At 35.3% G+C, this 72,089-nt stretch overlaps 2 long non-coding RNA genes across 2 annotated transcripts in view; both read right to left on the minus strand.

Annotated features, from left to right (window-relative positions):
• Positions 1 to 15,333: 15,333 nt before the first annotated feature.
• On the minus strand, positions 15,334 to 44,608 carry LOC308194813. Its single transcript, XR_013950885.1, has 3 exons — positions 42,330 to 44,608; positions 38,096 to 38,222; positions 15,334 to 17,246 (listed from the first exon to the last, which is right to left on the minus strand). It is a non-coding gene; the product is annotated as an uncharacterized lncRNA (long non-coding RNA).
• Positions 44,609 to 67,138: 22,530 nt separating this feature from the next.
• Positions 67,139 to 72,089, minus strand: part of LOC308187991 — a 7,096-nt gene continuing 2,145 nt past the window's right edge. Inside the window, exon 2 of the long non-coding RNA XR_013945056.1 lies at positions 67,139 to 67,858. This is a non-coding gene — a long non-coding RNA (uncharacterized lncRNA). The remainder of the gene's footprint in view (positions 67,859 to 72,089) is intronic.

A 72,089-nucleotide genomic window follows, 5' to 3' on the forward strand; every position in this document is an offset into this window, starting at 1 on the left:
TATGAAAATTTCTATTCTATTTATTTCTATTCTGTGAAAATATTCAAGAAACTCCACAGTTATGTTCTTTCCTATTTCTTCCTGCCGTATCATTTTGTGGTTGAAACCCTGGGGCAATTTTTTGTATTTTTCAAGTGTTACATTTTCAGTGACATGTCATAAATGTTTAAGTGCATTCAGACCCTGAAGACTAGAGAACAAATGAGACAGCTCTAAATATGCTAACGATTCAAACTCTTTGCAAGGAATTAGGAACCTAATTCTGAGCTAGCGATGCACACTTCCTAAAAAGTACTATGCTCCTAATGAAATTAATGACATCTAAGAATGTTGAGCACCTCACAAGAATAAGTTCTTATTTACCACCCATGAAAATGCTAGAATGGGTCATAATTATTAAAATAAATCCCTTGTTTGTCATTCCTATTAACTTTAGTACCATCAGGCAAAGGTCCAATTTGAATTATCTGTGTTTCCTTATGCTGCCACATGGGTAAAATTACAGCTCTGAGTGCAACTGCCTAAGTGTAAATGGATTTTCTTAGTCAGCGTCAAGATGTATTGATCCATGATAAACTGTATAAATAATAGATGTTAATGTTTCAGTCATTGAATTAATGTAACACCAGACAAAATATTTCTCTTTTTAACTAATAAAGTATTAAAAGAGCTAAACAAAGGATAAAATTTCTGACATTTTAGTATTTAAAATGCAATAAAAACAATCCAAAATTATAATTACAGAAAAAAAAAAGTTGTTAAACAAATTAATAATAGCAAACTTACTAGAATTAATTTACCATATATGAAAATTCACAATGAGCAGCGTTCATATTCTGCATGCAATATTAGGAAAATTCAGCAAGGATTGATTTTACTGTTGCAAGCCAATTCACTTCAGCTTTATACAGACTGTTGTGAGTCTGATTAAATAAACTGAAGTGAACAGATTTACTTAGATTTAAACTTCTGTAACTGGAAGAAGAATTTTAGTACCTACACTTTTGTTGGAGTATCATGAAAAACTGTAATTTCAAAAGTAGAACTAATTATTATTATCATTTCTACCACTGAAGAAATCTTGCTACTATGAAAGAAATACTTTTTCTACTATAAATAATCTTCTTTGCTCTTGTCTTTATTAAAAATAACAAACGGCAGTAAGGATTTTTTTTTTCTCCCCAAGATATAAAAGCAGAACAAAATTGTGCTTTTTCTTTCCTCTGAACTCATAATCTTCTATTACATTTCATCACATACAAAAACCTTAAATATAGTGTTTGGGTAAATGCACTCAGCCTTCCAGGAAATAACAAAATACAATGTTATGTTTGAAAAAGGTATATTTTGCCATTTGCTTTGGTGCAATGTAAATATCATGATGGTAAGAAGAATAGAAATGACATAAGGAAAAAGTTGTATACATGCATGCACTCATACAGAAGTAAGAAAATTCTATGCTTGTGTCATTTTAATTTTGATCTAAGAAAGTTTTCTGTAGCTGAGTGTATATTTCATGTTAAAAAAAGTAAAGATAAGTTACTTCTATTTCTTTCTGATTTTCTTTGTTTTGTTTGTTTGTTTGGTTGCTTTGGTTTGTACTGTATGTGCAGTTGACAAGCTGGCAGTTTTTCAAATAAAGGAATTTATGGTTGGTAGTAGAACTGGAAATATATATATATATTTTCCACTTCACTGGCTGACCAGAGAAATTGAAAAGAAAACAAACAAACTGTTGTATGTTGAGCCAAAGCTAAAATTCATGGATTGCGCCACTGAAATAAAAAAATGAAAAACATATATATATATTTATATATAAATTTATATATATATTATATACATTTATAATATATAACATATAATATATAATTATATAATATATAATTATATAAAATTATATATATATTTATATATAAAATCATATTATAAAGTGCATTTGCATTAATTTTTAGATTTTCCTGTTTTTGGTACTTAACAAAGCAAAATGTCATTTCAAAACAATAAAGGTATGTCGCCTAGAAATGTCAAAGCAGTTTCAGCCTTCTCCTTTCAGCCAAAATTATTAAATGCTCTTGAACTAAAGGCACTTACAGATTTTCTCTTTGAAAAACTATTTGCAGAAGAAAAAAAGATGATGAAACCCAGATTTACTACATAAAGTAGATTTTTCAGAACACATTATTAATTACCTTAGTCTGTGATATAGGTTTCTCTGATAAAATTTACCGTTATAACCTCTATTTTTGTTTGAGCCTGCAGTGACTGCTAGTGTACCATTTCGTATACCTGTGAGTTCCGTGAGCTTTGGCAGGGTTTTGTGTGGGCATGGGAATACAGAGTTCTTACTGAAGGACAAAAGCCTTATTTTAAAATTCATGATTCTTCAGGTGAAGACCCATCCATAAACACGAACTTGACCACAGTGTGTGTTGTCTTAAGAAAGGGACCTACAGGGTATGTCAACCAACTGGGAAAACCATAGTTATTCAAAGCAAGATGTGCATTCTTAACTTGCAGCTTTATGCCATATATGATCAGTTAAGTCTATAATTATGAAGACTAGCATTTTTTTAGGCATTGATCCTCACAGTAATCTTTACTTTTTTAATGTTATACTCTTGAACAAGCGTTTTGACTTTGAAGAGCCATCCTGCATATCTACATCATTTTAAGAATGGTTATGTGAAAACTTACTTGTGTCTTGGATGCTGTTTACTTCTATTTTTATACCGTTTTTTTGTCTGTTTGTTTGTTTCATATTTTACAGTACATCTAATATATACACTAACCTAATAAGGGTTATGATTATACTCCTGTTACTCTTACTCCTTGACATAAAATCTTTCTCCTACTGTGTAAGTAAGATTAATTTGTAATTTTATATGCTTACTTACATCTCCCACAGTGATCGAAATAGGCTAAATATGTAGAGTCAAATACAATTCGAGCCTAAATTGTAAAAATTGAACACATTTGTCCATATGCTGCTTCCTCCAGCTCATGATATGCCAGTATCTATCAGAAAAAAATTACCTTGCTTTATTGCTCAGAAAAAGAAGTATGACAGAAAAAGCTGGTTTACTAGTATAAATTGTAAAGAGCAGTTTTAATTACTAGTGGCAATAAGAAATCCTAATAATATTTAGCACTGTGTATTGTGCATGCATGACTGAATTATTGTTCAATGAAACTATGTATTTGAAGTGTACAAATATTAAAAATTCAATAAGCCAAGTAATCAAAAGAGTAATTCTTGGGATGACATATGCCTGTTTGATGACATTGTAAGGTTATAATGAATACTGTTAGGAATATCAAGTATTACTCACTAAAGAACCAGCCACAGATAGGAACTGAAGAGAGCTGCAGAGTCTCTTTAAAGGCACATTGAAAGGTGGGATGCATTTCTCCTAAATTTAACCATCTAAAAATCAAAGATTTATCCTAAGATAGTATTCTAAACTTTATTTGTTGCCAGTAGAGATAAACAAGCAATTGCATCTCATCTTTACTTACAATATCTTTCAGTATATTCCTCTTTCCTCTTAATATTTGTGATAATTTTACATAAAAGGATAATTTAGGAAAATATTTCAGGAGATTTTAATAAGCTTATAAATCTGCTTGGCATTAAGGGTGGTTCTGTGGGAGCAAGAAGAAATCAATGAAATATTCCTTACTCTGTACAAAAGGTCATGGGTTTAAAAGTAAAGTATAGCCTCAGGACTGAAGTAATCTACCGTTGTAAAGCTGTTTATATTGTGTGTCCTAAGTCAACATCCCTTCCATGTCATGTAATAGATGTTTAGACAATCGTATGGTGTCACATGAAACTTCTGTTCTTTTAACACAGGATAGGAAAGAGAAACTGCAATTGACATTGATGGGACTAAATCATAAATCTACTCCTTTTTGTTCCAGAAGTCAATATGTAAAAGTCATATAAGAGACTCAGATGCAGAATCTCATATATAATTTCAATCCCTCATCCTGTGCTGTAGGTTGCAGATCTGGAAATTATAGCATATAAAAACTTCTAAAAGTAGATCATTTTTCATTGCTTTTAAATCCAATACTGTTAATAGTAATCATTTTACTGAGTTATTTTGGAATACCTTGTGTGAGAGCTAAATGAATTGCAAACTGTTTATACAAAAGGATGGAGGGAATTAAGCATTTCACGGCAGGTGAAAAGCACGTCACACACACTGACTTTCCATCTGTGACTGCATAGGTAGACAGTGCCAAACCGAAAACTAAGCAGCATGCAACAGCTGAGAAGGCAAAGTGTGATGTGCATTTAATTTCACCAAAAGAACAGTCACATGCCATGAAGCATTTTAATTCCTATTGTAAAATAACTATTTTAAATAAATATATGTCATATATATGCATATAATATATATGTACATACATATTGTTTGTTTGGGTATATTTTATGTCTTCACTATAGAGACAATCTTGTGTAACTGTAACAGCTGTATAATTTCATTATATGGTACTGTGTATGTTTTTCAGGTGCCAAATGACAAAAACTTTACAAAGTCTGCTGATTTTCTAGTGCACCAAAATCCCTCAATGTATTGCATGGAGATTCCAAAAGCAAGCAAGCAAACAAACAAAAAAATTGAGTTCTATGCATCTATTAGTTTTTAAAACCATCAGTCTCTCAACAACGAATAATAAAAAGACTATGTTTTTGAAGAGCCTGAAATGCTTTTTGCTTTGCTGCTGCAAATTTAGTTAGCAAAAGAAGCTCGGTTCATCTAAAACTCATTTCTGAGTTATGCTGACATTAATGAAACAAAAAATGATACTGGTATAGAAATAATGACAGAAAGAAAAACCTTTTTTAAAATTATTATTATTTTAAGCTTCATTTAAAATAAAAGACTAAACATTTGTTAAATAAGAGCAATTTGTGATTATGAGAATTGAAAATATCATCTAATTTTAAAATAAACATACTTCAAGTGTTAGTGGATCACAGGTAGGCTATATTTGTTATGACAGGAGATTAAAAATATGTGACAGTACACCAAGAGGTAAAATATATTCTAAAGGTGACATACTGCATATTCCCCCACTTTTTTTTTTCTTTTTTTTTTTTTTTTTTTTTTTCCAGTGTGTCTGTGACTTAAAGTAGAAACTGTGGAGCAACTAAGGGACTTTCTAGAGATCTCTGCTGTGTACACCTGGCAGATACTTGATAAGGTAGTCATTTGCCCTGCTGGGATAAACAGGTCGAGGACCTGAAGAGGAAAAAAGGGCAGAAGACACTCCAGTTTTCAGGAGTAACTGTTGTATCTGTGCTTTGTATTCAACACTTGGATGGAGGCTGCTGGAAATTGTGTCAATAAAGGTCCTGACTATATCACTTTTTCATGGATAATTGGGAGCGAATAGAGAGGGCGTTGTGAGGAGAAAAAGGAAAGATAAATGAAATTCGAGGCAAATAAACCCACAATGGAGAATGGGAAGGGAGAGAGATGGGAAAAGTTCATTCGTTGAGTAGATAAGTGCCCAAATATGAGTACAAAGACGAGGTGTATATGAGTATAAAGAATGTATAATCAGATATGAGAATAAATTCTGAAACCCAGTTTAATGAGGTCACTTAGAACCTCTTTTATTGTAAAATAAATGTCAACTTTCAGAAGAAAAAAAGAAGGAACTGTTTGCAAATCTTGTTGTTCTTATCACAGAATTTATAAAGCCTACTCATCTCCTAACTTTCATGATGTAAAATATATATCATAGCTTCTCCTAAACTCAATCTGCCTTAGAATTGAAATCATGCCCCTCTGATTTTGCAAGTGTGACAATGTGGTTAGTGGGGAGGTATATCTCCCCTTTCTCTTAGTTTCTGCAGGTCTTGAGCAAATATAGTTGCATTCTCATTTTCTTTTTCTTCATATAGGAAAAGGAAACAAACATATATCCACTATGTAAAAAGCTGTCAAGTATCACTGTTGTCAAAAATGCTTATCTTCTGGTAATCCAAAAGAAGCCACTGAATAAAGGGCTACCTTTTTAAAGTAAAAATTCCCACTTAGTTTATCTAATTGGGTATGCAAAATCCATTTTATCAGTAACGAGAGTTGTCACCTAATGGTGTTTCACACTAGTTGCCCTAAGGATGAAATGCCAATCAGAGACATTGATGATTCTGTTTGGGCTTGTGAGTTGTCATGCAAATCAGTATGCAGATATAGTCTGAGTATGAAACAAACAACTTTAGTGATGAAATGAAACACAAAACTCTCATTTGTACATTTTGGTGTTCCTTTACTGAGGTTCATCCTAAACAACAATATGCATATTATTTCCATAAACATTTGACATTGTCTTGGTGTTGTAATGTTCTGGTAAGGAGTTTGCTGTGACCTTATTGTGTCTTCATATTTAAAGACCTGAACAGTAGTTTTGTCTTCACTACAGCTGTTCTATAATTATCTCTCAAAAATAAAATAAAATAAAATAAAATAAAATAAAATAAAATAAAATAAAATAAAATAAAATAAAATAAAGTAAAATAAAATAAAATAAAATAAAAAATCCAAACTTATAATTTAGAATGGATCACTTATTATAGATCTTTAATGGAAATTCTATTATTGCGTCAGTTGGTGTGTATTTATATATATAATGTACATGCATATATATATATATAATATACATAAGTATACCAATGATTTAAAGATACATTTACATTTGTATGCATGAAGAAATCAGAAAATCTAGACTTCAGAATGCTCAGGATTTATGTTTCTCTTCTTCCCATTCCTTTAAGGACTTTCAGCCCTAAAAAATCTGAACTAAAATTTCAGCTCTTGATGCTCAAAAAAAGGAATACTTACAAGCTCTCTTTTTGAGATGAGCATAGCCAAGCAGATAATGAGGGGTGAAATCTGCAAATATTTATTTAAATGAAACATTGAATTTTCCGTGGTAATGTTCTAGCTCATTTCGTGCTCACTTTGCAAGAATATTCTAGGAAATTAATTTGCTGAGTGGCTGCTTAAAATATGTATTGTTGCTGAATAGTGGATGGTACTGGTGAAAGCCATACTTGGAGTTCTAATATGCAATTATTGAAAATGAACAATAAGCTATTAGTTCTAAGTTCTGCTCTGCCCTGCAGTGTGGTGCAATTGCCTAAAGTAACTAGGAAAATAAAACTAACATTCGCATTTTAAAGAAAATGTACACCACTGAAGAGGCTTTCAGGGTAGGGTGTAGCTGCATTACCTAAGCGTTCCCTAGGCTTCCAACCTTAGATGCTATCGCGCTGGGGGAACCTGGTGTGCTAGTTCTAAGGAACAGTAGAGTATAGAGTGGAGTGGAGACACCACGGCTAGGCTCTGTGACCAGGTGGGGACTCGATTGTTCTTGTGCATACCGAGACCGATAAGCCGCACTTTTTGCTACCCTGAGCCAACGACCTGTCATGTTTTAACAAATGATGTACTCTAGTGTACTTTTGCTCATTGTAATATCATTATAATACCAAAACACACATCCATCCCAAAAGCTACCTGCCTCCAAGGTGCAACCCCCCCTCACTGAGCATGCGCTCTGAATTTCTTAGAGCCTATTCCTTTAAATGGAGATGGGAAAACTTTTCACCAATCGTAACTAAGATATGCTTGACTAGAGTCACTCAAGCTCCACCTAAAAGATAGAAAATAATATAAATTGGCCTAAGAGAGAGGGGATGTTAGGGAAGATACCATTGTAAGGGAAAATACCACCGTCAGGGGAGATACCATCCCGAGGGAATACACCATCCTGAGGACCTCCTGACCCCTGGGATCAGTCGACAGGCTGAGCCTCTCTTCCCCCCACACTGGGACGCCTTTGGGTGAGATGTGAACACTTGGTTATACTGTGCGTCTCTGCGGAAACTTAGAAATCTCTATAGAGTCTTTGTGCCTTTTAACGCGTTAATTTCCAGGCAGCACACCTGTGTATTTCATGCATGCTAACTTGCTTTTGCAGACAGTAACTATCGCCAGCAATCCAAAGAACCTGTGTACCTGTTGCTGTAATAAATTGCACTTAACTGCATTGTTCCTAGCCGTGATAGTTCTCATTGAATGCGACTAGAGTAAGGGCAGTTATATGTTACTGGTGAATCCGTGATCGTGGTAGTTCAGTGCTCTGAATTCAACCGGACCTGTAACGGTTAATCGGCTACACCCCTTAACACGACATGCAGAGAACAAAATAAGAAAGTGTGACTGCTGCTTACATACTAGCTGCAAAACTTTACCTCTAATCTTCTGCTTTTTTCTAGTTATAGTCACATATCATCATCATCATCAAAAGCATAATGGGTATCAAATACACAATCGACATTTTATGTCTTCATAACTTAATATGTTGTCAAAATGGTATTATAATATGACCAAATAGAGGCAGAAATATTTGTAGAATGGGGAATTTACAAAGTAGGAGTGTTTGGGTAAGACTTTTATTCACATTGAAGGTACAGTGCATTGAAAACAAAGAACTATTTCTGTTTGTTACTATAGATAAATAATAAAATATCTAAACCAAATTCATCTTCCCTGTCTCTAGTTATTCCATACTTGTAGTAAACTGCTTATTAACTACACTAATACCAAGTTTATTTTCAGACAGTTTGGCTAATGTTAATGAATAAATAGATAGTATTATTATATTATGAGTCTTTACATTAACCTCAACCTTCTGTTCATAGCTGTATCATGTAGTATGTTTGAGACTCATGCAGATGACACTTATCTTATGAACACCCTGATCCAGGCCTGTGGGTCTTATGTTTATGCAGCAGAGAGCCGTAGTTCCTCAGGTGCTTTAAAGCCCATATGTTGGCCTCACTGGGTCACAAATCAGCAAATCCAGCTGGCTGCACACCAAATCATCATGCAAAGATTTGTGTGCAAAGGACTTGAGCAAGAAGGCAGGCTCCATAAGTACAAAGTATATTATGTCCTCTTCCTCACCTTGAGTGACACACTGTGCTATTGCCTCTCACAGCTGAAAGGAAGATGCTCTTTCACAACTGTTCAAAAAGGAAGAAAGAAAGCTATAATAAATTATTAACTATAAATTATTCCCTCAGCACTATGGTTCAGTCATTGTTGCCCCAGTTTTCTTGCACTTGAAGCATAAAATATCATCCTCAAAGCCTTTCCTGGTAGAAATTGGCAAGATGACTGAAGTCAGAATTAGGTCTTGCAAGATAGCATCTTTTGGCATAGAATATATAATTTCTCAGATTTATTTTTTTCAGGATCTTGTTTTATTCCTCTTGAACTGAATGGGAGATTTACTCATGACTTAAAGGAGAAGAAAAATAGGCCTGTAGTTTCTCCAATATGAGATGATCTGCTTAGATACATACATCAACAACAAAACTTTCACATCAACATCATAATTGGTACAGTGGTCTCAATATAAACTTTTAGCTGCAATAACCCTTTTAGATTTTTGTTTACAGGAGTTTGATACAACTCAGTAGCAGGACTTTGCACAGACCCCAAAGGACTGAACAGAATCTTAAACCTGTAAGCTTGGCTCACCTACATCAATCAATACAGAGATTTTTCTTGCTATTGCTCTGCATTTCTAGCATAAAATAGTCACATAAGTATTTTTATTGAACTAAGATTAGTTTCACAAAGTAACCCAGATGTTTTCAGGATAAATTAAACTCATAATGTCTTGCGTTATATCACTTGTCCCACCTCATTCACAGTAGAAATTTGTCAGGGCAAAAAGTGCTTTGCTCTTTTGATATATATCTATTCAACAATAGAGCTCATTATCTCTGTCTTGCAAATACAGAGAATGAAATAAGAAAGGAACATGATCTTTGGAAAATAGGACAGTAAAACATTGACAGAAGTTAGATTTGACTCTGTGTCCTATGAGTCCCAAATCAGTTAACCTCTGCTAGACAGTATGTGTTCCCAGAGTGTCTTCTTGTGCAACCGTATCTGTACAGATTTATCCCTGTGTAATGACCTCTCTGTCTTTTTTTGTTTTTTCATTTGTTTGTTTTTCTGAGTAAAACAAATATTTTTCTAAATGAGCATTACCAGATCTGAGGTAGGTAGATTCAGTAGCGTTCTATTATTGAGAAGAATATTTGTACTGTTTGTTTATCATTAGGAGCACAGACAATTACCTAGATGTATGAAATATTCCAGGGAAAATCTGTTCAGTTATGCAGACACCTAAATGCATAAATCTGTCTGAATAAATACATTTTGTATTGAACTTCTTCAGTGTAACAGAGGAAAACCCTACTTTAATAACAAAAAGCATTGGCTGAAAATGCAGTCAAAATTTCAGTCAATTAGAGTTGTTAGAAATCCATCCGCTGTAGACATTTATTGAAATGTATTCATTCTGAGGAACACAAGAATATTAAGAAATTGCCAAGGAATAAGTTATAGAGTACATATTTTTAAGTCAGCTAAGTAATAAGATGTTTTGACTGGATGTTTTCCTGTGTGAGACTTAGTATTCAGTAATTACTAAAAGAAAGAAGACATTTTACTTTGGGAATTTCTTTAATGTTTGTGTGCACATAACATATTAGGCTAGAATTGCAATTAACTTCCAAAGATTTTTCTCTTCTTTTCTATAACTTTAAAATGATGGCATAGATATCTTATGGAATTTAGTAATATATTTTATTGTAAGTATAAACTTAATATATTTTATTGTAAGTATAAACTTGTATTTTACATTTACAAGATAGATTTTGAAACTCTGTGTTATGCTTAATGTTAATAATAATCATGGTTCTATTTGACTGGGAAAGTATGTACGGGATGATCTATCTGCAAGAGCATCTTAAATCAGCTGATCAGTGGAGGCTCAGTGCAGAGACACATATTAGACCATAATGACCACTGATATTAGTCCTGAGCGAAACAGACATCTGCTGGATGGCCTTGGCTACAAATGCTTCCTGAGCAATTCAGAATGTGAGAGAAATGGTTCTAAATCTTCATTCTACACACTGATGTCCTCCATTCCCATGGTAGAACAGATGGAGGTACCAGCTCCACCACGTGCTGAAGAGCAAGCCTGTTCAAGTCTGCAGTCTGTACAAGTTTGATCGGATGCCCTTCTTCTAGAGGCAAAGTGATGGAAAACAGCAGAGAAGCATAAATCCCTACTGGCTGGAATTCCATGAGTGGTGCAGTAGGGAGAACAACCTATTTAAGAAGCCATAGGTATGGAAGCTACCAAAATCAGTACATACACAAATTTTGTCTTCATACTAATCCCTTATGTCCTTCTCACTGGTTCATATGGTCTTCCCACAGCTTCTTTGGAAAGTACTTCAGCCTAAATGCTCTCTGATACAGGAGATGCAAAGCAGGTTTAAACTTGGCCCTTGGCAAATACATTAGTAAATTGCCAGGAAACATGCCACTGCATAGCCAAATTTCACTATACTCTTTTAAGAACATTTTTTGGCTTTTTGTGTGTTCATTCTTCTGCTATTGTCCCATTTCTCTTTATCTGGATTTCACTGTTTGTTCATTTACTTGTTTTGTCATTTCAAGCAAATCAAAAGCAAAACAAGAAGAAAATTCACTCAAAGCTCAGACTTGAACTCATTTTACAGTTAGGGATTTATTGAAAGGATTTCAGATTTATCTAGTTTGACACTAACTACGTAAATGTCTTTAGCCCTGTGCCTTCCTTGTAGTGTGACAAATGGAAATCCTCCCCCAAAATAAAAACACCGAAGTATTCAAGGTTGTTTCTACATTTTTCCAGAGCTCTGTACTGTGACTTATTTTTTAGCCAGCAAAATTCTCTTTGTTTCTCTCCTTTGTGAGATTAATACCGTTATAAGTGAAAGGCCTAAATGGGTTAAATTGCTTCAGTCAGTTCCCAAATAGTTATTACTTTCCCAAGCTGTTTCTATATCCTCTCAGGCAATTAAGCTCCCAAACTTGTTCTCTGGAAATATGTGGCATGATTTGGAAGTAAGCAAAGACCCCCTTCACTTCACTAGCTGTGGATTAAATATTATTTGAAGGTTTAAATTAAGGTTCTAGCATAACTTGTACAGTAGAGTTGTGTAATTCAAAAGGGAAGACTAACTTTTCTAGCTTTTATGCCAGTTTTCTTATTTGTAAAAAACTCAGTTAGGGACCAATTTTTTTTCCCAGATACTCTTGGATAAACTTACCTTAGAGGAATCAAATTGAAATCAATAACTGGGACATGAATCTGCACTTTTTCTCTAGTTTGAATATATTCCCATATATTGGGAATATATAGTATGTGACTTTGCAGGATATTTTGGTAGTGCTTTAGTATAGTTGGTTGAAATTCTTTGACAGTGAGGGATATTTACTGATTATGAATAGTGTTAGGTTGTATTTTCCTAATACGATCAGCAAAAGGAAGTTCAGACATGGTCTGATTAACTAGTCTAGAAAGTGTGTGTAGATAAATGCTTAATAAAAATGGGGAAAATATTATCCCTGCAAGTTGTGAAGCAAATCTGTGGTAGCTACTGTAACTGGAGCAGTCCTCAGGAGATGTAGCTTTGTTGTTTGTGCCTGGGGAATGTCCCTAAATATCAGTAGTCTCTTTCCCAAAGAGATCTGAGTAAGAATATATATATTTTTTCTATTCCCAATGTACAGCTGCATTTATCTGTTTATTTATTTATTTAAGAAAATAAATAATCAGAATTATGTTGTCGCAGCAACTTGCAGGGCAACTTTTTAAATATTCACAAGCTTTCCCCTCCTTCTTTGTTCCATCTATATGCATGAACAAGTCATTTGTTTGCATGTGGAAGAGTCTGGCCCAAGGTTCTTCTGACTGAATCTGAATGCTTTTGAGTGCAAATTCTAACTATTCATTTAGACGAGCTCCTTTTCCCTTGGCACTGTAACCAGCAACCTTTAAAGTCAGGCTTTGGTCATCTTGGCCATATGAAAGCTACTCAAAGTGGGATGCTCCAACAAAAAGATTTGTCAAGTCATGACAGCCCAGCTATTGGAGACCCTCATGTTTTAGGCAGATCCCCCAAGAAGCCTTAGACTAACCCAGAATGGGTGAATAAGATAGTTTTCAATGCAAAACTACTTAGCTTCAGTTACATTCTTTTCAGCATTCGTGCATTCTGCTATTCCACTTTTGGGTACAGAGATGCACAGGGAATTTTTGTATTATCAATGCAAGAAAAAAAAAAACACATTTTTTTAGCCCAGATTGCAAATCTGTTCAATTTCCTGTGGGTGAGCTTAGGAAGTTCCTTTTCCTTCCAAAATCTTATTTCACATCAGTCTGAATTTGGAAAAATGTAGGCTTGGATAGAAAGTGACAGACTGCTACTAAAAGTTTGCAGATGAGGTAGTTCTCATTTTGAAAAAGAAAGAATGAGACAAAGAAAATAAAAGGAGACACTACAGAGCAGCTATAGGTTATGTAAGTGGTTTAGAACAGCAATGATCAGTAGATAAAGGGTTTAGATACATAAGTTTTTAAATGTGCTTATGATGTCAGAAGGTTCTGAGATATGAAGCAATAGAATTATCTTAGAGTCATTTTTTCTGGAAGCTAATCACTGGTCATAGGATCTGAATTACCACAGAAGATGTTGCCACTCTACCTCATCTGTCATTAACAGCCAAAAATAGGTTAAAACTCTATTTTAAGTCACAGAAATATAAAAATGTAGGGAAAATAATTACTTTTAAATATTTTGCCTTGATTACAAAAATAAAATTGTGTTTTTCCATTCAAAGCTGTGGCCTGCATCACTGCTGTTGTGTCTTATTACATTACTCTGTGGAGGTGAAATTCTCTGAACCAGTTCCCCCAAGATTTTAGTAGCATCTGATTTACTGCATTTAGTGATCCTGTGTAGGAAAAAATGGATTAAGTGTTTTATAGTTTTAACTTAGCTCCACTTCTATCTGCCTTTAAAGTTCTAATCCTTCTTTATCTAGGGACACAGACCAACAAACTAACCACAGTTCAGAAGATATTTTTCAAAACAAGTGAAATCTCTCAGAACTCTTTAAACTGAGACTGTAACTGAAGATTGTTTTATACAGTAAAACAAAGGACCAAATCGCCAGCACATGGAAATCTGCAAAGTACCACTGATTTAATTCAAAATCAGTAGATCTCTTTCCTTAGTTCTGAGTCCTGCTAATTTCAAAATCATTCATTATTTGGTGTCTCTTGCACTGAACTGCTTTGAAAGTTGAGCTAGTTAAAGTTATATTAAATTGATTACTGATAAATATGTTCTGTATCATATTATGATCAATGTTTTTCTGAAAAATCAAAGCGATTCTGTAGACATTATACAAATTGAGCTTGTAAGTCTTCCTAAGGTCTGTGCTGCTTACTGTGTGTCCCCACTGTAATGTTAATAATGCAGCTTCAGTTAACAAATACAGAGACCCTTTATCAGAAATCAAATCAGGAAAAATGTTATGCTTTGCAAATATCAGTTTCCATTTCCACATGGCTTGAATATCTGCAGTTTCCATTAAAAAAAAAAAAGTCAATCATATTTCAGGAGAAATGATCAGTCACAATAAATGTGTGTATTTCAATCCAGAAAGCAAACAAACAGACAGGCATTGCCAGGTTATGCTGTGCAGTAGTTGTTCCTCCTAGCATCATAGAACAGCCTATGTTGGAAGAGACCTCAAACGAACACCAGGTCCAACCTTTCACGGGAAAAAGGAGCCAGGAAGAGATTAACACCTTGTCCAACTGCATCTTGAAAACATCAAACATGGGGAACTCTACGTGTTCCTGGGTAGGTTCCAAAGACTGATTGTTCTCATTGTGAAAAATTTCTTTTTTTTTTTTTTTTTTGTGTCTTTCTTTTCAAGACAAAACCTCTCAAAATGCAACTTGTACCCATTGCCCTTTGTCTTCTCCATGTGCTTCCTTAGAAAGAGAAAGCCTCTGCCCTCTTTGTAGCTACTCTTTAAGTACTGGAACACTGTGAAAAGACCTAACTTCTTCAATAGTCTTCACAGGACAGTTTCCCCAGCCTTTTGATCATCTTCATGGTCCTTTTTTGGTCACTTTCCAGTCTATCTACAGACTGTCTTTGTTCTATTCTTTACATTGAAAAAATTACAATCCTATAGTAGAACACGAATTTACCTGCTCAGGGCAGACTACTAAACAAGTTGCTAGATTCTATTTTATTGTAAACATCACTTTTACAATGTGATTTTCTAACTAAATATGCTGCCCTTCCACAGGCAGGCAATCCTGCATATCCAGGTAACTGCAATACAACTTGTATGGCAGCATCTCTGTCAGAGGTGTATTCCTTTTGATACAGCTCTCTGTGACAAAAACATATCTATTTTGATTGTTGCTGTTTTTTGTTGTTATTGTTGTTACTTACCTTTAGCTGAGTACATCTTAGTTGCTGGTATCAGCTGGCCAATACTGAAATTGTTGCTTTCATAAAGTCAGAATGGTGCTTAACTTCCTATGTAATTCAACTTCTATTAGCAGCTATTTAATTGAAGTTCTTCATACTGTGTCAGGTATTCTGACTGGGAAGTTTTTTTTTTTTTTTTTTTTTTTTTTTTCTAGAAAATTACAGCTGCTTCATTCAGGTTGCTTACATCTGTAGCAGAAGGTCACGTATTAGGTACAAGTTGAATGGTGACACCTGAGAGATTGTAGCATTTTATTGATTTATGTAGTAAAGTCCAGTTCAGTGTGACAAAACCTACAGTGACAAATAACTGGGGCTCTTCTAACATATTTGCCAGCCTAGCCTAAGATTTAGATCTTAAGGACATAGTCATCCTATAAGTCAATGTTATTATAATGTTTTCCGAGGTGCTGAAAGTCTTCTATTTCTCAGCTAATAATTCTGAACTGGGAGTTATTTACCGCACACTGAGCAGACTATGTTCTGTATAAAGCATAGCCAAAAAAGGCTGGTTAAGCACTCACTATGGATCCTGATGATATTCACTCATTTCTTTTTCACCCTTCCTCTCACGTTGAGAGGATTTGAATGTGTCTTTTCCAAGAGAGTGATTTAAGCATGAGAGTCTCCTTGGGTTAGCCTCTCATATTTCTTAAATCTGTTTCACTTGTACTACAAACTTTTTTCTAAGACAGGAATACTCCTCTCATCTGTCTAAGGTCTAAAATGTAGAGTAAATCTCTTGTCTAACTACATTTTAGTTCCAACTAAGTGTTCGATCAAGGAGATACATTTTGCACAGGGAAATATACCCACACAGTTTTCTTTTGGATGGGTAGAGATACCAGCTCAGATCTCTCTGACCAAGAAGGAATTTGTATAAGGAAAATGAATTTCATCCTAGGTGAAAAGGAGCTATTGGACTACTCAGTGGTTGGATAAAGGGAGGAGAATGTAATAGCACAGAGGACCTCTGAAAAATGGCTGACTTAGGTGTACTTTTAGCATTTTGCCATTACCATGCATTAGCTTACTTAATCCCAAGTGAAATGCTTTCTTCAGTCCTTATTAATACAAGAGTATAGTGATCATCCATGAAGCACCATGAATAAAAGAGAAAGTTCTTAGCTTACTGATAGCTGTTATGTTCAAGCATTGCTCCAAAAGCATTAAGAGATGTATCGGTTGGTAAGGTAGATAGAGAGTACATTTAACACTTTCAAAACTGGCAGGGACGCTAGTTTTCCCATTTCTTGAGAATTCCTCAGCACCCCTATGCTGCAGTCTTTGGGAGATTACTTCGTGCTTTTGTAACATAGGCTTTATATTAAATAATGTTTTCCCTAACAAATTCTTACTTTCATGGATTTTTGTATATGACAAATGTGTTAACACTAGAATTAGATAGACAGTATTCTACTCATGCTTGGCTCTTGCTAAATTTTTGGTTACATATATACTTCCTAGGTTACCTGCTCCAAGTCTAGTCATAGGGTGAGTGGAGTCTTTTGGAAATATCGTGAAGTTACATCCAATAATCTGTTGGAATCTCTGCATCCCATGCTACATATGAAAAAATCAATAATGAAATGATGATGCTATTCAACCTTTGACAATATTCTTTATTGGAGGAAAGCAAGCAAACACAGCAGTATCTCTCAGACTTGTTTAGGACTTCTGCGAGTGGTCTCAAGGTCTGCTGTGGGTTCCTGTCTTGAGAATACTTTGATGTCTGATATCAAAATTATTGTTTAATCACCTCTGTCATTATCCATGCATAGGTATTTTTCTGTGAAAATAAAACAGGAGGCATTTTGCTATTGCCACAAAGCATTTGCTGTGTTTTGACGGCACAGTGCACAATGCATTCATTCATGTGGGTGCAGGAGCTGTGCAGCTGCATGACAGCCCTTATCCCATGGCATCTGACTTAAGCAGGAGAAGGTAAAGAGTGTTGTTTCCTTAACACTTATGCTAAATCTATTCCTGTTCCAGTAAGTGATATCTGGTTCTGTATTATCATTCTTATCTTTTTTCTTTTTTTTTTTTTTAATTTTCCAAATACAAATAACAGAATGCACCTGGAGTTGCTGTCTGACTCCTTTTGTACTCAGCCTAAGAAATACTTTGTCCCATGAATAACTTTGTCCCATAAACAACTTCTACCAAGTCATCTTTTATCATGGTGGTCAACCAGGTTTCTTCAATGTTTCTGGAACTTAAGCATAGTAAGCATATACTGTCAATCCTTGTTTCTTATTATATTTATTTATTTATTAAAACAAACAAACAAACAAAAACAATGCAAACCAAACCAAACATCTTCTTATGCTTGGAACTAAACACAAATATCTAACTTTGTTTCTCTGAGCCCGTACTGTATTAACCCGATTTTCACAGCTGTCTGCTTTGAATAAATATTGTTCTTTTTTATTTTATTTTATTATTATATATATTATATTATATTATATTATATTATATTATATTATGTTATGTTATGTTATGTTATGTTATGTTATGTTATATTATATTATATTATATTATATTATATTATATTATATATTTTTTTTCCTGGCATTACTGCAGGAGTTGCCCCATGTTCATTTAAAATGCGTGATATGGCCTGTTCAGTTCAACACTGATATTGTTCTATGTTTCATTCTGAATATCTTCTCCCTTGGAATGTAAAATCATCCTGTAATGTACACTGATAACAGCAGTGTTATCTCCAACTTCTTTGGGCAGCCTCTATATTGACAGGAAAATGTTTATTTTATGATACTTCCACCAGTCCTCCTTTCTTGCTGCTGTTCACAGTTTCCAGCTGTTGCTTGGAATCTTGCTCCCTCCTCTACAGCTTTACTGTTCTTTTCTCTTGTGAAGAGATATTGTTCTCCCCATCTCTACTTTTGCTCTATTTCTGTATTATGAGAACGCTCCTGTTGCTATTTCAGTTTTGCTTTGCTCATCTTCTGTGTATTGAGGCCACCTGACACCAGACTTCTGGCTTGGAAATTGTAAGTAACATTGCCCGTGCTTGGATCTGAATGACAGTGTCTCTTCTGAGAATCTGTCTCCTTTTTATATGTACAGCTGTTCTTTCTCTTATGAGTTTTCTTTTGAAGTCCACTTATCGGCAGCATTCAGCAAAGCTATCAACTGCTTTTGTGAAAGCTTCATTCTTTACTTTTATTCCTAGCATTTTAATATAAGAAGGGATCTTGTGTGAAACTTTTTCCTGAAAGAGGCCACTAGGAATAACAGATTACCCCAGCTTTTGAGATATGCTTTCCTGTCCTGCAAACCTAGACAAAATAATTAGAAAGGAGCCGATAGCTGTATCTTATAAAATTCTTTAATAATAGCTTGTTTCCTAACTACATTACAAGTTCTCAGTCAACAGCTTGCCACTGTCAGTAGTTCTACTTGAATTGGCTTCTCTGACCTAATAATGAATATCTGTCCTCTGGAAAGTTTGTCTAAGTTATTATCTTTGGGAAATTAGTCCAATAACACATAATGTAGTATAAACTAAGACAGGAAATTGTGACTTTTATTATAAAAAATTGTTTTCTCCAAATAGAGCATATTAAAATCAAGGAGGGTAACTAACTTGTTCTGACACCAATACACATGAGAACAACGTGCTGTATAGACCTGATGGTATGTAATAATGTTATTTAAATCTGGATCATTAACATTCTTTACATTTTTGTCATCTTCAGAAGACAACAAGCTTATTATGGAATAGAATATTGAATTTGGAGAATTGCTATTCTAAGAAATAACAAAACTGATTAACATCCCATATTGTAGTTTCCTAAAATAAGTACACTAACTAGTTAGCTATTACAAACAAGGTAGTAATATTCAGTGAAGATAAATTACTCTAAATATAAGTGAAAAATAACTTTAGGGAAAAAAATGTTCTTAATCTAAAATTCATTTTTTAGAATGAAATTTTCAATGTTATTGCCTGAGTTTTTCAGGAAAAATGGAAACTGAAAGAATAAAATACATGTTTCTTTTTAATTTTGGTGAACAGTATATAATAAAACATTTTTGAAAACAAAATATTTTTAACAAATGTATTTTTCTTGAACAATTGTTTTCTAGATTTGTTTTCTGCTTCTGAATTAAAAAAAGCAGAACCAAATCCATAATCAGGTATTTCAGAAATCACTTTTCCAAGAATGACATTTTTAAATGGATCTAACACTCAACATTTTAAATAAATGTCATCTTTTGCAAGAAACACAGTCCAACCCAGTACCTATTGCACTCAGAGAAAGTATATGATTCATGAGTCATGTAACAATTTCAGATGCAAGTTTTATAGTCAAGATCATCCTCAAAGTGAAGCTAACTTCAAAGTTAGATTAGGTTAGGTTTTACAATATACTGCTTTACAGGAAGACTTTATACAGTATCTAGACATCTAGATAGGCTTTATATCTGAGTACTTTTTACATATATCTTGGGGCTCAAAATATGACTTACTACTGGCATGGAAAGTGAAGTTGGCTTCACATGTCTTTTCCAATTGTGAAAGTGTTCTGTTTGAATATCTGAGGAAAAAAGGTTTTACTCTTTGGTATCCAAATAAACACTAATTTCAACACAGTTCATATTCTTAAAATTATTATTATTATTAATTATTAATTATTATTATTATTAAATAAGTTGGGTTCGGTTTTGAAGCCTGCTGAACATGTATGAATGAAAATAATAAACATAAGGATGTCCTTTGCATTTTGTTCAAATACTTCACTTCACTAGATTCTGCATGTAAGTATGTTGAAGAAGGGAACAGAGAAGAAACAGCTGTGGAGAAACTTCTTTGTCATTCCTGAGAGTTGAATGAGAAGTAGGAGTGTGGAGTCAGGGTTGTGTGACTGTCTGGAGTACTGACGTAATTGTGGAGGGAGTACAATCTGGTTCAGACCTGTGCACTGAGAGGACAACAAACAAGATTTGTACTATGCAGTCTTACTCTGAGTGACTTCTTTTGGTGCACCAGCTACCACAGCAATCAACTTTTGCACATAACCTTATGACTCAAGTTCCATTAAAATATGCACAAAAAATTGTACATCTATACCTATATATATATAGGTATAGATTTTTACATATACATATAAAAATCTTTCTGAATGTACCCTACAGAAAGACAGTGAAGAATTTTAAAGGTGTCATAGGGCACAAAGATTGAACCTTAATTAGAATTGCTATTTTGAATCTTATCTAATGATGCAAAATTAGGTGAGAGAACATGGCATTCCTGTTGTAGTTCCTAGCTTCGTATGTTCTAGGAGCCTCTAATAAAGTTTTGTCTAACTTGAATATGACCTGTGTATTCTGGAAAGGAAACAATGTTCAGATTAAGCTCCTTAGTCTTCATTTTTTTTTATATTCAAAATGTCTGCTAAATAAAATAATCTTTGTGGAGTGTTTAAGGAACCTAAGAGAGATCCTAGGAATACATTTTCCCTAAAGTGAGTTGATTTGTTAGTTGATATATGTATGACTGAGGATTTAGTTTGAGACTCTGAGAACCTGATCATTGGCACTTGTCTGAAACTCCCTTTATACACGTAAGGATGTTATTTTATCATTCCATAATTTCTTTCAATTAGCAAATATATACACAGCTTAAGAGATATTTTGGGAAATGACATGGCAAAGCAGTCACTACAAAAAAAAAAAAATCCATGTACTTACGGTAACTTATGTAGTTTGTCAAAAACACTTGAACTATTGAGTGAAGCTAATGGTATTTGCAAGTATATTTTTAGTCCATTGAAAATGACAGTCAATTCAAGGTTATTGCATAAAATGGAATCATAAGCAAAGATTACTTGGTGGAGATAAAAATGTCAAATAAATAAATAAAAAACGAATGGATATGAGCAATATGAAAAAGTTAACAGATTTGTGCCAATAAAAAATGCCTATTTCTTTGACCCTCGTTGACCACATTGCCTAGTGACTATATAAAAAAATTAGTTATTGGCTTCAATAGCACTATTTGAATTCATGCAGGCAAGAATTTCAAATTGAAAAAAATCATAAATATCATTCATGAATGTTTTCTTACACAAATGGAATTGTAAACCTATTTCTTGTCTCCACACATTTTTCACCTGCATTCCATTTTAAAATATTATTTCAAGCTACCATTATAATATGAATAAATTTAATAATTCATTATAATTTATTCTTATAAAGGAAATTTTATGTTTTATTTCTTATAAAAATATTCTTTTATGTATATTCTTATGTAAGAAACATTTGTCTTGTTAATTTATTTTTTTTTTCTTGTCCTCAGTTGGCACGTGAAGCATGAGGGGCTTATAAAATAAGAATTATCTACTCACTAAGACAGGTTATTTATCAAGTATACAATCACTGAAAACATAAAGGCATTAATTTCTTTCTCACTTTTGTTTTCTTTTTTTTTTTTTTTCTGTTCAAATTCTCTAGCTAGATCTGAGACAATTGTAATGCGATCACTTATTTACTTTGTGTATAGTAAGATTAACTAATGATTTGGTCTATACTCAAAACTCCAAAATATAAACGTAAACTGGGCTTGCCAAAAGGAAATGGTACCAGATTAAGCTTAGATCTTTTCATATTAAACCAGATCATTTTCAAAACAAAGGAAATAAAGTCTACTGCAAGTTTACATACTATGCTTCCTGTGTAGCATGACTATTATATAGTAATTATTTTGAAATTTATATGCTCAAACATAAGTAAGTCATCTGAAATGACATAACTTGGAAAACTTTTAGCTGAAGAACGTAAATATTAATGGAAGCACTGTAAAGCACTGTAACTAAACTGGTTTAGATACTTGCTAAAGAGTAGACACAAATAGAAAAACTTGGAGGGAGACTGCCAGTGAAAGTTCCTGGTATTGGTCATGAGAACAATGTCAGTTATTCTTCCAACTTGTCACCTTTGAAAAATAAGTAGAAGTATGAAATTCACTGATAACAACAGTATTGGGAAGATATTCTCAACAGACAGAATGTCATACTCAGAAATAAAATAAAATAAAATAAAATAAAATAAAATAAAATAAAATGAAATAAAATAAAATAAAATAAAATAAATAATAAAATAAAATAAATAAAATAAAATAAAATAAAATAAAATAAAATAAAATAAAATAAAATAAATAATTGGACAGACACTCCAGGAAGATCAGAAATAACAGATTAAAGATCCTTCATCTAAGGAAAAGCCTAAAACATCATTCTCTTTTCCTGCCTGTTTAGAGCATCTAAACAAAACCAGGCACTTTTCCTGGCCTTTTAAAACTACTGAGTCCCACTCAGTGAAGTAAATACTCTACATAGAGGAGGCCTAATTCTGGACTCTGATGGACTTCCAAACTTCAAAGTCTAGCACTGTTCAACATTTCCTACTAGCTGACGATGTGTCCCCCTGCTCAATGTAGGACTTCTCATGAAGTAAATTTGCATTCTCTTTTGATGTGCCAGCATAAGTTTTAGATATCCACATTGTTACAGCAAGGAACTGTTCTTTAAATGAGGCAGTAAATAATTGCTCAGACAACACAGCTTCCTGAGGTGTCTTTCAGCAGCTGTATATGGTTGTGTAAGTGTTCCTAGTCTGTTTCAAAGAAACTGTATCAGATGAGGGTAAAAAGAAGAATGTATTTTAAATTAATATATTTCTCCTGCATGAGATGAACTCATCAGATCATACAGGCTGCAGTTCCATGATGCAGAAGCTTTAGCAATAACTGAAGTTTAAGACATTTCTGCCTTTCCACCCCTTACTATTCAATCCCAGTTCTGCTCTGTATGGCTTATTGCTCATTTGTACTGCAGGATTGTTAGTCAGCCCAGTCATTTCCATGCTCTTGTTCACACAGCTGCATTGGTCTGGATTACAAACAACCCTGCAAGTGAAATAAAAACTGTTCTTTTGTTTGTAATCTGGGTCTCTTTCATGATGAGTTCAGGGAAAAATGTCACAAGCAGATCAGCAACAGACTGCCAGGACATGGAAGTGAGAATATTTTATGGAATCACAAATTTACAAAATGGTTGAGGCTAGCAAGGACCTCTGGCTGTTATCTGGTCCAACCCCTTACTCAAGGAGTGACCCAGGACCATGTCCAGGTCTTTTGAATGTCTCTAGCATGGAAGATTCCACAACCTCTCTGGACACCCTGTACCAGTGCTCTGTCACCTTCACAGTAAAAACAAACAAACAAACAAACAAAAATCAATCAATCAAACAAACAAACAAACACTTCAATGTCATTAAATATTTTGTGTGATGAAAGCCTGCTCTAAGATAGATCTAAGAAGTTTTAGGCATTCACAACTGCCTCTCTGCTCATGTCTTATCATTAAGGACAGCGAGACTGTCTGTGTAGCACTACTTATGTCAGTCTCTCTGGATGCACCTATACTAGTAAATTCAAGTATGCTGAGGAATGCTTCCTTGCATGAAAATGCGATCATCCTTGCTTTGGCAACTCTCAGCATATTTCCTGAAAATTACTTGGCCTGTTTCAACAACTGCTGTTTCTCAGCAACTCCCCAGCATGGTCTGTCAGCCAGAATAGTGCAGGAGCATACCCAATGGGCAGTTTGCCTCTAGCTACCCAGCCTTGGAAATTTATTAGTGTAGATGCCAGCCATTCTGTGAATGATCTCAGGGCCCTTAATATTCTCAGATGCGTTTGACTTCCGAGTGGTCTGTGTCTGCAGGATATCTGAATGTGTGTTCAGCATTGTGACCTAAACTTTAGTACATGAAACTGTTTTGCATGCCCCTGACTCCAGGCTTGGTGCACAATGTGTGTTAGGATACCAGTGAAGGCAAGGAAGTTGAAACTAGCTTCTTGTCTTGGATTCTAAGAATATTTTCACTAACTCTTTCCTTTTAGAACTTATCCAGGTTCGGTTTTGTTTTTTGTTTCTCTCTCTGAATGTTAGCCCTCTGGGCATGAAAAATCTTTTTTTTTTTTTTTTTCTAATTACGTACAACAGAGCAGATAAGTGACTCAGATACGTGATTAAAAATAAATAAAAAAGTTTTAAATAAATAAGTTTGCTTATTTTAAAGCAAGGCACAACTTTTAATGATTTTTGCCTTCAAAAATACTGTACAATTTAGGGAAAAAAAAAAGGTCTGTGCAGATATTTTTGATTGAAAACTGCAATTACTATTTGTATTTCCAGTGAATCTATTTCAGAGGGAAAATGAGAAAGTATGCTTTTTGGAATTTCTATACTCATTTTTAATTTTATCTGCAATCGAGACCTCCTGCTGGCCTCCTTCTTTGTATTTTTCTCAATTCATTGTATAACTGATCTGGGGAGAGAACAAATCACTAGGTTTGGAATGCTGATGAATTTCTGATTTTTTGCTGTATGCCTCTTTAGCACAGTTATCTTACACTTAATTATATATTCAATTATAAAAAATATATAATTCAAAAAGGTACATTAATAAAATAAGGTACTTCTGTTTTAATAAAATGAAGACGTATTGCTCTTATAAGATCTGCAGGACATTATAAGAGTTTGAAGTTATACTACCATAAAAGTGCTGTTTTATGAAAATCTAAGTAACAAAAACCAGGAACTATATTAAAATAATGATTATGATTAGAGAAATCTCTTTACATTCTTGTTTTTCTTGTTGCTTGGTTGAAGGTACAAATGGTTAATTATATAAATGTGTTACTTTATAGCTTACTGAAGCAAGAAATAACAGTCCTCAGCTTCTTGTTCTTTTATTCATAACTTGCAGCTGTCTTTGTATCACAGACACTTTAGAAACTTTTCTTTTGAGGCCTTAAATTATTTTGCTATATTTTTAAACTTCTCTAAGTAGGTTGTGTTATTTATACTTTTATCATAGTCCCTGAGTTCCAATATAAATGAAATTCTCCGATATTTCTCTTTTCACTAACCTGTTCTGTTCAGCTAATTGTTGTATGATAGCTTCCAATGTGGTGTGTCATCCAAAGTGAACACATCACATAGAAAAAAAGATACCAGACTACTGTCTTCTCTTAGTGAAACTAGCTATTGATTAAGGTTGTTTTTGTCCTTTGCTTTATTTCTCTTTCTTACTGCAACAGCAAGGAAATGTAAGGTGCATGGTTATTGATTGGCTGATTATAGGCTTATGTGTAGCAATTCTATTTTAAAATATTTGTTTTTCTAAAAATGTTTGTGCCATGGACTGACAATTACATTAGCCTAGCAGGAAACATACTTTTAAAAATGTGGAATGTCCATGTCTGCAGTATTTTTACAACATAAATAAAAATGTGGCATGAGTTATAAAACAAGGAATTGTACATCCATGAAAATTGAATATAATAACCATATATTTTTCTTCAGATCATATTCAAATTATTTGTTGCTGTTGTTGTTTTCTCCATGGGCTTAAATTCTTAGGAGTGACTTCCTTTTAAATGTTTTTTATGTAAAGCAAAAGCAGTAGAGAGAAAACATGTTTTTTCTCAACAATTTTCAATACAAAATGCAGTACTTGTGAAAGGCTTAGAATTAGCATGTTTGAATGAAGATTAAAAATACTATAATAAATATTACTCTTTGTGGTTCCATAAAAGAACAGCACGCTTTCAAATTAGTTTAATGCTTATGGAAAGAATGAGACTGACTGGTTCAGAACCAAAACTCTTATTTATTGTCACTGATTTTGTACAGAAGAGTCAAAATAGGAGTCCTTCCTGAAGCAAGTGTCTTATGTGTAATATGGGTAAGGATTTCCACACATTTTATCTTTTCATTCTCTGCAGAATCAGCCAATGAGATTGTTACTTGTGCAGATATTTAGTTCATATGGACATGTAGCTATCAGAAATTCAAAAGAGAACTGTGCCAGGAAATTAAATCAATAAGTTTGTATAGGCCATCAAACAAAAATTCATTAACTATTGACCCTTTTGACCACTCCACAGTGCCTGAAGGAGAAAAGTTGCATTCTTACTTCTCTGTGGTCCAGATAATGAAGTCATGCTACCCAGGACAATAAAAACACATATTAGTCTAGGAAAACATGCTAAAATCTCACTCATCTTCTTCAGATCCCCACAGAGCCACAAACTGTTTCAATATTCTGCCAAAGATACAACTTCTCATTTTACAGCTTTCAATTTTCTGAGATCTTCTACATTTGTATTATTTTCCTCTAACACTGAAAGTGGGTAGAGTAAAACATGCCTTCAAGTACTACTATTTATGCTTTCCAGGAATGTTAAAATTACTTACCTGTTCACCAAGTAGATAAGACTACATTGGCTGTTTAGCCCTTGATGGCCTAATGAGAAGCTAAGAAGATATTCCCCTCCTTTCTTCCAGACACATTCCTTCACGACAATAAAAACATCTAGTTTATCAAAGATAGCATAAAAATGTTTACACTATTAATGAAAAATTCAGCATGAAGAAGAAATTGACAACAGAGAAACACGTTGGGGGGAGAAGAAAAAAAAAGACTACTGATATAAATAAACAAGTAAGCACTTGTTAAAACATGCTGACTCTTTCACCATTCGAGACTAAAAGACACTGAAGAGACTAAAATAGTCTTGTATACTTAAACACCTTGTTCATGCATACATGAAATTTTATAAATTTCATGACTTGCCCCACAAGAAAGGCAACATGGTCCTGAAGACTGCAAAGAAACCAGGTGGTCAAAGCAGTGGCTCCAGCCACAGAATACATGGTCTGGGGCAGGATTGTGAATCCCATGTGTTGTCTCCCCTAGTGACCCCAGACACCTTCAGTCTGGAGGATGGGCAAAGAATGCCCAGTTCTTGTCTCATTCATATTCCTTCTATGTCTAACAAGTGGGTGCTACCGTCATTGGTGCTAGCACTCTGTGTTTCTTGACACCTTCATGACTTTCCCAGTGAAACAATATGTTGTTCATACTTATCATTCTTTGTTCCTATAACTGAGCTTCTCTCTTTTCATATAGGGTTAACTGAAGTTCATATGGAATCATAGAATGATTTGGGTTAGAAAGGACTTTAAGGATCATGTAATTCCAACCCCCCTCGCCATGGGCAGGGACACCCTCCACTAGACCAGGTTGCTCAAAGACCCATCCAACCTGGCCTTGAACACTTCCAGGGATCCCACAGCTTCTCTGGGCAACCTTTTCCGGTGCCTCACCACCCTCACAGTAAAGAATTTCCTCCTAATACCTAGTTTAAATCCACCCTCTTTTAGTTTAAAGCCATTACCATTTGTCCTTTTACTACTCTCCCTGACAGAGTCCTTCTCCAGATTTCTTGTAGGCCCTCTTTAAGGTGTTTCAGCTCTCTGATCATTTTCATGGCCCTCCTCCGGACCCACTCTAACAGACCCATGTCCTTTTTGAGCTGGGAACCCCAGAGCTGAACACAGTACTCCAGGTGGGATCTCATGACAGAAGAGTATAGGGGGAAAATTACCTCCCTTGACATGCTGGTCATGATTGTTTTGATGCAGAGCAGAATACAGTTGGCATTCTGGGCTGCAAGCACACACTGCCAGCTCATGTTGAGTTTTCATCAACCAACATCCCCAAGTCCTTATCCACAGGGTTGCTCTCAATCCATGCTCCATCCATTTCATATTTGTGCTTGGCCCAGATGCAGCACCTTGCACTTGGACTTGTTGAATTTCATAAGGTTTGCACTGGCCCACCCCTCAAACCTGTCAAGATCCGTCTGGATGGCATCCCTTCCCTCCAGTACATTGACAGCAATATACAGCTTCGTATCACTGGAAAATTTGCTGAGGGAGTACTTGATCCCACTATCCATGTTGCCTACAAATATGTTAAATAGTGCCAGTCCCAATACTGATCACTGAGTAATATCACTTGTCACTGGTCTCCACCTGGACATCAAGCTGTTGACTACAACTCTATGAGCACAACCACCCAATCAATTTCTTATCCATTGAGAGGTCCATCTGTCAAATCTGTCTCTGCAATTTAGAGACAAAAATGATGTGCAGGACAGTGTCAACTGCTTTGCACAAGCCCAGGTAGATTGTCAGCTGCTCTTCCCTTATCCACCAGTACTGGAACCCCTTTGTAGGAGGCCACCTAACTTGTTGGGAAAGATTTTCCCTTAGTGAAGCCATGTTGGCTGTCACCAATCACCTCGTTATTCTCCATGTGCCTTAGCATAGTTTTCAGGAGGATCTGCTCCATTATCTTAGACAGAGGTGAGACTGACCGGCCTGTAGTTTCCCAGGTCTTCCTTTTTTCCCTTTTTAAAAATGGGAGTCATGTCTTCCCTTTTCCAGTCACTGGGTACTTTCACTGGACTACCACGACTTCTCAAATATGATGGATAGTGGCTTAGCAACTTCATCTGCCAGTTCCCTCAGGACAGGACCCACGGATGCATCTCATCATGTCTGATGGACTTGCACATGTTCAGGTTCCTTAGATGACCTCAAAACTGATCTCCTCAAGTTGGCAGTTCTTCATTGTCCCAGTCCCTGCCTTTGTATTCTGTGACTTGGGCACTTTGGCTAGAACACTTGCCGGTGAAAACTGAAAATTGTTGAGCACCTCAGCCTTCTGCATATCATGGTAACCAGTTCTCCTGTTTCCTTCCCTACACTTTCCTTCCACACATAGGGGCCCCACATTTTCCCTAGTCTTCCTTCTACCACTGATGTACTTATAGAAGCCTTTTCATGTTGCTCTTGATGTTCCTGGCCAGATTTAATTCTACCAGGGTTTTAGCTTTCCTAACCTGATCCCTGGCTGCTCAGATGATTTCTCTGTATTCTTCAGGCTACCTGCCCTTGCTTCCAACCTCTTTAGGCTCCCTTTTTGCATTTGAGTTGTTCCAGGAGCTCTTTGTTCATTCATGCAGGCCTTCTGACATTTTTGCCTGACTGCCTTTTTGCTGGGATGCATCGCTCTTGAGCTTTGAGGAGCATAATCATATGCTAACATTATTGTTCACTAGCCCTAATTTACACTGTCATAACCCCATAGAAATATTTAGCTGGACTGAGCTGTAACTAAAGTTGTAGAAATGTTATTTGTATGGAGAAAACTCTGATGTTATAAGTCTCTCTGGAAGTATCTGGGGCAAATTCTGCTACCATATTCAGACAGCATGTAGAATAGGAGAATATGGATACTACTGCAGTATACAGCAGTATCTCAATGTAATTTTTAATTTTGTTTTGTTAACAGGTTATCTAATTATTTTACACATATAATTAGCAAAATGCCACTTCAGGATAAATGTATCTATTCACCTTTTTAGGGCTGCAATGAGTTTCCTTGTTTTACAGACCATATACTAATATTTCTTCACAGGATTTCTCCATCAGAAGTCTGTCAGCCCAGCTTTGGGATAAGCAATTATTATTTACTGCTTCCTATTCTAACTTTCTGTTTCAGGAAGTTCACACTACCCATAAAATTAATACAGCAAAATTAGGGGGAGAGACTGTATAATCTGTGTATGTCAGTTGAAAACGAGCGAGATACTTGTGAATGGGAATTTGTTGACAGAACAGGTTAAACAGTTTATATAAAGGTTTATATAACAGCTAAATACAGTTTAGCTACTGAGGACACAGAAATTTTTAGGGTGTCTTGAGAGAAGGTAAAATGCAAGAAGTGGAACTCCTATTTTTCCAATGCCTGTTTTTCAGTTTGTCTCCTCTTGTTATATGGTGAGAACACAAGCTTTTATGTTTCCGTGATTATAGTCATGGAGGATGACAAGACTGGTGACTGCAAAAATTTAAAAAGAAAGCTTAGGTTGTAGGACTTCTGCTGGCAGGGGTAATAAGCACATTAGTAGACATCACAGTCTACTTTTTCACTGACTAAACTGAAACTAAAATGTAAAAATGTTGTACACACATTGAGCATATATGTTGGGATGACCTATAATGCCATACATTGGTAACTTAAATGTTAAACAAGGGAGCCCAAACTCTCAGTATAAATATTCTTCAATTGTTTTTATGGATAGCAGTCCAAATACCTTATCTGAATTGTTTTCATTAATAGAGTTTTAGAAGCATATGATTTCAGAAGCTTTGAATAAACTTAATTTGCTTGATAATTGTTAAATCTTAATCTATCCTATGAGATAAACACCGAGTACCATCATTTCCTAAATAAATCAGCAAAATTTTTAAGATGTTAAGCTGAAGTAGAGAAACAAGCTAGTTCCTTGATATATGAAATTAAGGTCCTGAATTCATTTATACCATTATATTCATGGCCACAAGGACTTCTCCTTATGCTAAGAAAATAAGTGACTATATTGAAGTCATAGATTGGCTTTAGTGTTGAGGTGTCTTTAAAAAAATGGAAATATACTGATTTACAGCTTCAGTTTCTTTCTTTACTTCATATCATAGCCTTCGGAAACCTTATTTCAGCTTATAAACATTAATTGCTATCTGTTCTCTTTCCAAATAAGTTTTCACCTGTTTTTTTTTAGAGACCTCCACAATATCTTCTTGATTCTGTTCTACCAAAATTATAAAGTGCTATGGAAGTAACTATTTCTGATTATTTATTGACAATATCTATGATTATCAATTAATTTTACTTCATATTTTGATGTAATTAGTTACCAGCTAAAAATTCTTGAAGACATTATAAATTATTTTAGTATTCAGATTGTTTCTGTAAATATTCAGTTCTGATTGCATGTAAAAGTAAACAAACAAACAAACAAAAACACAAACCTACAGATATTGAGTAGAATTTTAGTAAAATAGGATTAGTAAATAAAAGGAGGTCACTGCTGAGGTAAAACATTCTTGTATTAATGCATTTATACTGATATCACCTCTGCATTTTACTCATTTCTAGTTAGCTGAGACATTCAGTATAATGCCTTTGTGTGTTTGTATATACACTCCGGTATTTCAGGAAAGTATATCATAATATATTAACATATTAATTATATGAGTTTAGAATATTAAAATGATATGTTTTATCTTGTGCATATTTATTAACATAAAAATATGCAGTAGGCTACTTATTATACCATTGTCATTTGTACCACAATAGCTAAGAATCTTGTCAGGATTTACATTATAATTCCCTATTTTCAGGGGTTTATAATTCATCAATAAAACTTTGCTCCAGACTGAATGTTGACATGAAAATTCAGTTTAGGAAAACATATTTTGCAAAAAAAAAGGACATTCTAAAATCAGAAATCATTTCACTAGAGGATTATTTTCCTTTTTGTTGTTTTCCAGAATATCTTACAGTGATGAAGTTATAGTAAAAATATTAGCCTCTCTCTTGTCATACTTGCACCAATTTGTAATATGCTAAAAGCAGGTGAATCACACTTTATATAAAACTCATGTAGTTCAATACAGATCATAGAATCATAGAATCATAGAATATCCCGAGTTGGAAGGGAACCATAAGGATCATCAAGTCCAACTCCTGGCACCACACAGGTCTGCCCAAAAGTTTAGACCATGTGACTAAGTGCACAGTCCAATTGCTTCTTAAATTCAGGCAGGCTTGGTGCAGTGACTACTTCCCTGGGGAGCCTGTTCCAGTGTGCAGCCACCCTCTCGGTGAAGAACCTCTTCCTGATGTCCAGCCTAAACTTCCCCTGCCTCAGCTTAACACCATTCCCGCGGGTCCTATCACTGGTGATAACGGAGAATAGGTCACCTGCCTCTCCACTACCCCTCGTGAGGAAGTTGTAGACTGCGATGAGGTCCCCCCTCAGCCTCCTCTTCTCCAGGCTGAACAGGCCCAGTGACCTCAGCCGCTCCTCATATGTCTTCCCCTCTAGGCCCTTCACCATCTTCGTTGCCCGCCTCTGGACATTCTACAACACTTTAATGTCCTTTTTGTACTGTGGTGCCCAGAACTGCACACAGTACTCAAGATGAGGCTGCACCAGCACAGAGTAGAGTGGGACAATCACTTCCCTCAACCGACTAGCGATACCGTGCTTGATGCATCCCAGCATACGGTTGGCCCTCCTGGCTGCCAGGGCACACTGCTGGCTCATATTCAACTTGCTGTCAACCACAACCCCCAGATCCCTCTCTGCGGGGCTGCTCTCCAGCGTCTCGTCGCCCAGTCTGTATGTATAGCCAGGGTTGCCCCGTCCCAGGTGCAGGATCCAGCACTTGCTTTTGTTAAACTTCATGTGGTTGGTGATCGCCCAGCTCTCCAATCTGTCCAGATCTCTCTGCAAGGCCTTTCCACCCTCATCCGAATCCACAACTCCTCCAAGTTTGGTGTTGTCGGCAAATTTGCTCAAAACACCTTCTAGTCCTGCATCCAAATCATTTATAAAAACATTGAAGATGACTTGCCCTAAAATGGAGCCTTGAGGGACCCCACTAGTGACCATCCGCCAGCCAGATGTGGCCCCATTTACCACAACCCTTTGAGCCCTGCCTGTCACCAATTGCTCACCCGTCATATGATGTTTTTGTTAAGTCATATGCTGATACATGCTTTCATTTCCACTCTTTTTGATTTTACCTATAGGGTATATATATTTACTTACACTTCTCAATTTTCATGCACAGGATGTGTAATTGGTAAAGATGAAAAATGAGATAAATTCATGAGTGTTTGATTTTCCTGAGATCAAACAACAACTATCAATTCATCCCCAAACCAACGAACCACCACCACCAACAACCAAGTAGAAATGAAGAGTCAAGGAAGAAGTAGGAAGGGAAAGTGAGGTAAGAGGTAGAGCATCTGTATGCAACATGTAGGTAGGGTACTTCCAAGGAGGACTCATGAAGGCAACTGAGAAAAGAAACGAGTGAGTTTCTGTAGTGATTATCTGAATCTAAGACAGAAGGAAATAAGGTGTAGTGGATAAATAGGAATAATCATCAAGTGGTTGCAATGATAACATAATTAAATGATACTTAGATGCTTGCACAAGATCTTGAATAGCATGTTTTATTAATCTGAATATGTAGATAAGTATTCATGCTTCTCAAACAAGAGTTCATATAATAAAGGACATATTAAATCTGTGCTGGTGTTTATGTGCAGTGCATCGAAGATATCACAAGCTCAGACACTTAACCACATAGACTTCTATATTTAAAGCCTTCACTGCATAAAAGTAAACACTTCTATGTCGCTAATTTAAGACATATTTTGGATGTCTAATTTATGGTAAGGTAATATCACCTTAGAACAAGGAATTCCCTTCCACTATAAAGTAAACCTAGGATAACTAGATGTAAACCTAGGACCTAGGATAACTCAGATGTAAACAGTGTAGACATCTAAAGATTGGTGAGAAGATACTCACTCATAGATACAGTAATGAAAGAGACCACATTATCTGTCATGACTCTTTCTGTCATAACTACCGTACCATGAACTTACATTTATGAGTTTTAGAAGCACAGCGTTATGTATTCTCTTCAAAGACCTATTGCACCAGATCTCACTCCTCAGTTATTTTTTGGGGTGTAAAAGAGATAGTCTACTCTTCTTTATTGTGGCTTTTTTTTTTTTTTTTTTTTGAGTTTATTGACTTCCAGCATCCTGCAGAAAAGTACTGTCTAAAAGTATATCTGTGTTGCCAGTCATCTCTTAAGAAACCTGAAAGCTTCTAGTAACTGTCCCCTTGGTCTCTGGTGGCATTCCTGGTGTAAGCTTGGCAGAGATAGCCAAGCACCTAGAGCCTCTGCCCCTGCCCCCCCCACCTCCCCCAGCCATGGCAAACATCAAGCAAGATCAAGCAAGAAGGGAAATCCCTTCCACTCCTCTGATCCTTATGAGAGCAGAATAAGGTCATTATGCCTTTCATCTTTTCTTTCTGTGTTTTTTGTTTGTTTGTTTGTTTGTTTTCTGTACTGGAAATACGTTGTTTGACTGGCAATTTATTTATTACTAATTAATTTTAATAATATGCTATTTAGAAAAAAGCTAAGAAAGTTAAAGATTTGAGCAATGATCACAACATTGATAACACAGAAAATATGACACTGGCAGAGACCTTATGATGACATGAAACACGATCAATGCAATTAAATGAAAATACTATCTATCACAGTGCAGACCAGAGTGTGCTTTTTCAAGTACTTCACTCCTGAGTCTCTAGTAAATTATCACTTCTTTTTCCTGTTCTCTGCGTATACCAGTTGTGGTGAACAAGGAACATATACACAAGGTAAGAACAGTAAAGATTTTCATATGCTTTTTAAGTATGTGGTTGCACAGGCTATTTGTGTACAAACAACGGAAAGTGACAATTGATCTCTCCATAGCCACAGCCTGATGATCTTAGAGCAAACAGATTCTAAGGATGGTGTTTAACACTGAAGTTTGTAATATGGATTTTAGATTCACTGCTGAGACAATAAAAGGATAAATGGATATTCAAAAAACATGAGCATACAATAAGCAAATCAAAACATTTGCTGTGGATTTCTCCATTGATGTGACTCTATAAATTAATTTTTACATTATTATTTTAAATAAAAAATATACTCCAGATGTGAAATTATGTGAGCTGTTAGTGAGGAAACAAACAAAGCTTCTGAATCAAAGGAATAATTGCATTCTGAATTTTATAGCAACATTAACTTCTTCAGTTGTAAAAAAAAAAAAAAAAAAAGAGAAAGAGAAAGAAAAAAAGAAAGAAAATAAACAACCAACCTGGATAATTGCTGTTGTTCTATTGTTCTCTTTTGCATCTGTATTGTATGTCCACTTTATTTGAACTATCAGTATAACTAAACTTTTATTTCAGTAAAATATAAGTAACCTATAATGGTTGGTGACAGCATACACTCATTTTCTTTTTGATGGTTTCCCAAATTGATGTGTTCTTTATATTAAGACTATAAAGAACATCTGTTTTTAACAATATCCACTGACATTTGAATGCCTTAAACCAAAACAATTAAGGGGACTGTATTTTCTCTTTTCTTCAGAGCCAAAGTTCGTGCTGCAGATAGATGCACCCATCAGACATGCCTGCCTGTATAAAAAGAGCAGCCTATCTATAAATTCAGATCTCTGTTTTGAAAAAATACATCTTTCTTTGCAAAATGAAGCAAAATTCCACACATGTATATACAATAGATCCAATTATCCCATATAAAGATGTTAAGAGAGTAAGGATATGGCAAACGATACTCCAAATAATTTTAAAGAAGGAATATATGTATAGCATGCCCTGTCCTATCATTCAAAGAAGTGGGCATTGTTGCAATTGATGCAGTCAGAGATTTAAGACCTTTTCTGATCCCACTTACATACATATGAAACTTCAAAATTCAGAATATGTAAAGCTATAAAAATATTTTCCAAATCTGAATGTTATCTTATAGTTTCATAATCATTGTAGAATATAATGGTTTTAGTAAGAAACTCCTTTCCATTTACACACACTATCTTTATTTTTCACCACATCAGCTACATTGATCTTGTTGATAATTCTTGATAACTGCAACCAAAACTGTGAAATACATGGGCACAAATAATGTCATCAGGTATATTCGAGGTATATGTACAAAAAGCAAGTAAATACTAGGAAATACTAGGACTGAAGTCTTGACATACAGAAAAGCTAACACTCTAGTCCAGAGATACCCAATTGCTTAGTGAGCTACAAGTTCCAAAGCTTATTTTCCTTTATTTTTCCATGGAAGTTAGAGGAAGAACAAGACATTTTTGACCCTCGTGTTTTGCAAGTGAATAAGGTAAGAGCAATAAACCATCTTCCTCATCTCACAGATTCCAATTTTACTCTAAGTTATACTCTTGTATGAAAGCAGAAGTGATTTTGGACTATAACCATGAAAATATTTAAGCATAGCAATGGGAAGCATTATGATGATCCTTTAACGCATTTTGCTGCAAATTGGAATCCCTCATCCTGACTTCAGTGCTCAGGCTTCCCATAAATGCCTCAACAAAATAAGGTCCACAGAAATAAGATCCATAAAAGAAATAGGGGCTCATTCCTAAAAATAAGATGCATGAAGGACAGCAGGTAGCAAAAGAGGCCACTGAGGTAACTAACAAGACACAGTGAAAACAGGGCTTGAACCCAGAAAGTTAAGCCTCAATTATAGGATACAATTCAGAGTGTTCCTGACACTGACTGCTTATTGCAGCTTCTCAGTCAGAGCACAGCTGGGAGAAGAAGAGAGGTTGGTTTTATGCCTTTTTTTTTTTTTTTCATCTGTTGCCTCAAAAAATCCATGCAATACTTCAATAACTCACCTACATTGTGAGGTTATGCTTATATCTTTACTTAAGAGGATTTGAACCTTAACTTTCTGCAGCTCCCATGAATGTTCTAATTTCAAGACCACGACAGTCTCTCAAGTGTAATGAAATAAGTTTCTATCTTCACTTCCTGTTGAAACTTTTTTTTTCATGAAATAAATACATATTTGTTAGACCTGCAGACAGAAACAGAACAACTTCCTTCCAGTGTACAGTACACTCCTCTAATTACAGAGACTAGGTGTCAGTAAATGATCACTACTCTATGTTAAGTATTCAGTAGAGCAGATAGTCAAAGATTCTTTCCTTAACCACTAGCCTGTGAAGTCATGCTTAAATATTGAATACTGAACATGTAATCATTTCCTACTGAGTGAAACAGCTAAGCCAGGAAGGACTAGAGTGTTGCTCTTGCTTTGCCAGCCTGCAGAACAGAAACAAGCCTGGTGTTTGCAATACTGGCATGGGTACAGGGAGACAAAGATGGGATGGCTTTTTACATGGGACATCCCCAAAATCTGGAAAAGAGACATTATTTATGATAACGCTGGAGAAAGCAACTTATCCTCTTGTGACAGTAACAAACTTTGTTTCAGCCAACATGTGCTATGAATGTCTACTGAATATAGCCCAGCAGACACTGTGGAAAAAGGAACAAATAACTTTTCACTGCTGTTCATATGTAGCTATTTCTGATAATATCTGAAAGAAGTCCCTTCTCAGGGAAAGCCAAGGCATTCTACAATTATGGCTGTATAATATGAATGTTTAGAATCTAAATTTTGGTTTACAGAATCACAGAATGTTTGGAAGGTGTATCTGAAGGTCATATTGTTCAACCCCTCCTGCTCAAGCAGAGTCACCTACAACTGGTGGCCTAGAAAGTTCCTTCATTTTCTTTCCTCATTCAGTTTGATTTCTTTCATCCTAACAGGTGGCCTACCAACTTGAGATTATTTTATTAGAACACACATGAATCAGTACTGTCGTTCTGACGTGAATGAAATATTCATTGATAATCTGAAGTGGATTTTTGTTGCTACCCCATCTGAAGTCCTCTACTTTGATGTACTCTCTCCTCCAAATGTTAAGGTCAGAGTTTCCAACCCATCTTCTGACCTATTGATGGGGCCAGCGTTCTCCTCAAAAAGCAACCTGTGAGCTGACATGAGTGTCAGCAATCATGTGAGTTCACATGATTGACATGACAGCAGCATGCAATTTCTTGTGTCTTTGAGAAGACTTAATCACAGGTTTTGTACTGATGTTGAGGCTAACAGATAACCAAAAATGCCCCAAGTGGCTACTGTGTGTGAGACTAGAATCATGCTGACAAATTACAGCACATCTTTTACTTACCCTGGAACAAAATTTGCTGCCTTCTTGCCCATAGCCATCCAGTCTCTGTGGCCATAGTTTGTACCTGGGGGCATAAATTCTCCCAGTGATCATGGGAAGTCAGTCTGCAATCCAGCCCTCAGCCAGACTGTAGGGACATAGAAGCACACAGGCATTTAATAATGATAATAACAATCAATAACAGTGATGATGGTTATACTAGCAATAATATTTTGAATGAGAACAATCAGTTCATGGTGCTTGGACCATACCACTACTGTATTTGTTTCTCAGGGATTTGTAACTTTTGGCAGCTCTGTAAGCCTCCCATCCCTCACTTCTATCTGATCTCTATTACAGGGCAATAATCTTGTCAATTCAGCTGTTACTTTATTACCAGTCTGAAGTCTTTCTTCCCCCTATTCATCTGTCTTCTACCTGAAAAGGTCCTCTTGTTCCCTGAAACTTTGAATACTCCTTATGAACAAATGCCTCAAGACTTTGCTTATTGTTATTTTGTTATCTCCATTTAGCAAGTTTCAGAGATTCTATTAATAACATAGTTTTCAACTTCTCTCTCTTTTGCTCTCTTTTTTTCTTTCTCTATTTTTTTTCCCAAAGGCAATTCCAGAGCAATTCTTCTGCAGATAGACTTTTGTTAGTGAACTGTGAGAAAAGCTAGGTAATAAAAGGAACAGATTGCAGACAGAATTATGCCACAGACAGTGACAAATTTACAGTACTTAAAATGTAGTATAAGAATTTAGACTTAATGGAGCCATGGAAATTCCCCACATTCTTCTGTCTCTTCAAAAGTTATGTTTCTGTTTACCAAACTTTGCATTGTAGTGTTGTGTTGTGTTTTTTTTTTTTTTCTTTTTCTCTTTGCCAAAAGAATAGAGCTTGATTTTGAGACAACAGCTCAGTAACTCATTAAGTAGCACATAAACCAGAAAAGGGAGTCAGTATTAGGAGAAAACAGAACCAAAACCAAACAAATAAAACCAACCAACCAATCAAAAAACAGGAAGGAAAGCAGTTGTTTCATGGTACAAACTACAAATTACAAGAAATATTTACATCTAGACTTGTTACCAGTTCATCCCAGCTATTTAAAAAGAGATAATGAAATATGTTAGTCCATGATGTAGGAGGAACTGACGTTCTCATTCTAGAACTTTCCACTGTCATTAACCTAGAATTGTAAAGATCTACTAAATATTATATATATATATATATATATTTCTTTTGGCATGAGAACAGTAGGAGAAAGAAGTAGTTAAAAATAAGTGAAAGTATATCCTGTTATATTCATTCAAAAGTGTCAAAATAAATGAGAGTCCATCATCCAGCCTGATATTCTCTTTGTTTGTGGTGACTTCTAAAGAATGCAATTAAAGAGGCCATAATATGCTTAATTGTGTTATAGTATAGCAGTAGGCTTTTCACATCTGTTCCCATAGCAACAACAACACTGCAGGAACAAGTCATTCAGGCTACAGTCTATGTCACACTGGTATGGTGAAGCTCTCCCTGTCAGAGAAATAACAATAACTTTCTAGGTTTCAAGATACATAATTTGGAATTGTGCTACCAAAAAATGTCATTGCTTAACAAGAGTCTTATGGTATTAAATAAGGATGAACTGCAAATTATATATATATAATATGGACATATATATATATAATGGAATTATTTTTAAGAATGGAACAATATATATAGTTATATATATATAACTATAACTATTATTTATATACATACTTATATATAATATATATATTTCCCTATCTATTTTCTGTATTTTTCTTATTTGTATACATTACAGGTTCTCAAATGCCTTTGAATTCTGATCACCATACTTTACCTGGAAAGCTGTAATAAATCAGAAACAATAGACAATGACTAATCTGACAAGATTTTGTTTTTATTAATATAACATTATCTCTTATGGCATTGTTAGAACTATTCTTCAGTGTGTAGCTGAATGTTTATTGGTGATTTGTTTTTAAACAGTTAAGGTTTTCATAATATACAAGCTATAAGAAAACAATCATTTTTTCCTATTAGAATAATTATTTGAACTGAGGTTCTACTGAAAACTGTAATCCTTTCCTCACAAATAAGACACTTATTATTGTCTTTTCAAATGTTTCATCTATGTTGTATTAGAAGAGAACAGGAGAAGTGTTGTGTGAGAGAAAAAAAGAAAAAAGAAAGAAGACTATGAAAATATAATGACCTTTTTTTTCTTTCTTATGTGGAAGTTTTTCATTTTAAAACTTCAGGGATTAGTTGAACTACCTAATAGTTCAACAAATTGTACCAAATTAGAATACGTTATCTTAACACATTTGTTCCATGGTAACAAACACAGTAGTTAAAGATGCAAAATGATTTTGAGTATAACCTCTAATTTTCAGACCTTCATAATAGTTTAAATTGTCCTTGTCAGGGGCAACTTTCCATATTATTCTATGTCCAAATATATATTTTTTAATTATATTTTATTTATTTATTTATTTATTTATTCATTGTAATGTGTAATTATGCTCTAGCCAGCTATATTTAAGTCAAGGAATGTTTGCTATTTTTGTTATTTTAATGTTTGCCATGTTTGTTATTTAAAAAATATAAATTGTATTTGATTTAAAAGACCACTCTAGAAACAACTGACATAGGAAATAAGGAATTTAAAGCTAGGTCCGAGAAGGGAGTTGAAGGGTAACATAATTAGGCAGGTCAGCTGACATCCTTGGGACTTGCTCCATCCAGCGGGACATTTTCATTAAAGGTACTGCTTTTCCCAGATTGATTAAAGAAAGACAGTCAGCTAGCTGCTGTGATGGTTGGCAGCTGGGAGTTAGAGGTGTGCCTTTCAGCATGCTGTATATTTCAGGGTTATAGCTGGATCGCATCAAGAAGAAATAGTGATTTTAAGGTAGATTTTCACTTTTTTTCAATTTCAGATGGTTAGCATAAGCATATTTTTTCTTCAGTCTCGTGAGTATTGCAAATCCAGCTCATAAGAGTTGAATCGCTGGGAGCCACATCACCAGTAAAGGATACTTAATTGAGACATTCTGTTTAAATTTGGCCAATATTTTCTGGGCTTGAAAACCAAAGAAGCCTTATGATTTATTGTGCTGTAATTAATTCCACTTAGATGATGAAGTCTTTTTAAAGAAACATATATATATATATATATTTTACCCACTGGGTAAAAATAAACAAACAAACAAACAAAAAAAACAACATAGAGATCTTATAAAAGTTATGTATAACTTATGTATATAAGATATGTATATAAGATATGTATAACTTATATATATAAGATAGATATATGTATATCTTATAAAGTTATGTATAGATTATTTTAACACTTCAGACTAACTGCCTTTCCTTCCTGACTTACAAAACAAAGTGAATTGAAAACTATTAACTCCAGAATGAGCACTCATTTCTCATTCTCTGATAAATCTGGATTTGGCCATTATAATACACTGACTTTCCAATTCACCAGCTGGTTACACTGATGTGCGGGAAGTGAATATGGGAAAAAAGCAAAATAGACAGTTGCTCTGGTGGGAAGGCTGGAGGAAGACTTATTGCAAAGACTAATGTTTGAACATCTTAATGCCAAACGCAATCCACAGCTCTGAGGTAAGTCTCTAGAGTCTCTCTCTAACACTCAGGAATGATGAAGTTCCAGAGGAAAGGAGTGTACACCAGCTGCTACGGTATGCAGGGAGCCATGCAAGCTGCTGGCTGTTTCTGGTGCCCCATTTCGTTTGTCCAGGCATGTATTTACACTTGCCATCCTTTAGGCTCCTCTTTCTGATGTTTTTTAACCATACCATTTCTCCATCAATGCATCAGTTAGTCTCATGAATAACTCTTTCGTTTGTTATTGTCTCTCTATTCTGGTCTTTTTTTCTGCCCTCACAGAACTTTATAACCAGCCTGCTTTGTCCAACCTGATCCAGCTTTCTGGTGTGACTGTCTACTTTTCAGACTGTCTTCCCTCCCTCATGTCTTTGGCAACTGAAAACTCCCTTAACTCCCAGCTCATCTGCCCCATGGCTGTCTACCAGGCTCAGAACTGTTGCTCACAGTTTACTTCCTTTCCTGGAGCTGTAGTCTTAACAGACTTGCTAAGGTCTCTCTCTCTTTTTTTTTTTTTTTTCTTTTTTTTTTTTTCTTTTCCCCCCGTATTCTGGCTTTTCTCCTTTCTTCCTTCCGTTTTGACAGCTCTCACCTTCAGGAGGATCCTTCATGCTGATCTTGAAGGATGCTCACAAATGTGCCTTGTTTACTTCCCACTTCCTTTCTGTAGCTGGTATTGGCCAGCCCTGGCAAATCTGACTCTTTCTGCTGTAGCTCTATGATGGAAAGAATGTGTCATTGGAGATGTTGCTTTACGGTTGGGTCAGGCTCTGTCCAGGAAGAAAGAATCATAGGTTTCTTCTAATTACCAGCGACAATTCCTGCATTGGCAATTCTTCAAAAGATGCAGCAAAGCAGATTTTCATGATGTATAAAAAGCACTCCTGACACACTGCAGCTCCTCTGCCAATTTCAAGTCTTCTGCCAAACCACAAAATATTAAAGCTGTTCAAACCACAAAGTATTAAAGCTGTTCAGGGCTAAGATCTTCAGAATTTTTTAACATGCTTTACTTTTTGAAATAACTGAAATGCTGTGAATAAGCTAACAACAAAACAAAAATAAGTTTGATTTGAGGTAGACACCCAGGACATTAAAAGGAAGTCAGTCTAAAACATACAAGCTTTATGAAGTTATAATGCAACTGAAAATGTAGCACTCCAATGGGAATTTCCCAGAAGTCATAAAAGTATATCGCACAATCAGTTCCATCTTTTAATCAGAAAACAAACAAGAAAAAACAAAACAAAACAAAAGCTAAGCCCTTTGGGCCATTAAAATGATAGGTAGAGGGTGGAGAGAAACACCAGCTAATAGCAGTGAAAGGAGGAAAAACACTCCTCTTTCATAAAAAAAAAAAAAAAAAAATAATTAAAAGACTTCTAATTTCATATTGCAAGTTCACGTTGCTAATTGTTAGATGCAGGAGAAATACCTGATAGTGTAAAAAGAGATTAATGACAGGAAAAAGCTGAAAGAAATATATTCTTTGCCAGTATGGACACACTAAAACATTTGCAGAATAGTTGGGCCTGATAAAACAAGTTATTATGAAGTTTCATTTTCTCTTGGTTCTGAGAGATTGTTTAATCTACTTCAGTACTTCACAACTATCTGTGTAGTGCAGGTGAGATGAGATTCAGGAGAGTTTATGGCTTAGTTTTTCAGCAGTACTAGTCAAAGTAAAAGGCAAGTAAAGGGCAAGAATTGAGCTCAGCATTTTCATTTTCCACATGGGACATTATATATTACATTTGCATTTTATATGTTGCATGCAATTTTCTGAGAGTTTCCTTTCTTACATTTATGCTATATGAGATGGTTGAGTATTTGTTCACTTGCATTACTGTTATCACTTTTAAATTATGGTAAATTCTTGCTGACAGGAAGATACAGACTTTAACATATAGAGAATACAGACAAAAGAAAGAGAGAGAGGAAGATAGGAAAGAAAAGATGAAGGAATAGAGGAAAGAAAAACAGAAGGAACAGAGAGGGAGAGAAGAGAGGGAGGGAGATAACAGTTTTAACAAGGTTTTACTCCCTATTTGCTACCTAACATTTAATGTAATGTCAAGCTTTTTCAAAACCCTCAAATTTAGTTTCTAATCTTCAAATGGCACATAACATTACTTAAATAACATTCTCTAAGGCTTTGGAAATCTGCAATAAAAAGCAGCTCGTATAGGATAATGAAAGGGAAACATTTTCCAGATATTTCCAAAGATCTTTATATCCTGCAACTTGGAATGATCAGATATGTTCTATTCAAGAAACAGTGGAAGATTATTATGAGAGAAGTCAGATCTGTGTGTTTATGACACTTACAATACTATAATGTTCTTAGCTTCAACTTTAGTCTCTACAAACCTCTGTTGTTTTTCTGACTCCGTATTTCTATGGAACTGTGTCTTCCGGAACTTCCAGATTTCTGTGCATAGAAAGAGATGTTGGTAAAGCAGTAAAACTGCAATTTCTAATATACTTTGGTAATGGTCTCAGAAGATGTTAGGGGAAAAAAAAAAAAAGAAAAAAAAAAAAGGGGAGACTATTTACAAAACCAAGGGTGTGTCCAGGTTTTGCTTCTCCAGTGCCTAGACTGGACAGTGTCACTATGAGTAAAGGGGAGAGGAAGGATCATGCATGTTGGTGTCTCAGTTCAGTGTCCTCATTCCATCAAGAGGAAATGAATTCCCATTCACCCTGCTCACGTGAAAGAGATTGTCAGAAAGGAGATGGACCTTTTAATTACTTTTAATTCTGTTGTGAGACACAGATAAGTGTGAGAGTGCACAGAAGCAATATGCATAAAACAAGTAATGACTCAATTTAAGTGCTAAAATGTGGTGTGATATTAAATTTTTGTACTTCTTTCACCCCCAAAAAATAGTTATGATTCAAGTAAAAGCACTGTGAGTTTGATTGTTCAATATTACAGTATATACATATTAATGTTTCTTCTGATAGCAAAACAGCATAAGGGCAGGAAATTGCTAATTAAATAAAACAATTTAATTCAACTAAGAAGAAGGAAAGAAAATTGGGGTTGGATTTATCTGGATGCTTGCTTTACAGATGCTTGCTGAGTACATATCTCCATTTAAGAGGGTTGTTTAGACTCCAAAGCTCACGCAGAAAAACAAGTTCTTGGGTAAATTCAACTCTTTTTGATTTAAATATCTAAACTAGAGGAGAGAAATGGTGCCCTAGAGGTGCTTCTTTTCTCTATTGACCATAAGAGGAAGTTAAAGCAAACAGCTCAAATATATATACCTAGACACTGGAGGTATCAAAGAGAAATGAGAGCATTTCTACCTTAGGTGTCACAGTGCCAAAGCACCAGAAAAACAGCAACAACACCATGTGAAAGACAATTGGGAAAAGATTTATAGTTTGTAACTGGATAGAATTTGGTCTACAGGTTTTGATTTGTGTAATTCTTCTTTCCCTAGAGAGAAAAAGGAATTTTAACTGTGTTATTCAGAAAAACAAGAGTATCTTCATCTAAAATTGGATATGGATTATTCCATCAATTCAGATGAAGAAAACATGGAAGCTAGTTTAGATAGTCCTGAAGGATCTTGACTTGTCACTTCCCACCACAATGTGTGGTTTTACCATTTTCCATTTTGTTTCGTTTCCACAAGTCTGTGTTCTTAAGTGAAAACAGTACTTCATCTTTGAATTCTGTATTTTGATAAAGCTTCCTCTAAATGACTGGAGGCAACAAAATATTCTATATGTATAAATAAACCCACTATAGCTAGGCTGCTGGATATGTGAAGGTATCCTGCTATCCAGCGTAGTGCTCTAGAGCACTCTAGGACTAGCCGTGTATATCTCAAGCTATACAGGATATTTTTGAAACTGTTACACAAGAGTCTCAAAGACTAATGTCTGGCTATATCTTGCAAAAACTTGGAAAGCATTAAATCAAGCAGTTAGGGAGGTAAGAGGATATCCGATTCTTAAGGGGGTCATGAGGAACAGTACAAGATAAAAGCCAGGGCTTAGTGCATATACTATGCTAGGGAAAGCACTTGCTTGCATATTGCAAATCCTAAAAGTTCCCTGAGGTGCTCTGACTGCCTGCTTCTACAGTGAATCCTACAAGTGCATTATGGAATGTGCTCATTCCTTTTTCATTTCTCAGAAACTGCAATTCACTGAGAAAAAAATTTACCATGGCCCTTGAAGGGTGTGCATCAATACCGTTTATTGTTCCAGGATGAATAAGAGAGTGTTCCTGACCTCTGCCTTAAGAGGTGGCAATGAGTTAGGGGAAAAGGACAGACATTAAAACTTGCAGAATTCCTCACTACTCAGCAAACTGTTGCCTCCCTGACTTAGGAAACAGCAGACTGACCACCTAAATCATCGCAAGAATTCCCTTACTTTCTAACTCAGCAGTCACAGAATGACTATTAAACACACCTCTGGGAAACTTAAGGTTTATTGATGCATGTTTGATGTGCATTTTAAGTCCAGCTTGTGGTATTTGTCCAGAATATTGAGTGACTGATACATTTTGCAAAAAATCTTCAGGACCAAGGTTTAGTTCTTAGGTGAAGACTGTTATGAGAAAGAGACTTGCTTTTCAGCATAATCAGCCAGAATCAGCAGTAACATCTTACCCATTAGGGGCCTGAAACTTACTCTGAGTAAAATGCATGGCTGCAGATTCCCTCAGCATTCTTTTTATGACCATAATTTAAAAGGCAGAATGTGGTTGAAACAAATGAGAAGAGTTTCTTTCCTATAATGTAGGCTTGGACCCACAAGTCCAACCAAATACATAGATAAATATAGAAATATACAGACTAAAAAGTGTTATAGAACCAAAATATTTCATTTGAGTTTCAGATCAATATACTGCTTTGATAATTAAACATTGCTTTGACTGTGATGATTTGTTACGTGACAGACACCCTCCAGTCTCTACTTTCCTTTTAAGAAGAGCATTCATTCATTGTTTTATTATCTACAGAGGAGTGTATATTTGTGGTTTGTGTGCCATCTGATATCCCAACCTCAAGCATCATACAACGTCTGCCACTGCAAGGTTATTCTCCATAATGATCTCCATATGCTTATATATTATCAATGTGACCAAAAGGTAACTGTTATTCAAGACAAATATTGTTCCCTTTTTAATATATATCATATACAGACAATGTCAATCAAAAAAGACTGAAACAGAGCAGACAACAGAACTACTCTTTAGAAGAATGTTAACAAGCATCCTTTCTACCTTGTTTCTTATAACAGTCATAAACATGGAGCAGCCTATACACATTCCAAGACATTCAGGCCTTGGAAAGCTAAAATCTCTTAACGTCAAGTACAGAAGCATTACAAAAAATGTAATAAGAAAAACATGCTTGGATATCAGAAACAGTGGTAATTCTGATCCATGTAGTTTTGGTCTAACACAGGATGTTTTATGTCAGCCATGGATTTATTCTGTTAACAATACTTCATAGTTTTCTACTGTCTGAATGAATACAGACATCCTGCCTCACAGTGAAACAAGCACATAAACATAAAAAATCCGATAGCACAGAGCTCTAGCTTTTCTTTAACAGTTTTTTTTGCTGTCCTCTTGCCTAACCTCTCCTGTCTTTAGTTAAATATTTTATAAAGTATAAGGAAAAAAGAAACAATTAATAGACATCAGATTTGTTTAGTAGCAGAAGAAGGTACACAGGCCTATAACCATCATCTTTATTCCTGAAATTTTAAGTTGATGAATAGCATCACAACTTGGCACAGGAAATATATGAATATTATCATTCTTCAGCTCATACTAAAATTGGAACAATCGTGATGTGTTTTGTCTTCTTTTGTCAATTGAAATAAGAAAACTTGAGTTAAAACAGATGACACGAGTGTTGCTATAGGCACATTTGATAATAAGCATGTCAAAATGGCTCAAGTTCTTGAATACTCAAGAATGTCAGCAACATTTAAAGTTACAGGAGTTTGCTGATCTACTGGAGCAAAAAGCAGAAAAATTTCTAGATTTTCTCATGAAAAAGGTGAAAATAAAAACCTTAAGCAAGTGTTTCATTTTCACTGATATTCTGATATAACCAAGGACAGTTTTTGAGAAGACAGTGAATAGAAAATCTCATGTTTAGTGAAATATGAAAGGTGTCATAATGCAAGAGTTTCAGGACATTGAATTAATGGTACGTAGTGCCGGGGGGGGGGGAGGGGGGAATGTGATAAAATATAGTACATGAAAATGTTTTTGCATGTTTTACAAGTCTGGCAAAAGACAGTATAAGAAAGTTTTGTCATATAACAGCATCTCATGGTTGCTTCTGTCTATTGACATCTCTTTTACACAGTTATGAAACCCTGAAATCACATGAAGAAACTCTTTCAGGAGTCAGATTCCAAGACCTGTTTGTAGCTACTACATCACCAGCTAACATTTCTATATTAGTTTTCAAGGGCATAAATAAAGGAAGTACACAATTGTTAAGACTGAAGAGGCGGAAGTTAGATGAAGAGTTGAAGGTGTCCATTGTTAGCAATGTTACTGTTTTATGATACTTTGGTTAAGGATTTGGTGAAAAGGAATTTCCTGAAAGACCAAAAAACTTTATTCCAGATGACTCTGGGATTCAAGGATGTATCTATGGGGTATGTATCTATGGGTTACAATGCTTCTAAACTCTTTTTGTTATTTTGTAAATAATCCTCTTCTGATGACAGCTGTTTTGGATGAGGTGTTATGGAAGAAGTATTTGCCAACTACCACAAAGACTCCAAGAGCATCTAGACTGAGCCAATGTCAAAACAATTAGAGAACATATCAGAAGGTGTGTTCCTTTTTTTTTTTTTTTTTTTTTTTTCTGGTATGTCCTTTTGTTTATTGTTGAGTTGCAGTTGGAAAAACTCCTGCTGTCAGCTCTGTGTGTTTCCTTGCTTCATCAGGTTATTTTCAGTGGATAGAACAGTAAAGAACAGAGGCTTTTCATGCTGTTTGTAAAACTTGTGTACTATTTTCTCCAAAATACAAGCTACCTTAGAAGAAAATGTAGCAGCTGACTGGTTTTAAACTGCACCAAATTATCACCTAATTATGACATAACTCAGAGTTACACATCAGAGTTACACATCAAATTCAATGTTTCATTAGCCTTCCAATTTTCCTCCTTTCTAAATTTAATAACTTACTGAAAATAAATTTTAAAAGTGTTTTAGAGTATCCAGGTAGATTTTTTACAAGGATTGTTTTCCAGATGGGTGGCCAACCTAGAAAAATTACTTACTTATCTGGTTCCCAACCTTTTTCCACTTCATAAGTGACCAGGAATTAATGTGTGGGTGCACTGAGAAGCAAGGAATGGGATCATTGGATTCATTTTGTTTCTTGGCATGAACAATGAGGCAAGTGGGACAAACAACACTGTGCTAACACAGGCAGTGCTAAATAGTGACTTGAAAGCTGTGTCGCTCAGGAGCAATTTGCAGTACATGTCAACAATAACGTTATTAGCTAATCAGTCTTACTAACAGTGCCACATTATCTAATACTGAACAGAAAGTGATCTTAGTAGCACTCACAAGCAACTATGGCTCCCATATGGATCCATATTTGTTGCTATGGAGCAAGGGTAAAATAGCAAGGAAATGGCTTCACAGAGACAGTGCCTCGCAGATCACACTTGCCTTTCCTTTTAACAGGACATAAGGTAGTTCAGTATGTACATTTGTGGTCATGCAGATATGTTTCTGGTACATATAGATTCCATAAATCCTTTGAAACTAGGGCTTATAATTTCATTGCTGATGTCTGGAGAGCTGACTACTGAAGGAGTGAACAGAAGCAGCTATGGACCTAGCAATGGCATTTAAAATAAGGCAGCTACATGATAAGACTGCAGCTGAAAGCAGAAACTGTTAAAAAGCTTGGCTGATGAAAGCAAGTGAAGTCTGGAGAGATGATGCTGAGATGTGACACCAGGAGACAAAAGATGTCAGAAAAACTGAAAAATGCAGTCACTAAAAGATGTGGACATGAGAAGTTAACAACTTTTGAGAATGAGCATCAGGAAATTCAGCAGATATTTGAAGCAGAGGGAACAGAACCCACTGGGAAATTAAATACAGAGAGTGCATGGGGGAGGGTGTAGAGCATTGTGAGTAATTAAAATGTTGAGCTTATATCTAAAAAATAATTTAGCATACAATATTAATGACAGCGTAATTTCAGGTCCTTAACCTCTGATTGCCTAGAATCTATTTGCCATTTACGAAAGTCCTTCCACTGTTTTTTTTTTTTTTTTTTTTTTTAAGCAATTATTGTTTTATTTAAAAGGGAATATTCCAAAAGATTTGAATACTACCTTCAATTTTTAGTTGAATGTGATCACAATGTTATCAGTGGGTGTTGTCACAATGAAGATTCAGGGAAGCCTATTGATCACTTGTAAAAAGGGGACTGCACACTTACTGCATAACAGTAACTCATGTTTACACATGCAGTACAATTATTGCAAATGACAATCTAAGTTAGTTGTAGTTTTTTTCACCTTACTCATTGCTCTTAACACAAGGCAGTATTAGCAAGTTCATGTTCTATCTTTCTACCAGATCATTTTCTCTCTTGCTTACTGTTAGTGTAAGATCTTTTAACACAAAACCAACATGAACAGAGATAAAAAGGTGATTTTCAGCTGATGTATATTTTTTTGACAAAAACGATCTATGTAAAAGTAATAATTATTTAAATTGAGGCTAATGCTGGTTACTTAGAGTTTGTGAATGTTACCTCCATTAGCAGAATATTCGCAAAAGAGAATAATAGTTTTTGAATAAGGTACCTCTACTGACAGAGAGACAGATAACCCTTCTATATTATATCATATCATAGACTTTCATGTGACTGTGTTTATACAGCAAGTAGATCAATTCAATAATTGTACAACTTTTTTTTTTTTTTGTCATAAAGCAAAGGCAAAATGAATCAGATCAACATCTCTTAAGAGCTCTGATGTAAGTTTATTGCTTAGAGTTTTAATTATTGTAGTTCTAAAAACATTTTACCCAAAACCAGACATCTAATGTGCTAGACATTGCACAGACAAGAAACAAAACAAAACAAAACAAAAGTAAAGACTGTTTGCTGAAGGGGACTATATAAATATTTATATTCTCAACAGGAACTTCAAGTGGGGGTGGGTGTAGGTTTCTTACAATTTCACCTTCTTGGTAAAATCAAACTGATCCACTGAAGGTGGTCTAAGCAGCATGTCCTAAGACACCTCTTGCAGACTTTCATCAAAAGTCAAAAAATGAGGCTTATTCTTTTGCACTGCATAACGTTGAGTGGATAAAGTGGAGATACAACTGGAACACTGAATGAACCACATGTATTCTCCTAAAACATCATTTTACAACCATATTAAACTCTGTATCATTATGAATAGGAAAATTACAGTAACACAAAGAGTTTCACTTTTGCCACTTCTTACATTGTGAGTGCTTGCTTTGTTTAAAATCTTGTGTTTGTTTTGAAGGAAATTTCCAGATTTTCAAAAGCAAATTGCAAATGTAGCTATTTCCAAAAGTGACATCATGTTAACATCAGCACACTGTATTGTTAACCACAGATTTTTTTCCAGTGTGCAAGCCTTTCTTGTTTGAGTTTATGAGAGTATCTGGAATCAGTAATAGGTGTCACATACTAAGAAAGGGCAGAGGCAGACTAGAAAAAAACTGGAAGATAACCAAAAGATATATATCTCCACAATGGATTTGCCAAGAACAAATCATGCCAGACTAATCTAATTGCTTCTATCCCAGGCTAACAGACTTACATAGATGAGAAACTGTAGGCTTTTGACAATCTTCAATCATATTCTAGTAAACAACCAAAGGAAAGATTTTCTAGAAAAAAAATTGTTATAAGGTTGAAGTGAAACTGGTCAGAAAACTTTATTTAGATAGAAGGTTATCAATTTTTCACTGACAAAATGGATAGGTTATCATGGAATTTCTCCTGAACACCACTGTTATTCAATATTTTCATTAATAACCTTGATGTAAAACAGGCATTGTTCTTATGAAACCTGGTAAATACACTGTAGGATAGGATTGGATTTCAATAAGTTCTTGTTGAATTGGAGATCTGGTTTGAGAAATATAGGATTTAATTCAATACAGCAAGTGGAAATTTCTAAGACAAAGATACTCAGTGGCAAAAAAAAAAGGGGGGGGGGTAAGAGACAGCTAGCTAAGAATAAACCCATGCTATAGCTGAACATGGGCTATTATTAAGTTCTTGTGAGTAATATTATAATGTCATATAAACAACAACAAAAAGCTTCTAACATGTATAAAAATCAGTACATTCTTATATGGTTTATCATGGGCACAGTTCAAGAAAGACATGGGCTCACTTCAAGAAAGATTGGACTAATTCAAGTGCAGAGTATACAACAACAAGTATGGTACAGGTCTTAAAAACGTGATTTATTAAGACTAGCTGAATGTATTAGTATTGCATACTCTTAAGAGAAAACAGTGAGACAGGATAATAATGTTTAGATAAGTTAAATGACTGCTGCTTAAGAGGAATGGACTAAATATTCTCCATGTCCACAGATGAGAGAATGATCATAAACACAGCAAGGAAGATCTAGATTAAAAGTCCAGAAAAAAAATATCTGACAATAAGGATCACTGTAAGAGATTACATAATGTAAGGGAGACCTTAATCTTCTTTGCTGGAGCTATTTGAAGTCCTGTAGCCAGACATGACGAAGAACATAAGGAAAGCTCCCCCTCCTGTTTAAGGGAAACATCTCTGCCCTTTTTAAAAAGGGTAGGAAGGAGGACTTGGGGAACAACAGAGCCTCAACTCTGTGCCTGGCAAGATTATGGAAAAGATCCTTCTGGAAGCAATGTCAAGGCACATGCAAGGCAAAGAGGTGATCTGAGACAGCCAGCATGGCTTCTCCAAGGGTAGATCGTGCCTGACCAATCTAGCGGCTTTCTATGATGGAGTGACTGCATCAGTTGACAAGGGAAGACCGATCAATATCATGTACCTGGGTTTCTGCAAGGCCTTTGAAATGGTCTAACATGACAACTTGATCTCCAAATTGGAGAGATATGGATTTGATGGGTGGACCATTCAGTGGATAAGGAATTGGTATGAAGGTCGCACCCAGAGAGTGGTGGTCAGTGGATCTTTGTCAAAGTGGAGGCCCGTGACGAGTGGTGTACCTCAGAGGTCGGTCCTGAGACCGGTACTGTTTAATATCTTCATCAACGACATAGACAGTGGGATCAAGTGCACCCTCGGCAAACTTGTAGATGACACCAAGCTGAATGGTGAGGTTTGTACAATAGAAGGAAGGGATGCCATCCAAAATTGGATTGACTTGGAGAAGCTTAAGAAGAGGGTTCACGTGAACCTAATGAAGATCAACAAGTCCAAGTGCAAGGTGCTGCACCTGGGCTGGGTCAATCCTGGATGTGGGTACGGACTGGGAGAAGAACTCATTGGGAGCAGCCCTGCAGAGAAGGACTTGGGGGTTCTGATGGACGAAAAGCTCAACATAAGTTGGCAGTGTGAGCTTGCAGCCCAGAAGGCCAACTGCATCCTGGGCTGCATTAAAAGAGGAGTGTCCAGCAGGTCAAGGGAGGGGATTATCCCTCTCTTCTCAGCCCTTGTGAGGGAGGACATTTGGAGTACTGCATCCAGGTCTGGAACCCCCAGCACAAGAAGGATGTTGATCTGTTAGAACTGGTCCAGAGGAGGGCCACAAAGCTGATCAAGGGGCTGGAGCAGCTCTTCTATGAAGAAAGGCTGAGAGAGCTGGGGATGTTCAGTCTACAGAAGAGAAGGCTCCATGGTGACCTCATTGCAGCCTTTCGATACTTAAAGGGAGCTTATAAAAAGGATGGAGCAGGACTCTTTACTCATGTAGATAATGATAGGACAAGGGAGAATGGTTTTAAACTAAAAGAGAGGAGAGTTAGATTAGATGTTAGGAAGAAATTCTTCACTCAGAGGTTGGTGAGGCACAGGAACATGTTGCTCAGGGAGGCTGTGGGTGCCCCATTCCTGGAGGTGTTGAAGGCCAGGCTGGATGAGGCCCTGGAAAACTGGGTCTAGTGGGTGGCATTTCTGCCTATGGCAGGTGCGTTGGAACTAGATAATCTTTAGGGTCTCTTCCAACCCAAGCCATTCTATGATTCTATGAATTACATTTTGGTGAAGTTAGATGAGATTGAGAATTATTATTTCCTTATTAATGAATAAGGAGGCTTCAGACATGGATGCCTCACCACTGAAAACTCCATCTTTTTTTGTTTGATTTATAATTTTTTCTCTGGTAAAAGGAGTAAAATGTTTGGGTACATGAAATAATTCTAAACCACCTTTTCATTTCTTTATCATTGGCATACATACATAAACACACACTCACACATGAACACACACTCACACATGCATTTAGATTAACATAATCTTCATTTTATGTAAGTAATATTCTGTTCCAATGCTAACCCATTGGACTTCAAATTTATTGTGATATAAACATAGAAGAAGGCTAAGAAGATGAATATGAGAGAATAAAAGAATACCCATTTGTATTCCTGTATTCTCACCTGGGAAAAAAAATGGTTAATTAACGTCATCAGTTAGGCAGCTTTCTCCATACTAATTTACCAATATCAGTACTAAATATGTAGCAAAATTAACAACTGTATGGATTAATTTCTCATTTTGTCAGGCTGCTCAGAAAACAAGGAAAGGTTTTGTGAAATAAAAGTTCTTTAAAGCTAATGAAATAATGTCTTTATGTTTTGTTTTGTTTTGTTTCCATTTTACCTTAAACATTGCTTAAAGGGTGTAATATTTTAATTTCCTTATTTTAATACCTTTATTTTTCAGTTTTCAATTGCACTCATTTTATAATCTGGGCAGACTTTCAGAATTCTGGTTATAATAATTTTACTGCATTAACTGTGATTTATAGCCAAGATACAGTTCACCTTCCAATTGTAGAGCTCATTAGCTCATGTAAAACACAGCTCCTTTTGTAGTTCATCACATATCATCACATCATTAAAAACAAGAGAGACCAAATTATTGGATAAAATCCATTCATATAAAACCTCCCAAATTAAATTATTGATTAAATCTGAACAAGATAATACATTTGTGAGCACTGGAAAGCATGCTGAAAAATTTGCAACTATTCGTGGCTTTAGTTCAGTGCATATGTCAGAGCACAGACTCCAAATAATCAGATTTTTTTTGCTTCTTGTTAAGGATATACCTACGCTGGACCTTGATGTATTGTACATTCTTAATATACCTAGTTAGATAGCTGAATTATGTACTGTTAGGATATTACATTCTTTGTAGGCTGTCATACTCTTTATATTTTACATGTCATATAACTGTACATTTTCTAAACATGCTAGAATTTTGTCACATAAAAAGAACCTAAACTCTCACAGAACATCAGAAGTTGTTCTTGGTTCTGAAGTCTTCCTGAATATCATGAGCTCATCAAAATTATCTACAGCTCTTTACATTTTCATATTGTGTGAAGTAGAATCAGGTTCAAAATCTTGTATTAAATCTGCAAGATATGCAACGAGTACAAGGTTAAGACAGGTCTATTTACAGGTCTCTTGTTGACAGAATTATTCCTATATATAAATAAACCGTATGAAAGAAAACTAAAGTCTGACCGAAGGTTCTTGAAGACCAGTGTGAGAACACAGAATGGACTGCACTAAAGACAAAAATCCTTGACAAAATTCACCTGCTTTAAACATAAAGCACTATTTTATAAAATTTTCTTTTTGTCTTTTACTTGAAATCCGTAACAACAAACATATATAAAAGAATCATATTATTATCCCAAATTAGCCATTTCTCCACTTAAAAAATAATATATTCCAGATATTTTGTTAGACGTTGCAATTCTACAGGAGAATGTTCAACTGAGTGCTTTAAAGTCTGTATATCAGAGAATGAGAACAAAACTTAACCATCTAGGAAAATAAGGTTAAATCCCATTGACTGTCACTAACAGAAAAAAATGTTGTCAATAGCTCTCATGTTGCTCAGGTATCAGATCATCAACACATGTCAATTGGACTTACAGGTTACCCAAAAGTCTGTCCTTGACAATTTTACTCACAGCAGAGCCCTTAGTATTATTTGTTCATTTATTACCCTTTTGCCCTCCCCTATGGACAATTTATGATGACTGCAAATAAAAGAAGAACTAGCACAGATGCACAGTGGAAGCAGCTTTTGAATATTTGATGCAGATAACCTTCTAGGGTATTGAAGTGGGTACTAGCCATTTAAAACTATTCTAAGATCCAGAGAAAGGAATAATGGTCAAGATGTTTATATACTTTCCCTTTATTAATATTTTCAGCTGAGCTATAAAGGATATGTTTTTTGGATGAACTCAAAGACCTTTGTATGGTTGTACATTTGTGAAATACTTTTCTGAATGGACAGTGAGACATTACAGCCTGTAAACTGTTAGAAACAGATATTATTTTTGGACTGGAGTTCAGAATCACTGCTGTTGAAGAACAGCAGGAATAAATCTTTCTCTTTTTAACACTGCAGTTTTGTAAATAAAAATAATAATTAAAAAACCCTCATATATACAAAATCCATAGGATTAAATTTCCAATATATAGCAAGTGTAGTACGGTTGCAAAGAGTCACCCATAGAATGGATGTAAACAGAGAAATAAAGGAATCTTACAAAACTATACTAGAATTGGGTTCACCACTTCAAATAGTTCGTAAGTATTCTCCACTTCTAGAGGTAAAAAAGCAACAGAAAACAAGGCTCATTTAATCTTTTGCTTACATTTTGCTTTTCAGAAGAACTAACAATACTGAGATTTGGAAACATGGCTAACATCATTTTGCTTTTTAATACAGTAAAAAGATAGTTGACAGCCAAAGGATCATGAATTCTGGCTAACTAATGTATGCCATTTTGGAAAAGACAAAAACTATGGTAGGTTATTCCTATTAAAGAATACATAGAAAGGAAAATTGCTAATCAACAGCATTTTTAAAGAAAGTTTACAGAGTTCAGAAGCATTTATTCCCTTCTTGAAATATATATATATGTATACATTTAGGAAATTTCTGTTTAAGAGTTTTTTGTTTGCTCATTTGTTTATCTTAAGAAATCTGTTGTTGGTACCTTGTCTTTTGAGTTCAAATTGCACTCGAGACAAGATTAGTCAATTCTTCTGTCAGAAAGATTTATGCCAGTATAGAAAATCCCACAATAGATATACACACTTAAAGTTCTTTCCGATAAGAAACAAGTAAATTAATTCTATTTCTGTAATGTTAAAATAATAGAAACTTTTCTTAAGTTGGTCTTATTGTATATCATAATCAGTTTCTGATACTGAAAATGCAAAATGACGTTTATTGTGTTTAAATGATCATGTCATAAACTGTTACAAACAGACTAATGCATCAAAACAAAAGAAGCACTCTAACAAATATTAATAACAGTCATTAAGGTTCTTACAAAAGTGACTTTTGGAAAATACAAAGCAGTTCTTAAATATTTGGAATAGTTGGTATAAAAAAGTAAAAATACGCATTGTTATAATCAGTGATATAACTAATTTGAATTCTACAGCTAATACTTCTAGCTTGTTTTATATTTAACATTATTAAGTATATAAATAGTTATTATAAGTAAGAACTTGCTTTTCCACTGTAAATTATCTGTGTTATGAACAATAAACTTGTGCTTCTCATTTTTATACTGGAACAGTAATCTTTGTACTTTTTTTCAAAAATTAGAGTAGGTCTATATCATCAGAAAATAAAGACAGTTTTTTTTTTCATGCTAACTTTTCATTTAATTTTTCAAATCTGTGGACATTTAGATGCTTGTTTCCCATCAGAATTATTTATTTATAATTAATTTTAATACACATTTAAAAAATTCTGGATTTATTTTACATTTCTGTCTCAGTCTCAATGTGTTTTTGAAGACGATCCATGCTTTGATCTCAGAATTCATAGGAAAGCTAAGGATTTTTTTGACTATTGTCCATATAATAATATTGCATATGTTGATAAACCTCCAGGTGCACTGACAGTGATGGGACAGAAACTGTAACACATTCATAATAAAGTCAGGTAGGAAGAAAACAAAGCTGAGGTGATTATTTCTGATAACTCAAACGACTTTTGGCATTTACAAGAGTATTTAAGATGGAGAGAAAAAAAAAATGATTTAGGCTGCATACTGTTCAGGGCTGGCAGTCCCAGCCTCCTTACTAAATTTGTAAATACCTGTACCTGACAGCCACCTTCCATCCAGCAAGGTACTTGAAGGACTCCTTTTATGAAAGAAATTGGTCTGTCCTGAATGATTCAGTTAATATAATTGTATAGATCTATGGCATAGATACAACCCGAGCTATGTCTTAAGGAACCCTGCATTTCTACAGTTCCTTTTACAATTTCATCTGTGTTAGATTAACGGTGACTTATATGTATACTTATTTTCCTCCATCAACTAAAAAGGGAGATCTGATGACTGAGATGTAGAACTCTATGTTTGGTTATGTGAATCATTTTCCTTCATCTCTCTTGTTCCTCCCCTCAGTATTTTCACGTGAATATCTTTGGTGTTCATGTTCTCAGCTTCATAGATATTATGGATATCCCTCTCAGATGCCCATATCCCACACATCTGATAGCAGCTTAGATGTTTACTCAGGCTGTGGATTCAACAAGACAGCTAGATATTGCACTCCTCCTTTATATATCCCTCATAATACAAAAGAGAAGGGTCCTAATTTTCAAGATTATTTGTATTTAAAACATAGAGATACATCTATGTTTACATTTTTACTAATACCTACAGTTAAAATCATCTTAAATGTAGTACTATTTGAATAATTAGGTGTTTAATTACTGTTGAAAAATTAACATAAGATTCCCAGTCCCCTAGATGAGAAAAATTATACCCATCAGCAAAACATTGGCTGAAGAGATTTTGCATCGTTTGATGAACTAGATTCTATAAAGTTGTTAGTTTTAGATTCGTTAGGGATACTTAACCTTAGTTCCTATGCCAATAATAATAATAATAATAATTATGATGACGATGATGATAACAATAACAACAATAATAATAATGATAATAATAATAATAATAAAAGTTTTTATTCTAAATTAAGGAATAACAGAAAATGATATCACAAAATACTATTAAAAGAAATTGTTCAAAAGCAGGTAATGGCTGATTTACACCACAGGTTTTATTCTTCATTAATTTATGTGGTGAGACAGAAATAATTAATCTTAATATATGGGTAAACCATAAAAGTTACAATGATTTAGTACATCTTCTGCAGAGAAAGAAGCAAGGGCCTATTTTCTCACAATAAAAGATGTTACCAAATATCCAAAAAGCTAAATTACATGTGATCATGAATGTTTTTAATAAAAACATAGCCATAGTTCATCAAAGCTATTTCAACCCATAACATCAAAATTACATTTTCTAATGTCTGAAAATAATCTGTCTTTAATGAACTCCAATATATAATTCTGGCACGGGTTGAATTGGTAAGTATAATCACTTCAGAGTGATATATATGGCTCGTATGGCCAGAAGTGGCCATAAGTAGGCCACTTCTACAAAATTAACAATAACAGTGCAAATGTATTCACATTCAATAACACATGCTTGAGGACTACTCTCCTAAAACCATAAAAATGAACAAATTTAGTAAAACACCAGCTTGAAATCAGTAGGCTTGAAGCTGGACCTCTATAACTTAAACTTAATCTACACAGGACAGCATACTTCAAACTGTTTTGCAGGAATTTCTTATGCTCATGGCAGAAGGTTTTATTGCTTGTAGAGTTGCAATAGAGCTGGAGGGAGAAAAAATGAGGGTATTTTTTATTTCTGAATGTTTCATAGAATCATAGAATCATAGAATAGCTTGGGTTGGAAGAGACCCTAAAGATTATCTAGTTCCAACGCACCTGCCATAGGCAGAAATGCCGCCCACTAGACCCAGTTTTCCAGGGCCTCATCCAGCCTGGCCTTCAACACCTCCAGGAATGGGGCACCCACAGCCTCCCTGAGCAACATGTTCCTGTGCCTCACCAACCTCTGAGTGAAGAATTTCTTCCTAACATCTAATCTAACTCTCCTCTCTTTTAGTTTAAAACCATTCTCCCTTGTCCTATCATTATCTACATGAGTAAAGAGTCCTGCTCCATCCTTTTTATAAGCTCCCTTTAAGTATCGAAAGGCTGCAATGAGGTCACCATGGAGCCTTCTCTTCTGTAGACTGAACATCCCCAGCTCTCTCAGCCTTTCTTCATAGAAGAGCTGCTCCAGCCCCTTGATCAGCTTTGTGGCCCTCCTCTGGACCAGTTCTAACAGATCAACATCCTTCTTGTGCTGGGGGTTCCAGACCTGGATGCAGTACTCCAAATGTCCTCCCTCACAAGGGCTGAGAAGAGAGGGATAATCCCCTCCCTTGACCTGCTGGACACTCCTCTTTTAATGCAGCCCAGGATGCAGTTGGCCTTCTGGGCTGCAAGCTCACACTGCCAACTTATGTTGAGCTTTTCGTCCATCAGAACCCCCAAGTCCTTCTCTGCAGGGCTGCTCCCAATGAGTTCTTCTCCCAGTCCGTACCCACATCCAGGATTGACCCAGCCCAGGTGCAGCACCTTGCACTTGGACTTGTTGATCTTCATTAGGTTCACGTGAACCCTCTTCTTAAGCTTCTCCAAGTCAATCCAATTTTGGATGGCATCCCTTCCTTCTATTGTACAAACCTCACCATTCAGCTTGGTGTCATCTACAAGTTTGCCGAGGGTGCACTTGATCCCACTGTCTATGTCGTTGATGAAGATATTAAACAGTACCGGTCTCAGGACCGACCTCTGAGGTACACCACTCGTCACGGGCCTCCACTTTGACAAAGATCCACTGACCACCACTCTCTGGGTGCGACCTTCATACCAATTCCTTATCCACTGAATGGTCCACCCATCAAATCCATATCTCTCCAATTTGGAGATCAAGTTGTCATGTTAGACCATTTCAAAGGCCTTGCAGAAGTCCAACAGCATGACCAGATTTCCTAAATGAAATACAACCACACTGTCTTTCCATCAGATCATTAGGTAATATATATATGGTTTAATGATTAAAATATGTTTTTATTTTCATGATTATAAAACTGAGGATTATCATTCTTCATTTTATTTCCTAAAATTCATCATATGTAATGGGAACATTGATAACACAATATAAATGCAGAAACTCTAGATAAATAGCTAACAATATGGATATGGAAAACTATTTACAGCAGTATCTGAATATGCTATGCATAGTCTAATTTTACACTAAAGTATCAAGACTCCAAGGCAAAGTGGGACACTAAACACTAGATTGGACCCAAGATAATTGCATAGACCATGAGCACACTCATTGCTTTCTGGAGGGAACTCTGTAAGTAGTGCTTAAACAGAAATTCTTGACACCTCTCTGATTTTCTCACCTAGTGTTATAGTGAAACAGAGTGCAACAGCAGAGAGCACTAGCCTAATAGTTTCTACAATCTGCTCTCTGACATTGTGCTTGTGATTAATATTCATGCTTTTGTTACCATCTGCAGTTCTTTTTTCTTCATTGGTGTGTTCACATCATCTTTCTTTGCATTTTATTTTCATATATGTAGCAGTCTTTTCAGCCTTGAAACTTGTGCTTTAAGTATGCTCTGTACATTTTGAAATGTTATGCAAATGTTTATATATATCTAATCATATCCTACCTTATCTTAGAACTAATCCTATTGCAAATTGTGGTACGAGGGAAAACAAACAAACAAACAAACAAAAACAAACAAACAAACAAACAAAAAAGACCTTATCTGGAGTACCTTTAGATTATGAAGTTTTGGCTGTTTTTTTCACCACAGATATTCGAATATACAGGTACTGCTTTCACAGGCTCGGTGTACTGTACTAAAACAGCTGACCATATTATTTCTGCCAGGCATTAGCTTACTTGCACTGCATACCATGGGAAACTGCCTTTTTATCTTTTTTGCCCTTTCCACATAAATTCCGATTTCCACACATTCCAAGTACACACAATTACAAGATGTGTCAGGTTTTTTCTTTAATCCATTTGTAAACCTTTATATTTTCAACATTGCTTTCCCATATATTATAAATGCCATCACAACTTGTGTGATTTTCTAGAATCTTAGTTATTGTATATAGCATTTCTCCATGAAATTTCAGTAGATGCTAAGACTGTATAATTTGCACTAATATGGCCACATTTTTAAATGTGAACTCTGCTGGCTGCAAAATCTGCAACTCTAGATCAGAAAATTTACATAAACAATTTCTTGCTACTCCTCTGAAAATGAACGTGCAAAGTCTTGGGTGATTATTCTCAGATAAATCGGCATAAACTGGATGTAAATAAAAACCATGGAACTCAATTTCAAAAAAAAAATAATAATAAAATCTTGTTCACTGATGAGAAATAAGTTTGAGATTTTTTAACACTTTATGAATGCCTTCCTCATGTAAAAGCATGGAGTGTCTGTGGTTTAGGATTATAACACAAAAGAGACATCAGTTTCAAAGGACATTGACAGAGACTGGACTAGCACATTAGGGAAATCAATAGCACCCCTCATCATATGCCAAATAATGATAGCACAGTAGATCTGGGAAGAGGGAGAAGAGACTCACCTGACATAAGAAAGTCATAAACTTCTGTGGTGGGTTTGCACAACATTTTTTTACCCTTTCTTAAACATGTTTTCCCAGAAGCATGACCAGCTTGGCTGACGGTCTCAGCTGTGTCTTCTGGTGGGGACATTTTTAGATGGATGAAACTGGCTCTGTCCAGCATGGGGGCAACTATTGGCCTATTCTCACAAGGACCACACCTACCGATTGCATCTTTACCCCCTGTTACCTAAACTTTGCTACTTTATCCTAATACATCTTCTAAGTACATGACACTGTAAACTAAGAAAGTGTCTCATTTCCAGACAGATCTGTGGCACCACGGACCCTTTATGCAATAGGAGGAAAGAAAAAACTCTTATTCTAACCCTCATTGAATGACCCCTCTTTCCAAAAGATTATTTTATGTTTGAAGGGTACAGTCTTCTATATCATTATTCCTATGAGAGTTGCATTTCATCTCCATACTGAGTGCACTCAGGAGGCATACTTGCACATCCTCAGATGCTTGTAGAGTAAGTGATTGATAATTTGAGTCCAAATATATTTCACATATAGGATCACCACTGAAATGTCTTTTAAGCTCAGTGCAGTGAGAGCTTCACCCATGATAATAAACCATAGACGAACACACCTTTTTATCTGACTTCTAACTCACTTTTCCTTGCATACTTCCCTAATATAATTCTTAGTTGCTGGAAGACCAGATAAGGTGGAATTAAATATGGCATAAATAAAAGGGGCGGGGTAAGCAAGACAGTAGCCTAGAGCTTGTTCAGCTCTTGTACAGAGAACTGAAAACAATTTACCTTCACTTCAGTACAGATGTGAAAACCAGTCTGGAGTAGACTCTTCCCCAGACTCTAATTAGAAAAGAGAAAATGGAAGCAATGAAGGTCATTGTTGAAAATGCATGTTTTTGTTGATAACAATATAATTTGTAGCTGCTTTCAAAGAGAAGTATGCTTAAATGGCTAATTAAAACATCCAAATAAACACTGATAGAATAAAAACCTTTCCCTCCTGTAGATACAATTCTCAGGGATATCTTTAACACTGACTGTTCTTCAGGGAGTTCATGTTTAAACAGTTACATAATTAACAGTCTGTCTAAGTATCCTTGATTTTTATGTTTAGGTTTTGATTAGCTTTAATTCTTATATTTGTTTCATCTTTGTAATCATATCCTGAAAAACTCTTGTTTTATATTTCTGCAAAATTGTTGCTGGCCAAATATTGCAACATAGTACAAATATTTCTTTGAATTTAAATTAACTTTATTCTTTAATCATATTATGCTTTTTCGGTATTTAAACTCCTGTGTTTTCAGTCCTACACACTTTTTTCCTATATAACTATTTTTATACAAGTATACTCTTATATTAATATAGATGTGTAGATCACTTTTTTTTTTTCAATTTTAACTGGTATTATAATCTTCATTGTTTTATTAGGCATCAGGAATATTAATATATATATGTACTAGAAATTAGACAGAATAAGACATGCAATACACATGTCAAAACTGCCTGTAAGTAGTAATATGCTTTTTCAAAGTATATATATGTTGCTTGGACTACTTCTGAAATAATGCAACGCTTCTGTGAAAACAGGATTGGTGTTATACAAATATGTCTAAGTTTATTGGACAATTTATCTGTAGTGAGTACAGTTTTTCTATTGCAGTTCTAGGCAGGTAGCTCTTTAAATCAAAAGAACTGAGAAAATGGAACTAATCTTCAAAGTATTTAAATAATTCTATTGCTCTAATTTTTGTTTTTGTGTTATCTTAGAATCATAGAATATCCTAAGTTGGAAGGGACCCATAAGGATCATCAAGTCCAACTCCTGGCACCACACAAGTCTACCCAAAAGTTTAGACCACGTGACTAAATGCACAGTCCAATCGCTTCTTAAATTCAGACAGGCTTGGTGCAGTGACTACTTCACTGGGGAGCCTGTTCCAGTGTGCAACCACCCTCTCGGTGATGAACCTCTTTGTGATCTCTAGCCTAAACTTCCCCTGCCTCAGCTTAACACCATTCCCGCAGGTCCTATCACTGGTGATAACAGAGAATAGGTCACCTACCTCTCCACTACCCGTCGCGAGGAAGTTGTAGACTGCGATGAGGTCCCCCCTCAGCCTCCTCTTCTCCAGGCTGAACAGGCCCAGTGACCTCAGCCGCTCCTCATATGTCTTCCCCTCAAGGCCCTTCACCATCTTCATTGTCCTCTTCTGGACACTCTCCAACACTTTAACGTCCTTTTTGTACTGTGGTGCCCAGAACTGCACACAGTACTCGAGGTGAGGCCGCACCAGCGCAGAGTAGAGCGGGACAATCACTTCCCTCGACCGACTAGCAATGCCATACTTGATGCATCCCAGCATACGGTTGGCCCTCCTGGCTGCCAGGGCACACTGCTGGCTCATATTCAACTTGCTGTCAACCACAACCCCCAGATCCCTCTCTGCGGGGCTGCTCTCCAGCGTCTCGTCGCCCAGTCTGTATGTATAGCCAGGGTTGCCCCGTCCCAGGTGCAGGATCCAGCACTTGCTTTTGTTAAACTTCATGTGGTTGGTGATCACCCAGCTCTCCAATCTGTCCAGATCTCTCTGCAAGGCCTTTCCACCCTCATCCGAGTCCACAACTCCTCCAATCTTCAGTTATTTACTGCACTGATAGAGTTCCTGGGTGTGGATATTCACACAATTCAGTTTTAGCCATACAAATTCCTTTTAGCATGACTAACAAAGGGGCTCATGGAACAGCCAGTGGACCCCTTGTGAACAGATGGTAGAAACTGATGCTGTTAGCATCAGACCACCCATTAAGCTCTGCTGAGACTGCAGGGGCTAATTCTGCATCCATACCTGTTTTACTTCTCAATATATTGATTTAACTATTCATGAGAAAAATGAAAGCAACTACAGGAGGAGGTGGTTCTTTTCTTTCTTTCTTTTTTTTTTTTTCCTCTTCCTTTTGATGATTTGGGCTTCAGACATGTTAAAAGACAAAAAAAAAAAAAAAAAAAAAGTGAAAATTTCAGTCTGATCAAAAAGAACGAGAGCTAGCATTCTATTAAGGATTGAAATAAATATATCATTCATGTAGAGGAGAAAAATTTTGTATTAAACAGTGTGTTGGTGTTCTCTTACCTATCTTCCAGTAGGGAAGACAGACCTATGGCTTTAAGTGGAAATATAAAACTGTAGAGCCCACTGCCAAGGCCTGTGATTAGAAAATGAAATAATTGCTTGTTCACTTTTCCCAAATGTTATTCTTTTTAATTTATTTCTGCATGCCTCTGCACTTGAGTTTCATGTTTACTCTCAATGATTATTTCTTTCTACAGTACTGCCTGTGTAAAATTCTGCTGCAAGTGAACTGGTCCACAGTAAGTTCATCATGCACTTTATACTGTGTTTACACTATGACCATGTTTTACACCTTGTCAAAAGTGATTTAAAATTTCACCTTACACTTACCCATAGTTGGGCTTGCAAAAATTTCCTTGTGGAATTTTTATTCATATCTGGTCATTCCCTGAAGTGAGTAATGACTTATTTGTTTAATGTTTCCTTGGCATATGGATTAGCTCCCAAACTGACAAGCTCTTTAGCATTCACGGTCTGGATTTTAGAAATAGTTGCCAAAAATATATCAAAACATTGACTCTTTCTTATAATGAGGAAGAAATGTGACTTCCTCAAGATCCATATACATTGGCTTTAGCTGCATACTCTTGGTGTATTTTAAAATATGCCTTATCAAACACTATATTGTCTAATTTAGTCTTGACATCATCTATAATGAAAAATTATGGCAGACACTTTGAAAGGAACAGACTGTATTGTAGGGAACTTTCATACAATATGTTGTGTACCATGGCATGCATGCCATTGAATTCTGAACAAGCCATAAGAATGTGACTGAAATAGCAAAGATTAAAAAAAAATCTTGAGAGAAGCAAGCATGAGTGAAAAGAATAAAGAACATTTTACCACACTGAAAGGACACTGTTTTTCATACAGTTGACAACAGGAATCAGTACCCTCAACTGCAGACAATGTACCTTATTTTGTAGCCATTTCTGAAGGAAATCATCTGTAGGAAGTCAGACTAGAAATTAGTCTACATCTAAGACTTTCATTAGAGAAATGAATTTCTGGTGTTAGCCAACAAGCGAACACTTTCCACAGTCTTACTGAGGTCAAGTGGGGATGGCTTCTAGAAGAAAGCTTTCTGTTAATACTAAGCAATTGCAGAATTTCTTCTTACAGGAAAAATCAGAGTGCATTAGCAAAAGTAGAGCATCTTTGTGCAAGACCGTGTATGTATGGTGTATGCAGCATGTAGGCCACCCAGGCTGCTATTTTCCACACTAAGAAGCCCAAGGTTATTGGGACACATTGCCAGTTGCTCTGGGGCTGTGCTCCTGATTGTTGCTTGAACAGAAAAGGAGAAATGCGAGCAGAAAGCACAGAGAGGAAGATTATGAAAGTAGTGCATGCCCAGACCCTGTCCTGTTCCAAAACTGGGACACAACTGAGATGTCTTCAGATCAAAAGGCATCTCAGCATGTTCTTGTGTTTCTCATAACCATTATTTTGCTTAGTGGAGCTTTTACACACACATTTATTTATCAAAAGAATTAACATCTCACATGATCTTTAATCAAAAGGACATAAAATAGTTTTCTTCTGTGCAAGTGAGGGAACTCTGGAAAAACATATAATTAAAAGATAGCTCCAGTTATCCTCTTTAGGCACCAGTGTTATTCAAAAACTGTTTCTCTTGCTCCTTCTGAGTCCTTAAGGATGTGAAAGGTCCTTATGCTTCAAAATATCCACTAGTTTCAATGGGCATGTGAAAGATATTTTGCTGGAAAATAATAATGCCAATTGAGCTGCTTCACATATTACAGAATTTTCTGAGTAGGTGTTGAATTTATTGCCTCAGGTACATGCTCAGAAAGTCTCAACCTGCATATAAGAAAAGAAGAGCAAAATTTTTAGATTGATGTGCATATCCTCATCAGTCAATGGTAAATTTATTATCCCTGCATGTGGAAGAACCTCCAGTTCAAATCTCTATATTATTTGATTTTTGACAGTCACCAGTCCACTCCTCAACACACAAGGAACCTGAATAATGTCATTTTCTGACCACAGTGTAACTGGTTATGCTGGTGTAAATGACTTTGCCTTTTTACTACTGAAGAGACTTGACTGTGTAGAAATTCTGTTTGTATTAGTAAGACGCTGCCTCCAAATTCCAATGAGTAGAATATTTGTGTGGATTTGTGGAGTCCAGTTTAAGTCCCTGCTCAAAAAAAAAAAAAAAAATTTGTAAAAAATGGATCAGATTCAACATAAATTTTCTACACATGCTCTCTTATAAGGGTTAATACAATTACATGCATAACATCTGGCATAGGGTGTTAATTATATTGTTTCTCCTCAGTATTTGTTCCTTATGTGTTTATGGCTCTTTGTCCATCTCAATCATCTCACTAAATGTCAGTCTTGTATACATGTCTCTTTCTGTGCCCTGTATATGGGGAAATAAATCACAGCTCAGGCAGGTTTCAATAATGCAAATCCATTTGCACATCTAGGCTTAGTCCAGTCAAAGTCCACAGCTCTCAGCATGTTTGAGAACATGTGGACAACTACTTCATACGTAAGAATGAAGAAATAAGTCTGAGTGATAAGAAAAATTAGATTCTAATTTTGAAGTCAGAATCCCTATCTGTAAGGTTTTTTAGTATATTATTAATAATTCTGAAATCTAAATACCCTACACGACTAAGTAATTCTGACCAATTTTCATTTGTTACTTCCCCAAACAGTCATGTTGATAAACAATAGATGAGATAACATATCTAACCCTTCTCCCTCATCAAAGTGCACTGTAAAAGCACTTCTCTTTCAGACTGAATCTCTACATTCTTCAAGTTCTTACTAATAAAAAGTGAATGCATAGGAGTCTGACATCTTTGGTTTCATAAAAGAACAGTAAAATTACAAAGTTGAACATGCTACTTGAGAAGAAAAATGAAAGATTATGCTGGAAACAAACTACTGAGACTATGTCTTATTTGAGTGTTGCTCCTGATGTCTAAATTTATCCCAAGAACATGGTCAGAACCAACAAACATGTAACAGGGATAATTTGCTTTCCGGAATTTTTGAGCCATTATGATGAAAGATACAAGCCAAAAAGATGACAAAGCATTCTTTCAACATTTCAAAATGAACAAGAAATTTGAAAGGTGATTTGGGATTTCACTAAATCTACAGAAGTGAGCTGCTGTTCTGTTAAATATTTACTGTCCTTTATAAGATTATTGGGGGAAAAAAAATCAAGTATAGCACTTGCAGAAAACATTTTTTTTTTTTTTCTTCTATAAATGACCAAATTATACATAAGATTACTAGTCTTTTAATAAACTTTTTTGGTGGAAACTTTGCACCATTAAAGATAATGCCATTAACATTAATCACTTTAAGAGTACACTATAGTTCTTTAGAGCTTCATCTAATGTATGGTGCTCTGTTAGACAATAGCAGAAGTGAGGTATCACATTCCTATGCTCTGCCCATGGAGTAGTGAAATTCTGATAGAAATGAAAGGCAGCAACCCATTTTAGATCAGGATAGAAACAGGCACAAATAGTGCATTTACAAAAGTGCTTTAGCTTTGTGAAAGACAACTCTAAGTATCTCTTGTTTGTCTCTTCTCAGTTAAGGTAGTACGCTTATTCCATTATTACCTCTTTTTAAATGTCTTTTTAAAAAGTCATCTATCAATATGCAGTCTTTAAATCTTAGTGTTTTAATGTTTAAAATATTTGAAGTCTTCTCAGATACAATACTAGTAAAAAATGCTTCATGGAGAGAAAACTGATATACAGTTATAAGGAACTAAGAGTGGTAAAAGATGGTACTTTAAAATTTTTTGTTTTTCCTGGTTTCATACAGGATTTTGCAGGCACATGGCATTAGAGTTGCCATATTAGCACTCAGCAGCAAGAGATTATTTTAGAGGAGAGTTGTCCTACTTGTGGTATTAAATGACCATCTCCAAAAGATATTCATAGAATCATGGAATGGCTTAGGTTGGAAGGGGCCTCAAAGATCATCTAGTTCCAACCCCAATGCCGTACACAGGGACACCATCCACTTTTTGACAAAAGAATTTTCATAAAATAAAATCTTCTGAATGAATTTGAATGGACAATGTAATGCAGTTTTAAAAAGTTAAATTAATTTAGATTTTAACCTGAAATGTCTTTTTTTTTTTTTTGATCAATACATGGTGAAACAATTCCAAATATTCTGAAACTGTTATATTTCTGGACTAGTTTGGGTGTCTACTTGCTGGAAATATTGCTAAAAGAAGATTCTTCTTACATCATTTTTACACCAATTGTACAAATCAAAGCCGGAAAGCTTGAACCTTTGAACAAATATTTGAATATTTGGCTGAATATACTCTTCAGCCTTTCGAAGTACACTTTTCAGTAAGTGATGAAACATAACAGAAGAAAGACATAACTGGAATATAAATAACTTTTTTTTTTTTCCTTTCCTACTTTTTTTTTTCCTCTCCTATCTGGATGTTTTCTCTAAGTTACCTGCCCGTAACTTTCATTTTTTTTTCTATCTTTTACTATGTGTATCTATAGATACACTTTCATCACAGATTTCTTTTCTAATATGAAACTTTTTAACTGCACTGCAAGCATGTTTAATGTTTTAAGTTTTAATAACTTCTCTTTTCTAGAAAGTATCCTATCTGCTACTTGCAACAATTATCAACCATTAGATTAGCAATCTACCTCTTTGTTCTGAAGAAAATTTTCCTCATGAATAGATGTACAAAGTTTATGATACCTCATGGAAGATAAAAAGTAGTCATCCATTTTTATCAATAAAGCATCATCATCTGTATTATCTTCCAAAATATTGTAAAAACTGCCATTTCTACACGGGAATTTTACACCTTATTTTCAAATTCTGTTTTTCTCAGAAAATGCTAAGTGTGAGATAATGATTTGCTTATTTTGTTAAAATGAATGAATAGAGAGGGAACAGTGAGAATTTGTATGTTTTATTGATTTTTAGATTGCCACTCTGCAGTAATGTTAGTATTGCGGACTGCAGACAGATCTAGGTGTTATCACAGCAAAACAAAACCCAGATGTTCAGTTTGCATCTCTTTTGTCTTTCCTCTCAGCTTGAGCATTAAAGGACTTGTGTTCAGTCTGCAATTTTCAGCAAATCATTTTCACATCAACACTGTTAATCATGAGATACACTGTGACAATTGCTGGTCTTATTTTCAACAAAACATATTTTACTCCATTCTACAGGCAAACATTTCCACATATGTTTCTGCTGTCACGTTTACGAAAGATATCAGTTCATATAAAGTTACCATATGTTTCTGACAGGATGAAATCCTTCCTAAAATTTTTTCACCAGATTTTCTATTTGTCATAATTTGTGAAATCTAAATAATATCCAGCATAAAGAAGAGACTTTGTTTTACCTGTAGTGTCAGATAGTTATTCAAACTATGATATTATTATCAAGTTTCTCCCTGATAACAGCATTCATTCATTCAACAGCGTTCATTCGTGAATTAGCCATTGCAATAAAACAGGGCATATCTAGGTATTCCAGAACATTGAACCATATGATTCCGTTGCCTACATCCTAAAGGCACTGAATCTGAATATACAATCTTTATTCTGAGGTATACTGTGCTCAAACTTGCATCCTGAAACAAAAAGTTATGTAGTAAAACAGAGACTGAATTGCACGAGTCCTTAATTCTCATCAAGGAAATTGAAAAAGTGCTCAATATAAAGTAGAATTTTCAGTTCATAGGAGCCATAAGCAATTTAAAGGCACTACTGAATATCATTACTTCATACAGTTCTTGTTAAGAAATTAAGTTGAGCACCTAAAAAGCTGTTGTCCTGTTGGAAAACTCTGATTCTTTTAAGAATCATAAGGAATCACAAACACTAATTAATGTTAAATGTATGTTAGCAGTCATGTGTTCAGTTGAAATATTGTCTCTATTTAAGTTATTTTTAACTCATGTTTACACTCTAGTACTCATTTAGTGAACAAGCTCAGACAGGGGGCTAGCTTACACAGTCCTATAGTCTGTAAAGGGATGTTCAAAGAGTGACATATCCTTCATCATACTGTGTCATGCCAAAGACTAACACCCAGCTACAGATTAAAGAAATCACAGAAAGACCACTATCCAACAAAGCACAGTGTGGTTTCACGAACCTATTCTTACAATTATGGTACAAACCATAATTCACTATGGATGAAAATATAAAATCTCACACTGTATTTTACTAATTTTTCAACATATCTTTTGAAGAAATAAGACTAACCATGCTTCCCTTGTCCCTGCTCCCTTCCTCCAGGCCTTCCTCCCCACTCCAAGATCCAGGTAACAATTTAAGGTTACAAGGTTACATCTGCCATAGGAATGTTTGTTAGTTACTACTCCCATTCAGCAT

The sequence above is a fragment of the Anser brachyrhynchus genome (assembly GCF_964034855.1).
Source record: "Anser brachyrhynchus genome assembly, chromosome: 1".
Taxonomy (NCBI): Eukaryota; Metazoa; Chordata; class Aves; order Anseriformes; family Anatidae; genus Anser; species Anser brachyrhynchus.